Raw genomic sequence first — 72,089 nt, 5'->3', positions numbered from 1 at the left:
CCTCGGAAATGAAAAGTCAGTCGAAACCGGCCTTGAATATATTCAATGACTCAGACTCCACTGCCTTCTGGGAAGGTTAATTCCAAATGCGATGGAACTTTCAAGAGAAGAAATTCCTCCTCATCTCCATTTTAATTGGGAGACCACCTATTCATAAACGGTGGAGAATGTGCACAGCGATCTATGGCTGTGGTTGATCACTGAGCTGGGTGGGGAGTGGACCACGAAATTAATGTTAGGAATTGACAAAGTTCTTCAAATTCATTCACTGGAACCACTGCAAAAATGTAGAATTTTGCAAGAAGGCAGAGTTTAAGGGTATGCGTCCTTGACCAGATTAAGATCTGAGCTGTGGCATTCAGTATGCCTGTAGGTTGCGGTGGAAGGAATTGTGTCATTTGGTAAGGAGAGCAATATGGAGATTGAGAGTCGAGGTGAAGCAGGCTGGATTACGGTTATGGAAGCAAAGTGTGAGAGCATCCAATATTTCAGGGGGGATCAACAGCAGGTTTCTGATGGCTTGGATACAAGGGGAGGTTGCTGATCTCTGAACCGGCAAGGGCGCCAATGTGGGCTTAGCCTGAGGGAGCATGTTGAAGGCTCTTCCTTCTTGATACTTGGTTGAGGGCATTTCTGGCGAGGCTGGGATTTGTTATCCATCTTTTGTTTGCCTTGAGAACGTGATGGAGAGCCACCTTCGTGAAACCCCAGGCTCCATATGCTTTTGGCACACCCGCAGTGCAATTTGAAAGAAAGTTCCAGGATTTTGACCCAGCAACAGTGAAGAAATGGTGACGTCGTTCCAACTCAAGATGTGTTTGGCTTGGAGGGAACTTGCAGGTGTCCATGTTTCCATGCGTCCACTCCCTTATCCTTTTAGGTGTGAGAGGTCGCGTGCTAGAAAGGAGCTGTTGAAGTAAATTTAGTAACTTCCTGCATTGTGATATTGTGTATGGTGCACACGGCAGCCACTGTGTGCTGGTGGTGGAAGGGGTTAAGTGTTAACGTGGTGCATCAGGTGCACATCAAGTGAGCTCACTTGCTTGGATCTTACAGAGGCGCTTGAGTTTTGTTGGAAGCGGCACAGATCCAGGAAAATGGAGAGCATTCCATTAGTTCTGACTTATGCCTTGTAGATTGCGAACCTAAGAGGCAGTGGATGAGTTATTTGTTGCATAAATTCCAGCGTCTGATCTTTTCTTGGAGCAATAATATTTATTTGGCTGGCAAAGTTAAATTTCTGATCAAAGGAAATGCCCAGGATGTTGATAATGTGGTAATTAGGGAGTGACCACGAGGATGAATATCAAGGGAGGTGGTTAGTTTCTCACTTGTTGTTCTTGGCAATTTCCTGGTAAATGTGTGCTGTGATTTTAATGTCCTTTTATGAGCACAATCCAGATGCAAACAATGCAAAAACTGTGGTGTTTGTAGTTGGTAGCGAACGAAGACAGGTTCAGCTTGTCTGTCATTCATCCAGAGTAAGTTTCTTCTCATCCTGGCTTCAATGTTTGACCGAATAATTGAAAGTGGCAAATTACAGATAGATGGAGGAAGTACAAACTGTCGTTGATCTATTTGCTGAATCAAGCCACAACCTTCATGATTGGCTGTGATAATATCGAAAAGATACATTGTAATGATCAGGAAAACAAGGTTAATACGCAGGGTTGTATCATATTTGGACAAGAGGAGGGGTGATTGGATCTGATACAGGCTCGTTTATTCCCCGTCAATACTTAGTTACATGCTGTAAAGGGGAGGACACAATAGGGAGAGTTATGCTGCTATCCATCGAACCATGGGGCTTGCAAACCTTGCTCTGGGGAATGAGATGAACCATCTCTTCCCACTATTTGGCAGTCCATCATAGCAACATGGGAATTGCGGTGGTGAATGTCGGGTTAATGGGAGGGCTATCGTTACCTTCCTGTTGATGGATCTGTAGCTTGAGGGTCCAGTTGGTAGGTGATTGAGAAAGCTGTTAACAGCACAGCTCTGGCTAAGAGTTCTGAATATGATTGACAACAGATTGAATGAGTTCCATGGAAAGTAAGTAATATAATTCCCACCCCAGGAATTCATTGTATCTTCTGGGTTACCTAAACACAGCAACAAGAAATCTCTACCCCCGATGATTATGCCAGTTGACTGTAAAGACAAAGCTGCCGCAGATTTCACATTCATGTCAAACAGAAATCAAACACACGGACTCTCTGCTGAATCAGATTCAATCCTTTGTTATCCTCTTTCAATAATTTCGTTTCCGTTGTCGGGATGATCTATTACCCCCCTACATCCTAGTTTTACATTTTGTTCCCAAATATTTATGTGATTGTATGTTCAATTTCGCACAATATCAGGATGGATCAGTTCCACACTTACTAACTTGACATTCAACAAACCCCCCCAAAAAAATCTTCAAGGCAAATCTGACAACAAAAGCATGTCCACCTCCTTCTGCCTCTGCCTCACGTGAATTGCAATTATTATTGCAGATTTTTACTTTGCGGTGAGTGGGTTCCTTATTGGTTTGAACTACCCTGAGGGAGGCACCCATAGCCTCACAGAATATTTCGTTCACCTGCCCTGCACGGCCTGAAGTCAGGCAACTCCCTCGCCCTGACAGAGATCAACAAAGGAGCATGAAACATCCCTATTACAAGATCCCAATTACAAGATCTGATCCTGGGAAGGCATAAATTGTAGGTCCATTATTTACCAAATTTGGTAAACATGCATCTGTCAAAGGACAAAGCAGGAGCCAGTCTTACTTTCCCACAGATTTATTCAGAATACACCTTGCAGCATAAGTGCAGACGACATTTCCCATCTCCGGCCCAGCTCCCCCGTACCCCTCCCCAGGTGAAAACTGGTTATTCCATATGTACCCTGATCTTTCCACAATTAGTATCAGCTGCTCTTCATCACAAGTAGAGCATGTAGCTATACATGCTCAATTAACAAAATATTTGCAACATTGGCTCATTAGTAGCATTTGATTACCAGTCCATCAATGTGTCCATTGTACTTTATCCTTTTTCTTGTGATTCGTCTTCGAATATGCACGCTACATGTGAGCATTTCAGCTCCTGTTTGAAGACCAGAACTGCTCTTCACATGTCCTGCATTGCATGAATGCACACCCTTTGGACTCCTCATGCAACACTCACCACGAAATCAAACACTATAGCACTCACTCACACAGCGACATACACAAACACACTGAAGGAAAGTACAGTTGAAAAGAATAGTGCACTTTTAAAATTTATAAGGAAAATAATATTTCATAATTCACATGGCTCGTTCTCGAAAAGACACATTGCAAACCTTATGAAAAAGACGTCTTCACTCCTGAAGTGTAGTTAAATAGCGGGTGTCACGTGCTGAAGCGGCTTTCAGGATTCTCTTGAAGGGACAGAATTTCTGCAGGCCACAAACTTGGTTGCTTTTAGTTTCGTTACCACGAGGTCACTTCGCAGTATTGGTGGATTCGAAATGGAACAGGCTTGGAATCCTCACCATGTTAGAGTCTCCAATTATTAAGGCATAGATTTTGCTGCCCTTTCTGCTGCTGCTGTTGCATCTTTCTTCAGAATGCACTTAAATGATAAAAATAAACCAACATGGTTACCATACCATGTGCATTGTCACATTTCCCTTTCCCAAATATGGTGTTGGAATTATGGTGATTATTCATTATCTGTATTCTTGCTTGATTACAGTCTTTGTTTCAGAAAGCCCCATTCAATTCAGGATTGCCTCTTGGATTGTCTCAGAACACGTGGAGTTGCCACTTCTTAGTCTGGGATGGATTATTTTGTCCTTGCGAGACAGTATGGCTGTTTAGAAATTCACTGATCAGGTCAGGTGACCTTTGGTGGCCATCATTTGCTGCTCGTATGATCCATTTTAAAAGAAAGAACAAAGAACAAAGAACAAAGAAAATTTCAGCACAGGAACAGGCCTTCGGCCCTCCAAGCCTCCGCCGATCCAGATCCTCTACCGAAACATGTCGCCTATTTTCTCAGGGTCTGTATCTCTTTGCTTCCTGCCCATTCATGTATCTGTCCAGATACATCTTAAAAAGACGCTATCGTGTTCGCATCTACCACCTCCGCTGGCAACGCGTTCCAGGCACCCACCAACCTCTGCATAAAGAACTTTCCACGCATATCCCCCCTAAACTTTTCCCATCTCTCTTTGAACTCGTGACCCCTAGTAATTGAATCCCCCACTCTGGGAAAAAGCTTCTTGCTATCCACCCTGTCTATACCTCTCATGATTTTGTACACCTCAATCAGGACCGCCCTCAAACTTCGCCTTTCTAAAGAAAATAATCCTAATCTACTCAACCTCTCTTCATAGCTAGCGCCCTCCATACCAGGCAACATCCCGGTGAACCTCCTCTGCACTCTCTCCAAAGCATCCACATCCTTTTGGTAATGTGGCGACCAGAATTGCACGCAGTATTAAAATTGAGGCCGAACCAAAGTCCTGTACAACTGTAACATGACCTGCCAACTCTTGTACTCAATACCCCGTCCGATGAAGGAAAGCATGCCGTTTGCCTTCTTGACCACTCTATTTACCAGCGTTGCCACCTTCAGGGAACAATGGACCTGAACACCCAAATCTCTCTGTACATCAGTTTTCTCCAGGACTTTTCCATTTACTGTATAGTTCACTCTTGAATTGGATCTTCCAAAATGCACCACCTCGCATTTACCCTGATTGAACTCCATCTGCCATTTCTCTGCCCAACTCTCCAATCTATCTATATTCTGCTATATTCTCTGACAGTCCCCTTCAATATCTGCTACTCCACCAATCTTAGTGTCGTCTGCAAACTTGCTCATCAGACCACCTATACTTTCCTCCAAATCATTTATGTATATCACAAACAACAGTGGTCCCAGCACGGATCCCTGTGGAACACCACTGGTCACACGTCTCCATTTTGAGAAACTCCCTTCCACTGCTACTCTCTGTCTCCTGTTGCCCAGCCAGTTCTTTATCCATCTAGCTAGTACACCCTGGATCCCATGCGACTTCACTTTCTCCATCAGCCTACCATGGGGAACCTTATCAAACGCCTTACTGAAGTCCATGTATATGACATCTGCAGCCCTTCCCTCATCAATCAACTTTGTCACTTCCTCAAAGAATTCTATTAGTTGGTAAGACATGACCTTCCCTGCACAAAACCATGTTGCCTATCACTCATAAGCCCATTTTCTTCCAAATGGGAATAGATCCTATCCCTCAGTATCTTCTCCAGCAGCTTCCCTACCACTGACGTCAGGCTCACCGGTCTATAATTACCTGGATTATCCCTGCTACCCTTCTTAAACAAGGGGACAACATTAGCAATTCTCCAGTCCTCCGAGACCTCACCCGTGTTTAAGGATGCTGCAAATATATCTGTTAAGGTCCCAGCTATTTCCTCTCTCACTTCCCTCAGTAACCTGGGATAGATCCCATCCGGACCTGGGGACTTGTCCACCTTAATGCCTTTTAGAATACTCACCACTTCCTCCCTCCTTATGCCGACTTGACCTAGAGTAATCAAACATCTGTCCCTAACCTCAACATCCGTCATGTCCCTCTCCTCGGTAAATACCGATGCAAAGTACTCGTTTAGAATCTCACCCATTTTCTCTGACTCCACGCATAACTTTCCTCCTTTGTCCTTGAGGTCAGTTACAAAATGCTACACACTCAGTGAAGTTCTATGTTAAAATATATGAATTTGACATGGTCCTACTGGGCATGGCAATAATTGTGGAAGATGATATTAGTGCTCAAATATATTGAAAAAAAATGACAAAAATCCCATTGCACAGGTCCTCCAAAAAAGCAGACTCCAGCAGTTATAGGACAGCTGATCAGTATCACTCGACTTGTGATGGTTCCTCTCCTCCTTTGCTTGTGCACTTTACCAACATACATTCCACTGCAATGAGGAAAGAAGTGGGTGGACCCAGACAGTAGAGGGTGGGGTGGCAAGAAACCGGTGACCTGAAGCGAAATGGTCGCCGACCAAAACCATGACAACTTACATTAACAAAACGCTGCACACATCCAAAGAGACATATCAGAAGACAAAATAGAGCAGGTTAAAACAACGTGACATCAAGAGCGAGTGGAAAAGTATAGAGAGTGCGAGATTGATAAGCACGTAGTAAGTGATATCGATTTCTGACGGGTTTTGAAGACAAGAAGAGAGTCGAAATGATGTAGTGCTGGAATTCCCGATGCCCTGGTACAGGTTATTGGGAAACACCTGCTGACGGTGCAGCTGAAACAGTGGTGCATAGCAAATACTGTTCGACAACAGATGACAAGGGAGTAGTGGAGTCAGTTCACAGTGATTTATAGCTTGGCAGATTGTTGTGATTAACAGGGTGTTATCTACAACAGGATTGTTAAGGTCGTCCAAGTTTCTTCAAATTATTTCAGTGGAGTAATGAGGACAACGGGATTTTAGTGGAACGGTACTGGACAGGGATTGGGGTATTAATCCTGGCCAGGAATTGAGCTGTGGCACTCGGGATACCTGCCGTTTAGGCTGTGCTCCTGATTTGGTCGTGGGTAGACAAAAACTGGAGTCGGAGACAGGGATAGTGGAATTGACCAGGTGCAGAGCCTAGTCATGTGTACCTGTCTTACTGGCAGTTGGGTAACTTGTGCTGGCTGCTGTTTGATTGGCTCCATGCTTTGAGATCAGATTTCCTCCCTGGTTACCATTCATGAGCTTTAGTGAACTTGGGCAGCAGCTGGTTTGGACAACGGACACAGTGAGTATGATTCCTCCAAATAAATAGAAGAAAAATACGAGCGCAGAATATGGGAGCTGGGTCAGGAGTGTGTTTGAACATTCAAATCAGTAGCTGACAAAGGCACGGATGAGTTATCAGCAGCATTTGAGGTGAAACGGGGGCAGCGGAATGGGTCATTGCGATGGCGCAGTCTTGTGGTTGTAAGCTCATCTCGAGGTTACTATGTGACCAAGGTTGCGAAAAATAGGGTTCAGTCATCTACTGTTTCCAGGAAAAGGAATTCTGGCTAGAGAGTGAAGATTGTGGCAAGAAACAAAGGATATAGCTTCTGCCTTTCCAATATTTAATTGAAGGACATTGTTGTTCACCCAGTACCAGATTTCTGACAAGCTGTGTGACAATCCAGAGACAGCTGAGGAACGAGAGATGTGAGGGTGAGGTGGAGTTTGGTGTTATAAGCACAAATATTGAAACTGACATTATCTTTCTGGGTGATGTCACTGGAAGACAGAATGTAAGTGAGAAATAGACCTTTCGGGATAAACAGGGACACTGCTGCAGAAATTGGAATATAATCCACTGATGTCGATATTCTGGCGATGATTATAATGATAAGAATGGAAACAGGTGATTGCAGTTCCAGACACGGTGAGGATGGTGGAGAGATTTGGAGGATTGACTGATCAACTCAGTCAATTGCTGCAGACAAGTCGAGAACTGAAGGAGGAAAAGTTGATGTTTATTTCAGTCACACAGGATGCCATTTGTGATTTTTATAAGTGCTGATATGGTACTGTGGCAGTGACGGATGTCTGATTGGAGGACTTCAATCATGGAATTTTGGAAAAGATAGGCTCAAAGTACGGAGGCAACATGCAAAGGCAAGAGCTTGGGATGAAAACTGAGTTTGGAAATGGACTTAAGAAAGGGTTATAAAATAAAAACTAAAAGTGCTGGAAATACTCAGCAGGTCCGGCTGCATTTGTGCAGAGAGCAACAGAGTTAAGGTTTCAGGTCAGTGAGCTTTGATCAGAAATGGCAAAGGTTTGAAATGTGATAGGGTTTAAGCAAATAAAGCGGCGGTGGGGCAAAAGAGATCAACCTGGAAGGTGTTGATAGGCTAGAGGGTCACAGAGAATAACTGAGCAGGAAGTCATGGGGCAAAGGCAAAGAGAATGTGTTCATGGCGTGGTTAAAGACAACACGTCAGTGCAGAGACAGTGTTAAATGACTGAATAACAAAAGCTCCAGCCAAAAGCACAAACCTGAATAAACACAGTGGGCAGGAATATGTTGAAAAAATTGAATGATGAAACAAAGTAAAATAATACAAGTAAACATGAAAGATAAAGTTAAAAATTTAAAAAATGGGGGGCCAGTCATGCTCTGAAATTATTGAACTCAATGTTCAGCTCGCAAGGCTGTCGAGTGTCTAAAACTGGTAAATGGAGTGATGTTCTTCGATCTTGCGTTAATGTTCACTGGAACACTGCAGGAATCCGATGATAGAGATGTGGGCATGACAGCAGGGGTGTGTGCTGAAATGGCCAGTGACAGATAGATCAGGATCACGTTTTCAGACTGAGTGGAGGTGTTCAGAAAAGCGCTTAACTAATCTGCGTTTGGTCTCCCCAATGTAGAGGAGACCACAATGTGAGCAGCGAATACAGTATACTAATTTGAAAGATGTACAAGTAAAAGGCTGTGTCATCTGAAATGAGTGTTTCGGCCCATGGATAGTGAAGAGAGAGGAGATAAAAAGGGAGGTATTACACATCCTGAGATTGCATGGGAAGGTGCCGTAGGACGGGGACGAGGTGGCGGGGGTAATGGAGGAGTGTGCAAGTGTGTTGCAGAGGGAACGATCCCCTTGGAAGGCTGACAGGGAGAGGAAGATGTATTTGGAGGTGGAATCACGCTGCACGTGGTGGAAATGGTGGAGGATAATCATCTGAATGTGCAGGCTGGCGGGTGGAAAATGTGGACAAGAGGATCCCTGTCGCGGTTCTGGGAGGCAGAGGAAGGGCTGAGGGCTCCGGTGCAGGAATTAGGCTGGACACGATTGAGGGCGCTGTCACCCACAGTGGCGAGGAATCCTTGGTTATGGAAAAAAGAAAACATATTAGAGGCGCTGGCGTGCACAGTGTATCGTCACAAGGTTGAACACAGCTTCCAGGGAAACCTGTGCAGTGAATAGTCACAAGTTTAAAGACATGGCCTGGGCGGAAGATGCACAGTGAATTATCATAAGATTAAACACAGGGACCAGGGGCTCCTACACAGTGATTGGACACAAGTTTAAGCACAGGGCCCGGGGGGAACCTGCACAGTGAATAGTCGCAAGTTGAAGCACAGGATTGGGGGGAACCTGCACAGTCAATAGTCACCAGACTAAACACATGGCCTGAAGGGAACTTGCACAGTCAATAGTCACAAGATTGAACACAGGGCCCGGGGAATCCTGCACATTGAAAAGTCACAACGTTAAACACAGGGCCCGGGGGATCCTGCACAGTTAATGGGCACAAGTTTAAACACATGGCCTGGGGGAAACTTGCACAGTGAATAGTCACGAGATTGAATACACTGCCCGAGGAATCCTGGACAGTGATTCGTGTCAAGTTTAAACACATTGCTCTGGTGGATCCTGCACAGTGATTTGTGTCAAGGTTAAACACAGGGCCCGGGGAGATCCTGCACAGTGATTCGTAACAAATGTAAACACAGGGCCCGTGGAGAAGCCAGAGAGTGAATAGTCACAAGTTTAAACACAGGGTCCGGGGGATCCTGCACAGTGATTCGTGTCAAGTTTAAACACAGGGCCCGGGGTTCGGGGGGGGGGGGGGGAGGGGGGGTGGAGGTAGCCGCACAGTGAATAGTCACAAGATGAAACACAGGGCCCCGGGGGAAGCCACACAGTGAGTGGTCACAAGACTAAACACAGGGCCCCTGAGGGAAGCCGCACAGTGAGTATTCACAAGATTAAACAAAGAGTCCGAGGTGAAGCCACAAGGTGAATAGTCACAAGATTAAACAAAGGGCCCGGTGTGTACCGGCACAGTGCTCTTACCATTCCCTCTCGTAAAGAAAATGGCCACTGGTTAGATTCTAAGCCTGGTGGGAACTGCTGGAGCGTACCAGTTATACCAACTCTGGAAGTGAACAGTTTGCTCATATAGTAGAGTTGAATCTCCTTCTATACTTTTCAAGGCATATGATCCAAGAGGGCCAGAACTACTAGAGTGCACTACCGGTGTTGCTTCCCGAGCTCAGAAGGCCAGTACAGAACGCCACAGCACTAAGGGAGGTGAGCTGTCCATGCCTCCGTTGGGTGCCAGTTACCTCCCAAAGAAGCAGGTTGGTGACTTCAAGAGCAAAGTAAGTTGTATTGGCATTCATCACCCAACCACCACTGCTAACAGACAGAACGTCTTTCTATCCCCAACACAGCTACAGTGATCTATGGGGAGAAGTGTATGGAAGACTTGGGGTAGCTAGGTACTGGTGATATGCCTGTAATGTTGTAGACATGAACCCAAATGACATACGCTCATAATGGTCCCACAGCCTACAGCTTGCAGATTACTCATCTTGTACACAGGGTAAACATACCATGTGATACAAGCCTTGCAGCTCAATAAGTGGTCATGTGTGGGCTTCAGATGCAAAATTAGCAGTCAATATCGACTAGTCGAATAGCCTACAACTACTCAGTTCGAAGACTCACATATGAAGAACAGATACTTGAGCAAGGTGGTGGAAAACTACTAACACCTGTCAAATTGGAATTCAGTGGAATTAGTGGCTTCAACAGAAGATGAGTCCGGAGCAGCCATTGCACAGTATACCAGCTTGTATTTATCCAGAAGCTTTAAGGCAGCAAAATGTCCCAAGGCACTTCACAGGAGCATTATCAAAGAACAATTGGCACTAAGACAGTGGATATTTAGATCAAATGACCAAAGAAGATATTAGAACAAATGACCAAAAGCTTGATCAAAGAGGGACGTTTTAAGGTGTGTATTAAAAGTAGGACAGAGAGTGAAGCACTTTAAAGATGGTATATCGGCTCATTGCGTCCATGCTGTTTGTTCATGGAGCTATCCAATCATTCCCAGTCCCCCCACTCAATCCCAATAGCATTGCAGGATTATTTCCTTCACGTTGCTGTACAATTTCAATTTGAAGTCATTGATTGTCTCTGCTTTCACCACCCTTGTGGGCAGCAGGATCCAGATCATTACCACTCGCTATGTAAAAAAAGTTCCTAATCATATTTATCCTCCACCTCTTGCTTAAAGCCTTCAATCTGTGTCCTCCCGTCCTTTTACCACGAGTTGCAGGGAAAGGTTTTTCGTTCTCTAACGTATCTAAGCCTGTCATAACCGTGTACACTTCCATTAAATCTCCACTCAACTTCCTTTGTTCGAAGGAGAGCAGCCCAGCTTTTCCAACCTAACCTTATAACTAAAATCCTCCATCCTCTGGGAAATCTCCTCTGCATCATCTCAAAAACCGTCACATTCTTCCAAAAGTGTAGTGATGATAATTGGACACGATACTCCAGTTGGAGCCGAAAAAAGAGCTTAAGACATGTTCAGCATAACGTCCCTACTTTTGTACTCAATGCCTCTGTTCAGGAGGCCCAACATCCCACATGATTTACCAATCACACTCTCAATATGTTCTGCCATCTTCAAAGATCGAAGCATATGAGACCCCGGTCTTTCTTTTCCCCCATACTCTTTAGACCTGTGTCATTAAGTATATATTGACTCTCACTATTCCATCTGCCAAAATGCATCAACTAACACTTGTCAGTATCGCATTCCATCTGTCACCTGTCTGCCCGTTCTGCGAGCCTGTCTATATCCTTTTGGAGGCGGTACATATAATCATATATATAAAAGAACAGCATTGGCTGTTCTCCAGTCCTCTGGGACCTCACCTGTGGCAAATGAGGATGCAAAGATTTCTGGCCTGGCCCCAGCAATTTCTTCCCGTGCCTCCCACAGTATTCTGGGGTAGATCCCATCAGGTCCTGGGGACGTCTCTACCTTAAAGATTATAGTAAGCCCTTCCATTACCGCCATCCCCGCTTCCGAAAGCAGCCTGGGAACCTAGTCACACAGATCAGGTGTCTTATCGCCCCTAAGCTTAGCCAACCTTTTTAGTACCTCTCCCTCTCAATGTTTATCCTACCTAATACTTCTATTCTCCTTGCTTCTGCAGACATTTTGTCAGTTTCCACTTCCTGTGTGAACACTGATATTAAGTATTAATTATGTATACTAAATATTTATTAAGTATATGCATTGTTCATAGTAGACCACTGAAAACCTGATTCTCGCACTATAAATACACATATTCATAATCTTAGCAAAGAATCAGAGCTCCTTGGCTGGTAGTTCATGCATCCGTGATCTACTGGTGTAACTACACTATCCTTCTGTTAAAGATGGGTTAATGATCTGTTTATCCCGGAATCTTCAGTGATGATTGGGTCCAGGCTTACCTTCGAGTCACATCAGTCCTCCGTTGTACCTTCCACCGCTGTCGGTACTGTGCAACTGTGATGTGAACTTTACCTTGAACACACTCCTCTGACTCGCTATCATTCCCACGCGGGATAATAATCTCTGAGTTGGTGCGTGCTGAAGACTGAGGGGGTGATGGTACATATTGGTGTTGCTGGTGGGGCTCGCCACATTCTGAAGGGCCTAACCAGTTAAAACAGAAAAAAAGGATAAACGAATGGAAACCATTGGGCAGGTTATACAGCTTGCTCGATCTGGGAGTGGTGAGGCATCCAAAACTTGGGACGTTTCCTGAAAGAGATTCGCTAGCAGAACAAATAGAAGAGGAGAGAGCCAATCGCAATTCAGATCGGTTTGGACGGTCACGTACTTCATTGCCGATGTGTTATCTTTGGAGAGGTCTTCAGTTGATAAGTCACAGGTCATTTAATGTATAAGTTCGAGTTATGGCGTGCGTCAGTTTGTATCAACTAATTGAGTTTGTACGCAAGGAGGTCAATTTATGAAAACTATAAGTTTATGGTTAGCGGGCCTTTAGTTGGTTTATGCTTCATTCACTTGCTATTATTTGCATTTCTTGTCTTGATCTTGAGGAAATGCAGAAATACTGGATGGGTGTACGGTTCAGAGATGCGAAAGCACATATTGTGTCAGTTGGAGCCAAAGGCGCTGTTTATGCAGGAGGATCTGAAAGTGCATGTCGGCATTATGGTGTAAGTATAACCAATTAATGCCCAGTATTCAAAAGAGGATGAGGTTATCACTGTGTAAATGTAACCGTGCACTGCTCAGAATTCCCCAGACGTAAAAACCAAGACTTATCAATGGAGGGAGATATTAACGTATCAAATTACGCCTTGCAGTCTTCAGCATTCATCATCTCTATAACTGCAAATATTGAATTGTTTATGCACAAGTAGAGGGACATATTGCTGCGTTAATACAGCCGATGAATTGTGCAATATTGACCAGCAGAGGGAGGCATTATTGCAATCGTGGTTCTGTGCAGAATCCGCAGGCAGATGTGGACATTATTGAATCAATGTAAACATTGCGCTGTGCAGTTTTAACCAGTGTGGCAGTTAGCCAACTTATATCTGGGAAGTTAGAATTTCTGTCTGCATTATATCTGGTTAAGTTTATTTTCGTATATATATATATATATATGTATATATATATATTTATATATATATATATGAAAGATGGAAATCTTTCGCTGAAATTGTTTACTTAGTGACTGCAATGAATGTCAATTTTCATGGGGCCCAATTGAATTTCTTTGCTGTGAATCAGAGTTTCGTTGTTCTGTTATTCTCCCCAAATGTCAGTGCCATCATCAAATCGGGGACAGACATGTATCAGCCGCTCTATAGTGAGGGAGAGAACGGATCAACGTCTGAGGTGAGTTTGGTAGAGTATGATCTGCAAGCTTCAATATGTATAGTCAAACGACCACAGACCATCATTTGAAATTAGGATATATATTGCAGTTTTGGGTTGCACTGTATCCAAATCGCTGATGCTGGTGTTCCTTCTGAGACCCGATGTACAAATATTGATGCTTCTAAATTTTAATAGAAATATAGACGGTTATGGTTTGTGTATCGATATTTCCAGGTATTCCATGGAATTGGCAGTATTTGATCAGGATCTCTGGGAGTCTAGATGTATCTTCGGGGGGCGGGGGGTGCAATGTAAATGTCTAAGAATTTACAGATCAGGCATCTGTCTTCATCTATCGAACCCATTTCCCACACTTACGACGTCACCCCTACCCCTCCCTCCCAGAACAGTTTCAGGGTTGTCCCAGCCCCCACTTTCCACTCCTGCAGCTTCCAATCCAAAATCATATTTCCCTCAAATTTCCGCCACATCCAGCGTGATGTGACCAACCAAACACATCTACCCCTCCCTTCTATGTCAGCGTTCCGAAGGGACCATTCCTTCTGAGACACACTGGTCCACTCCTCCATCACCCCGTCAGGCTTATTCCCTTTTCCACGGGAACTTCCCACGCAATAGCACGATGTGTAATACCTTTTACCTCCTCTCTTCTCACCATCCAAGGCTGCAAGCAATCTTTCCAAGTGAAGCAACTATTTAGTTGTACTTCTTTCAATTTAGAATAGTGTTATGACCAAGAGTTAATTCAGTCTCACAGCTCCACAGTTCACAACATATCAGTAAAGCTTTCCAGCAACCAGAAAAATAATCACATTAAACACTTTCTTTGCACCACTCCCGCAACACAAGCCCCCACAACCCCCGAACGCCCCAAGAATAAAGCATACCAAGCCAGGTTTCTTAAACAACAGAATTAATTATTTTAATAAATTAAATCCTAAACAATAATGAAACAAATCTGCATATGAAAAGATTTTATAACTTCTTACTCTTCCTAACTCTTATGCACACACACATATACATTCAAACACCGCTGAAACGGAGAAAAAGGGTTTTCTCTTTTGAACTGTTTCCTGAGAATAATAAAATAACTTGGTCATAATATTCTGGTCGGATATTCCAGGGTCGGTGAGGTGTCCCAGAGACCAATAGTCGGATGCAACTTGAAATCTCTCCAGGCGGGTTTAATGAACAGTCTGTGATGGTTTGGCGTTCATGGAAATTCGTCTACAGTAGGCGTCCCACATATCTTTCAGCAAAGGGTGTAGCAACAGGCCTACTTGTATTTTGAAGTAGCTGTCTAGCAATATAAGCTTTCTTGAGCTTTCTGGGTCTTTTAAAATACAAGAGGCAACAGGAATCACTCTTGAGGCAGAGAGTTTTCAGAGATTGGGGACAATATGATCCTGTTCCTTTAACAATGCAGGGCTTCCTTTCTGCAAAGTAGTTTTCCACGACAGAATGTAACAACTCCTCTTTTCCTAGGTCTTTTCTCTCTCCAGGGCTCTTTATCCCTCTCCAAGCACTTCACAACTACACCGCAAAAGTAAGATTTTTTGTTCCAAGTGAGGAAAATCTTATTTTTTCAGATAATAACTCTTTTCCCTTGTCTGCAAACATAGGTGCCTGCCAGCTCGCTGCAATGCTGCTCAGCTCATTGATCTCTCACAGTGCAAAGTGAAACTAAAACCCGAACAATAAGTCATGTGACATTCATAAATCTTCCTGTCATTTCCCTGTTGAGCTGCTTGGCAACCGGTGCCGGCAATCTGAACTCAGTTCCAACACCAAGTTTCAGCATCCAATGTTCACAGAAAATCCTTTTGCTCAAACATTTAAAATCACACAGAATTCTTAGCATTCAATACAAAGCAATCAAAGTTCTTGTGACATTATTGTCTTTGCTGTTTGACTACGAGCTTCCTATTACTTGCCATTTGAATTCCCCACCCTGCTCTCACACCCACATTTCTGTCCTTGGCCTCCTGCAGTGCTCCAGTGAAGCTCAACACAAGCTCGAAGGAAGCACCTCGTCTTCTGATTAGGCACTCGACAGCCTTCTGGGCTCAACATCGTGTTCAACAATCTCAGATCATGACTGCCATTAGTTTTTTTTATTTATTTGATTTCATTTTATTTTTAACCATGGGTCAGTTTTGCATGCTTTTGCTTTTGGATGGAGCTTATCATTTCACTGCAATTAACACCCTCTCTGGAGTAATACAATGTAATTCTACTACAACTCTTAGCACTCCATTTTCTTTTTAATCCGTGCTATCTCTGTTATTTCATACATCTGGAATTAAAAGTTAGTGTAATGATGACCGTGAACCTATTGTCGATTGTTGATACAACCCATCTGGTTCACTCAAGTCTTTTCCGAAAGGAAATCTGCTGCAGTAACCCGGTCTGGCCTACAGGAGAATCCAGACCCACAGCAAAGCGGTTGATTCACAAAATGTCCTCTGAGCTAGTCTAGCAAGCCATTCAGTTGCTGCAAACCACAAACAAGTCTAAGTGTGTTCGCATTGGAGTGCTGACGTGGGTTGCAATAGAGTGCAATAGTGGAAGTTTGGGAACTGAGGATCATTAAGGGTTAATTGTATCTTAAATCTAATCTGTATTTTATTTAGCAGATTAACTTAACAGTTGCTGTTAGGGTTGGAGAAGCTTTAAACAGGGTTCACTAAGGCTCTGCTTGCAGCTTCACATGTCAATTAGAGAATTGGCTTAAATCAGTTTTCAGGGGCTGGAGTCAGTCCGTATAAAAGTGAGCCATCTTACAGTGCTGACTTTGTTTGTACTGGAGTGCTCACTTGGGTTGCATTAGAGTGCTACAGTGGAAGTTTGGTAACTGAGGAAGTTCGGTAAGGAGGGAGTGAGGAGCTCCTTTCATTTCCTACCTGTCCTCAGAGTGAGGGGGGCCGAGAGCTTCCAAAGAGCACAGTTGACTGGGAGAAGATTCGGAGGGCGGATTTCCGTGACGATAAGCATAAAAAATCTACCTCTGGTGAAAAACAATGAAAGAGACTTCACAGGAAAGCTGTGACCTGAGTGGCTGGCAGGGCATTTTTACTGAATTTGAAAATAAAACATTGATGAAAATTGATTAAAAGCCTAATTAACAAATAAGTAGAGTAACTAAACCAGAGGGAGGAGATTACTGTATTTAGCATTTAATATTTATAGTAAGCATCCAGCACTAGGGAACATATAGTTAATTACAACAAGTTAGTAAGGATTTAATAAGTATTTACTTATTTTAAATTGATGTATTAATTAGTGCTAGAAATGTCAGTTAGAGGGGTGAAGTGCTTAACCTGTGAGATGTCGGAGGTCCGTGACGCTTCCAGCGTTCTAGACGACGACATCTGCAGGAAGTGTACCCAATTGAAGCTCCTCACAGACCGCAGGACACATAGGAGCATGCAGGTGGCAGAACGCGTCATAGACAGGAGTTTTAGAGAAGTGATTACACCCAAGGTGCAGGCAGATAGAGGCGTGACCGCGAGAAGGGGCAGGCAGTCAGTACAGAAATCCCCTGTGAATATCTCCATCTCTAACAAGTATACCGTTTTGGATGCAGTTGCGGGGGATGGCCTATCAGGGGAAACCAGCAGCAGCCAGAGCAGTGGCACCACGGATGTCTCTGTTTTTCAGCAGGGAGAGACAAAGCACAGAAGAACTATAGTTATAGGGGACTCTATAGTCAGGGGCACAGACAGGCGCTGCTGTGGACGTGAAAGAGACCCCAGGAGGGTATGTTGCCTCCCTTGTGCCAGGGTCAAGAATGTCTCTGAACGGACAGGGGGCATTCTGAAGTTGAAGGGTGATCTGCCAGAGGTTGTGGTACACATCGGTTCCAACGACATAGGCAGGAAGGGTGAAAAGGTCCTGCAGGAGGATTTTAGGGAGTTAGGTCGAAAGTTAAAAGGCAGGACCCAAAGGGTTGTAATCTCGGGATTACTCCCTGTGCCACGTGCCAGTGAGGCTAGAAATAGGATGATAGAGCAGCTAAACACGTGGCTGAAAAGCTGGTGTAGAAGGGAGGGTTTCAGATATCTGGACCATTGGGATCTCTTTAGGGATAGGTGAGATCTGTGCAAGAAGGACAGGTTGCATCTAAACTGGAGAGGCACAAATATCCTGGCTGCGAGGTTTGCTTGCGTCACTCGGGAGGGTTTAAGCTAGTGTGGCAGGGCGGTGGGAACCAGAGCAGTAGGACAGCAAGTGGAAGAAATGAGGGGGAACTAGCAAATAAGGCCAGTAAGACTGAGAGGAAGAGCAGGCAGGAAGATGTTGCTGAGCACAGCGGGACTGGCGGTCTGTAGTGCATTTGTTTCAATGTAAGATGTATAACAGGTAAGGCAGATGACCTCAGAGCTTGGATTAGGACTTGGAACTATGATATTGTTGCTATTACAGCGACTTGCTTGAGGGAAGGACAGGATTGGCAGATAAATGTTTCAGGATTTGCAAACTTCAGGCGGGATAGAGGGGGATGAAAAAGGGGTGGAGGAGTTGCATTTCTGATTAAGGAGAATATCACAGCTGTACTGCTGGAGGACACCTCGGAGGGGTCATACAGCGAGGCAATATGGGTGGAGCTCAGGAGTGGGAAGGGTCACGAAGTTGGGAGTTTTCTACAGGCCTCCCAACAGCCAGTGGGAGGTAGAGGAGCAAATATGTAGACAGATTTTGGAAAGATGTAAATGTAACAGGGTTGTAGTGGTGGGTGATTTTAACTTCCCCGATATTGACTGGGACTCACTTAGTGCTACGGGTTTAGATGGGGCAAAATTTGTAAGGAGCATCGAGGAGGGCTTCTTGAAACAATATGTAGAGAGTCCAACTAGGGATGGGTCCTTACTGGACTTGGTATTGGGGAATGAGCCCGGCCAGGTGGTCGGAGTTTCAGTAGGGGAGCATTTCGGGAGCAGTGACCATAATTCCAAAAGTTTTAAGGTACTTGTGGAGAAGGATAAGAGTAGTCCTCGGGTAAATGTGCCAAATTGGGGGAAGGCTAATTGCAACACCATGAGGCAGGAACTGAAGAATTTAGATTGGGGGCGGCTGTTTGAGGGGACATCAACATCTGACATGTGGGAATCTTTCAAACATCAGTTGATTAGTATCCAGGACCCACATGTTCCTGTGAGGAGGAAGGATAGGTTTGGCAGCTTTCGGGAAACTTGGATAATGTGGGATATTGTGAGCCTTGTCAAAAATAAAAAGAAAGACTTCATAAGGGCTGGAAAGCTAGGAACACACGAATCCCTTGATGAATATCAAGACAGTAGGAAGGAACTTAAGCAAGGAGTCAGGAGGGCTAAAAGGCGTCAAGAAAAGTAATTGGCAAATAGGATTAAGGAAAATCCCAAGGCTTTTTATACATATATAAGGAGCAAGATGGCAACTGGGGAAAGAGTTGGCCTACTCAAGGACATAGAAGGGAATCTATGTGTGGAGCCAGAGGAAAAGGGCGAGGTACTAAATGAATACTTTTCATGAGTATTGACAAAAGAGAAGAACTTGGTGGATGATGAGCCTCGAGAAGAGGGTGTAGATAGTCTCAGTCATCTCATTATCAAAAAGGAGGAGGTGTTGGGTGTCTTGCAAAGCGTTAAGGTGGATAAGTCCCCAGCGCCTGATGGGATCCACCTCAGAATATTGAGGGAGGCAAGGGAAGAAATTTCTGGGGCCTTGACAGAAATTGTTGCATCCGCATTGGCTGCAGGTGAGGTCCCAGAGGACTGGAGAATAGCCAATGTTGTTCCTTTGTTTAAGAAGGGTTGCATGGATAATCCAGGAAATTATAGGCCAGTGAGCCTTACGTCAGTGGTAGGGAAATTATTAGAGAGTATTCTTCGGGACAGTATTGACTCCCATTTGCAAACAAACGAACTTATTAGCGAGAGGCAGCATCGTTTTGTAAAGAGGAGGTCGTGTCTCACTAATTTGATTTTGTTTCTTGAGGAAGTGACGAAGATGATAGATCAAGGAAGGGCAGTGGATGTTATCTATATGGACTTCAGTAAAGCCTTTGACAAGGTTCCTCATGACAGACTGGTACAAAAGGTGAAGTCACACGGGATCAGAAGTGAGCTGGCAACATGGATAGAGAACTGGCTCGGTCATAGAAGACAGTGGGTAGCAGTGGAAGGGTGCTTTTCTGAATGGAGGGCTTTGAATAGCGGTGTTCCGCTGGGATCGGTGCAGGGAACTTTGCTGTTTGTCGTATATATAAATGATTTGGATGAAAATGTAGCTGGTCTAGTTAGTAACGACACAAAGGCTGGAGGAGTTACGGACAGTGATGAGGATTGTCAGAGGATATGGCAGGATATGCATCAGCTGGAGACTTGGGCAGCTGGAGTTTAATCCGGGCAAATGTGAAGTAATGTATTTTGGAAGGTCTAATGCAGCTGGGAAATATACAGTAAATGGCAGAACAGTTAGGAGTATGAACAGGCAGAGAGATCTTGGTGTACAGGTCCACAGGTCACTGAAAGTGGCAACGCAGGTGGATAAGGTAGTCAAGAAGGCATACGGCATGCTTGCCTTCATCGGTCGGGGCATAGAGTATAAAGATTGGCAAGTCATGCTGCAGCTGTACAGAAATTTAGTTCAGTCACACTTTGAATATTGCGTACAATTCTGTTCGCCACACTACCAGAAGGACGTGGAGGCTTTGGACGGGGTTGAGAAGAGGTTTACCAGCATGTTGCCTGGTCTGGAGCGTATTGGCTATGAGGTGAGGTTGGATAAACTCGGATTGTTTTCACTGGAACGACGGAGGTGGAGGGGCGACATGATAGAGGTTTACAAAGTTATGAATGGCATGGACAGAGTGGATAGTCAGAAGCTATTTCCCAACATTGGGTGGAAGAGTCAGTTACTAGGGGACATTGTTTAAGTTGAGAGGGGCAAGGTTTAGAGGAGATGTGCGAGGCAAATTCTTCACAGAGAGGGTGGTGAGTGCCTGGAACCTACTGCCGGGCGAGGTGTTGGAAGCAGATACGATAGCGACGTTTAAGAGGCATCTTGACAAATACACGAAAAGGATGGGAATAAAGGGGATACGGTCCCCGGAAGTGCAGAAGGTTTTAGTTTAGGCAGGCATCAAGATCGGCGCAGGCTTGTAGGGCTGAATGGCCTGATTCCGTGCTGCAGTGTTCTTTGTTCTTTGTTCTAGATTAGAGGACAAAATAAATGGCTTGGTACGATGAGCGGTTCTTTGCCAAATGGAGTTTAATCCTGAGAGGTGATGCATTTTTGGGAGGAATAACAAGGCAAGGAACTATAATGTGGATATCAGACCCTAGGAAATAGAGGCTCAGAGAGACCTTGGTGTACTTGTCCATAGATCACTGAATGCAGCAGCAGATAGATAAGTTTGTTAGGAAGGCCTTGCCTTATTAGCTGAGGAACAGAATGTAAGAGCAGGGAGGTTATGATGGAGCTGTATAAAATGCAAGTTAGGCCACAGCTGGAGTACTGTGTACAGTTCTAGGCACCACACGAGAGAAAGGATGTGATTGCACTGGAGAGGTTGCAGAGGGGATTCACCAGGATGTTGCCTGGGCTGGAGAATTTCAACTATGAAGAGAGACGGCACTGACTCGGGTAGTTTTCCATGGAGCAGAGAAGGCTGTGGGTGGGTGGGGGGGGGGGCGGTGGGGGCGGTGCATGATTGAGGCATGTAAAATTATGAGGAGCATTTGTAGGTTAGATTGAAAGACACATGTTCCTTAGGGGAGGGGTCAGTAACCAAAGGGTACAGATTTAAAGTAAGGGGCGATCGTTTCGAGGGGATTTGAGGAAAAAAATTTGAACCCAGAGGGTCGTTGGAGTCAGGAATGCACTGTCTGAAGCTGTGGTAGAGGCAGGAACCCTCACAACACTTAAAACGTATTTAGATGAACACTAGAAACGCCATAGCATAGAAGGCTGCGGGCCAAGTGCTGGAAAATGGGATTACAATAGTTAGGTGCTTGATGGCCGGCACAGACACGTTGGGCTGAAAGGCCTGTTTCTGTGCTGTATAACTCTATGACTCTATGATTGACCATCGCACAGTAACTTTGGAGACCAAGTCCTGTCTTTACATTTTATGAATACCCACCATTGCGCTGTGTGGCAATACCACCATGCTAACTGGCATAGGTTGAAACAGATCTGGCAATTCAAAACTGGGTATCCATGAGGCACTTTGGGCCATAAGCAACAGCAGAATTACATTCAACCACAATGTGTAACTTCACGGCACGGCATATCCTCCACTCTACCATTACCATCAAGCCACGGGATCAACCCTGGTTCAAAGAGACTGTTGGAGGGCTTCCCAGGAGCAGCACCTTGAAACGAGGTGTCAGCCTGGTGAGGTTACAACACAGGACTACTTGGATACCCAACAATGGAAGCAACATGTGAGAGACAGAGTTAAACAATTCCACAACACACAGATTAGCTCCCAAACCGTCGCCTTCCCCACCCATATTGCCAGTCCTCCTGACTCCCAGTCTATTGCCAAAAGGCTTGAAAAATTCAGCCTGTTGAAACAGGCAAGACTTCCAGCCACATGACACACCAGATAAAATAACTTGTAGAGAAAACAGGCAAGTACCTTGGTCGATGAACTCCATTTTTCCCACAGTTCATATGAAACCCCTCCTTCCCCCTCCCACAAGCTTCGTGTACACTCTTAAACCGACAAGCTAACTGTTAAAAAATCATTCTTCATACTGTTCCCACTCACTTGTCTGGATGAGTGCAGGTCCAATAAAACTGAAACAGATCTCCAGTCCTGTCGCATCCAGTCGCGAATGTTGGTGGACAAATGATCAACCAACAGGAGGAAGAGGTTCCACAAATATCCACATCGTCACTAATAGTGGAACCCAGCACATCAATGCAAAAGACGAGGCTGCAATATTTACATCCATCTTCAGCCAGAAGTGCAGAGTGGATGATCCATCTCGGCCTCCTGCTGAGGTCGCCAGCATCACAGATGTCAGTCTTCAGCCAATCTTATTCACTCTACCTGATATCAATAAACAGCCGAAGGCTCCAGATACTGCAAATGCTCAGGGCCCTGACAATATTCTGGCAAGAGCACTGATAACTTGTGTTCCAGAGCTAGCCAGACGATGAGCCACGTTGTTGAATTATGACTACAACACTGACATCTACCTGGCAATGTGGAAAGTTGCCCAGGTATGTCCTGTGCACAAAAAGCAGGACAAACCCAACATTGTCAACTACCGCCTTATCAGTCTACTCTCGATCATCAGCAAAGTGATGGGAGGGGTGATCAATCGTGTTTTGAAGCGGCACCTGCTCAGCAATAACCTGCTCAATGACGCTCAGTTTGGTTTCCGCCAGGGCAACTCAGCTCTTGATTTCATTACAGCCTTAGTCCAAATATGGGCAAAAGAGCTGAACTCTAGAGGTGAGGGGAGAGTGACTGCTCTTGACATCACGGCAACATTTGACTGAGTTTAGCATTAAGAAGCCCCAGCAAAACTGGGATCAAAGGGCATCAGAGGGAAAGCTCTCCGCTGGTTGAGTGGTACCCAGCACGAACGAAGTTGGTTGTGGTTGTTGGGGGTCAATTATCTCAGCCCGAGGACACCAGTGCAGGAGTTCCTCAGGGTAGTGTGCTCGGATCAACCATCTCCAGCTGCTTCCTCAATAACCTTCCCTCCATTATAAGGTCAGAAGTGGGGATATTCGCTGATGATTGCACAATGTTCAACACCAACTCATAATATGTGAAAGCAGCCTGTGTTCATATGAAGAAAGACATGGAGAACATGAAGGCTTGTGCTAAAAAGTTGCAAATAACATTCACACCAGACAAGTGCTAGTCAGTGACCATCTCAAACAAGCGGTAATCTAACCATCTCCCCTTGATGTTCACTGGTATTAGAATTGCTGAATCCCCCGCTATCAATATCCAGTGGGTGACCGTTGACCAGAAACTGATCTGGAGCAGCCAGGTAAACGCTGTGGCTACAGGTGCAGGTCAGATGCCAGGAATTCTGCCGCAAATAACTAATATCCTGTCTCCCCCACTGCCTGTCCACCATCAACAGGGCACATGTCAGGAGTATGATGGAATAACCTACACTTGCCTGGATGGGTGCTGTTCCAACAACATTCAAGAAGCTCGACACCATCCAGGACAAAGCAGCCCGCTTGAATGGCACCCATTCACCAGTTTCAACATTCACTCCCTCCACCACCGACATACAGTGGAAGCAGTGTGCATCAAGAACAAGGTACACTGTGGCAACACACCAGGCACATATCAAAGTCGCTACCCATATTACCTAGAAGAACAAGGGCAGCAGATGCATATGAACAGCACCACCGTAATATTCCCCTCCAAGCCACTCACCATCTTGATTTAGAACAACACCATCATTCCTTCACTGCCGCAGTATTGAAATTCCAGCACTTCCTTCCTTATAGCACTGTTTGTGTACCTGCACCCTAAGGACTGCAGCAGTTAAAGAAGGCAACTCACACCACCTCAAAGACAATCAAGGATAGTCAATAAATGCTGGTCCAGTCGGGATGCCCACTCCCTATGAATGAATAATAATTTAAAAAATCTCACCTGCCCTCCCTCCGATCGCACATCTTAACTTTATTTCTTCTTGCCCTCTTCTTTTCACTTTCTAAAAAAAACCTGTTACATTTCTAACCTTTTCCAGTTCTGTTGAAAGGTCATAGACCGAAAATGCTAACTATGGCTCCACAGATGCTGTCAGATCAGCTGAGTATTTCCAGCACTTTCCGACTTATGGTCAATGTTCATTAGGTTGACTGAGTAACACATTAATAACAGGGATATCAGAAAATGACAGTGTTGGCAGAGAGATCCTCAGTTCTCTACTTTTATACTGCATTCCCTTCAGTATTTGAGAAATTCTGTGCAGATCCTGCACGTGTAATATAATTTAAATCTTTTCTTTGTTGAGTATCAGTGGTTTCTGCAAGTTCCTTGGTTAGTGTAACAATTTTCAATCTGTTCATGTGTAATTGCCACTGTTTGCAGGACTGATTAGCTCTTCACAGATACAAGAGGTTGACCCACATATCTTCAATCTCCACCACGCTGTGCGTGTGTTTCATGTTTCTCTGACAACCTGTTGCGGTCAACACCCATGGCTCATACTGAAATTGTCAGTCTGTGATATTTGCAAAACACACCTTGGGGGAACAAGTCTATCAGTTTGGAAAAAGACCGGATACAGCCACAGAAACCAAACAGTTTGTGGCAGTGTTATGGCGGTCTTTACCTTGTTTGAAATCATATTTGTCGAGATTGAAAATGCAGTTTGTGGAATTCATTGATTAAATGTCCATTTCTGGGGAGTTTCTGTTTCATTCTAAGTGAGATACGGAGGAATTAATCATTTGAGAATTTTCTACCTGTGATAACTCTATTGTGGCAGCTTAGGGACGGCCCAGTGGCGCAATGGTTCGCACCGCAGCCTCCCAGCTTCAGTGACCCGGGTTCGATTCTGGGTCCTGCCTGTGCGGAGTTTGCAAGTTTTCCCCGTGATTGCATGGGTTTTTGCCGGGTGCTCCGGTTTCCTCCCACAGCCGAAGACTTGTAGGTGATAGGTTAATCGGCTGTTGTAAATTACCTCCAGTGCAGGTGGGTATTTGGGTATATAGTAGGGTAGCATATTTGGGTGACACAGACTCGGTGGGTCGAAGGACCTGTTTCAGTGCTGTATCTCTAAATAAAAATATAAATTTATTGATCTGTTATAGTTCTTGAGACTCTTTTCATTGCCCAGATCTACTTTCACTCCCAAAGAAATCAGGCTGACATTAAATGTGATATAATGTGGCACATTATTGAAGCAACCCTCTGCCTTCAGATCCCCTCTTTGAATTGAATCACAGCAAGTTAACCACTGACATTGACAGAGGCTGCATTTCCAGTGATCGGATCACAGCGAGTTAACGCTTTACATTAACATAGGCTCAAACCTCCTGATTGTATTTGATTCTTAACAGTATTCCTGCTTCATTAACCTACACAGGAAACAGCCTCAACATCTCATGGGATCTTCTATTTTAAATTAAACCACAGCGAGAATTGATGCTTTGGAGTATCTGACTTGGATTGGACTCAGAGTGATTTATCGTGACCTGTTGATATTGTGCGTTATACATTTGGAAATTGTACACCGATTACAGATATTCTGTGCTGTGATTCAGTCTTTGTGATCAGAGATACGTTTATTTGCAGACGCTAAGCTGTCAACTATTTCCAATGAATTAATGATATTGCCCATACATGCTTCCCCCAATACTTTGTCCTTTTGGATTTTAAACAAAGTAATTTCAAATTCCGAGTTTTAATATGCTGCTGCAGTATCTTGATATTACAGAGCAGCAGGCAAGAAAAACAGAAGCAGAGAAATCACCACAACGCCAGGTGCTTCCTCTCAGTTCAACAGAAAAACACGCAGTGGCTGTTCTGAGGCTCTGCAGACTGTGAGCTGCTTTTTACATATTTCAGTCATGGAAAACCGTTCTTGACTCCAAGTGATCACCTTCCAGAAAATAGATTCCTTTTTTTTTTGAGGGAACACATCACATCACTCCCTGTATAGTTTAACGATGGTGAAAATTCGCTACTTATGATGACCAGTCAGTGTGGCTGTGTGTGTTCCCCGTCTCTCGACAGTCTCAATGAGTGATTACATTTCCTCAAATAGGTGGCAGGTTTCCTGATAAAGCTGCACAGTCCTTGCATGGAGTGCAGCAGTTTTGAGAGGAATGGTACAGATACACTCTGCTGTTCTACAGTGGGCAAATACAGCAAAACTGAGCAGAAAAGCAGTGACTGCTGTATTGCTGATCATGGTGGTAATGGTAATCAAGGTGACTGCCCTCGACATCAAGGCAACATTTGACCAAGTGTGTGCTGAAGTAGATAACTTTCCTGATCCCGTCATATTCCCTTTTCCCAGCCTCTCCAAAGTTATTTATCTATTGTTTGTAAGTCTTTACATTCAATTGTAACCTCACCCCATTTCCCCATGACATCATCTTCGTTAAAAAGTCAAAATACTGCAGATGCTGTAAATCTAAAATATGAACAGAAAATGTTGGAGCCACTGAATAGGCGAGGCAGCATTTTTAAAAAGAGAAAGAGACGTAACCTTCCCTTCTGGAGAATTTTCTTCAGAACTGGAAAATGTTGTGCTGGAGCAGTGTTTCAGTAAGCACAGAGGCTGGGAATAGGGGAACGGAGGAAGGTGATAAAGAGAGAAATTGTGATGGGGTGGAAGGCAGTAGTGATTAAATGAAGAGCAGAATCATTACCAGAACCTGCTGTCAAAAACAAATGGGGGGCAGTAGGTCCCATGTGATTTTATTTTTGAAGTTGATGCTGAGTCAGGAAAATTCAAACAGTGTCGGAGGTTGAGTACAGATGGGTCAGCTGGGAGTGGGACAGGGAATTGTAATGGCAAGTGAATGGAAGCTAAGGGACTTAATGGAAGTACTCAGCAAAGCAATTGCGGTATGTGCTTCGCCATCACAGTGCAGAGGACAATTGTTAATAATGGATACAATGGATTAGATAAAGAGTACAAGTAAATCACTGTTTGTGGGCCTGACGTTTGAAAGAGAGGAGGTGAAAATGGAGAGGAGGATGACTGGTGGTAGCGTTGCACTGAAGTTGGCAGAAGTGATGGAGGAAAGTTCATTGAATGGAGAGGCAGGTGGAGTGAAAGTTGAGGGTAAGGGCAACTTCTTTATGGTTAAGGAAGGATGGAAAGAAAGATAGTGGAACTGGGATTGAGAGGTTCGAATGCCCTTTCAGCCACAATGGCAATGAGCTAAATACACTTCATTCTAAAACACACTTCTAAATGGAAAAGAATAATCCCGTTTGCTTTACAATGTTCGTTACATTTCAAGTAAGATGCCCTTCTGATACAGCCAGGCCTGATAAGTCGACATTAACATTCGCACCACACACATGCCAATCAATTGCCTTGTCCAACAGGAGAGAGTCCAACCCCCTCTTCTCGAATTCAAACGACAATACCATCGCCGAATACGACAACATTAACATCCTGGGGCTTACCATTGACCAGACACTTTACTGGAGCAGGTATTTATATACTGTGGCGACAGTAGTAGGTCAAATGCTCGGTATACTGCAGCCAACAACTCATCTACTGGCTCCACAAAGACATTTCGCCATCGACTGAGCACAACTCAGGAGCTGGAAGGATATTTTCCACTTGTGTGCAGAGTGCAGCTTCAACTATTTATAACAATTAGATGCAGTTTCCATGGAAACATATGGTGACTGCACGGCTCTCGGTCTGCTCACTAATATCAAGCTGCACCTTGCAGTCGCAACAGAAACGGATAGAATTCTGCGCATTGAATATCAATCCCAGTATTTATGAGGAATGAAGGACTATTTCATTGTGAAGTGTAAAATATAGTTACCACGATAGTTTATATTTTAAATAAACTGCTGTTCTAATGTGTGAACTGACAAGTTGCTACTCCAGATCTATACAAATGTAATTGTCCATCCATTTGAAGCCCGGCTGGAACAGATCACTCGGGGGATGGTGACGGACTCGCGAATCGACTGTCCGGAGTAGTTAAGCATCTCACATTCGCCTCTCTGACTCGGAGAAGTCAATTTAAAATGTAATCGTCACTCCACGATGAACCATTACTGCGAAAGGCTTTAACGAGGATTAACTGCCTTAAATGGGAATCAGAGGGAAAATTCTCCACTGGTGGAAATCATACCGAGGACAAAGCAAGAGGGTTGTGGGTGTTGGAGGTCAATCATCTCAGTGTCAAGGCATCAGTGCAGGAGTTCCTCAGGGTAGTGTCCTCGGCCCAACCATCTTCAGCTGTTTCATCAATAACCTTCCCTCCATAAGGACAGAAGTGGGTATGTTTGCAACAGAAGAACAATATACTGGGGGATTCAACAAGTGAATCTATTCACTAATCCATTCAGAAAATGAGTGTTAAATAGTTTAGTGTTTATTATACACCCCCTGAAAGTGAGCACTAGATTATGGAGATATTCTATCAGAGAACTGCCTAAAAGCATAAAAACGGTTTCACCTTCAATTACACTAATCTAGTCTGGGACAGACCATAGTAAAGGAGAAGGTGGAAAACAAGATCAACAACTTCTTATTTATGTAGTATCCTTCCATAGTTAAAATATCCAAGTCATATTATCAAAGACAATTTGATAGCGAGCAACGTTATCAGATATTATGGCAGATGACCAAATGCTTCATCAAGGTGGTAAGTTTTAAGCAGCATCTTAAAGGAGGAAAAGATGTAGAGAGGCAGAGGTTTAAGGATGGAATTCCAAAATTTAGGATCTTGGCAGATGAAAACAAGACAACGAGCGGTGGAGCGATTAGATTTGGGAATGATCAATATTCCTGAATTTGCGGAGCACAAATATCTCATAGGGCTGAAAGAGATTACAGAGATAGGGAGGGAAGAGGTCATGGAGGGATTATAAAATAAGCGTGAGAATTTCAATATTGTTAAGGTGCATGACCAGAAGTTAATGCCAGTGCAGAGGTGATGGATGAACAGGACCTGGTGTATGTTGTACATAGGCTGAAAAGGTTTGGATGTCCTCAGGTTAACTGAGGATGCAAAGAAGGAGGCTGGCCAGGACTGCATTGGAATAGTCAAGTCTAGATGTGAAGATGGGGCAGCAAATGCTGCACTTTCTGGATGATAATTGAATTGCCAGTTCAAGGAAAAGAGAAAGAATAGATTAATTACAAATTCCAATTCAAGAATATGATTTAAAACCAAATAGAAAAAGAATAGAAAAAGGGCAAAGAGAGAGCATAGAAAAGATTAGCAGCTAACAGTAAAGGGGATCACAAATCTTGTAAAACTGAGAAAAGTAAAAGGGATAGTTAAAGGATTGGTGGGGCTGATTTTGGAGAAAGAAGTAAATACTCCTATCGAGGCAGAGGGCGTGACTGAGTTACTGAATGAGTTATTTGCAACTGCCTTCACAAAAGAAGAGGCTGAAATTAATCTTGCATTCAAGGAGAGGGAAGCTGAGATCTTGCATACGATAAGATAGAAGGCATGGGGGTGCTAAATATTTTAACATCACTAAATGTCGACAACTCCCCTGGTCCAGATGTGAAGCATCCTAGATTGCGAAAGAAATCTGGGTTGGAGATAACAAGAGCTCTGACCATAATGTTTCAATCCTCCTTTTATATCGTACTGGGGCCAGAGGACTGGAATTGGCAAATGGTAGACTCCTTTTCAAAAAAAGAGAGGGTAAGCCTTGTGACTACAGGCTAATCTATCTAATGTCGGAAAGTTGAGAAGCATGGGGTAAGATGAGAAAAACATATCGGATTTCTTAAAGGTCAATTGTGTGTAACTAACCTGATTGAGTTCTTCAATCAAGTAAGAGACTGAAGTAGGCCTTGTGTATGCGGGCATCCAATGTTGACGAAGTGCCTCATAACAGACTTATTCAGAAACTAGGAATACATATTATTAAAGGGACGATGTCAGCTCGAGTAGTCGATTGGCTAAGAGATAGGAAGCAGGGAGAAGTTGTGAATGGATGTTCTTCTGAAAGGAGAGAGTGGGGGTTGCTTGGGAGATGGTTTTAAGACTACTGTTTTTTCCTCCACATACAAATTACATTGACTTGGTTTTAGAATGCATAATTTTGACATTTGTGGATGGTGAAGAACATGGATCTGTAGTAAATTGTGAATATTATAATAGCAGACTTCAGGGTAGACAGTCTGCTGAAAATGGCCAGATCCATGGTAGATGCAATTTACTGTGGTCAAGTCAGAAGTGATGCTCATTGGGAAAGTATCACGTCAGTATAATATAAATGCTACCATTTTCATGGGATGCAAGAACAGAGGGATCCGGGGAATGCATGTTCATAAATCTTTGAGGATTGCAGGACAAGTCGGGAAGCTGCTTGAGAAATTGTTTGGGCTACTTGTTTTGAAATTGGGGTTATTGGATACAAATATAAAGGAAATCAAGTTAATCCTTTACAAATCAATTTTTATGACTCAGCTGGTGTCTTGTGTGAAATTCCAGGCACGAATACCTTGGAAGAATGTTCAGGCCCTGGAAAGGGTACAGAAGAGGATCAGCAAGAAGACACCACGTGTGAGGGAATTCATTTACTTGGCAAACACGAGGGGACATAGCTTTAAGTTGAGGGGTGAAAGATATAGGACAGATGTCAGAGGTAGTTTCTTTACGCAGAGAGTAGTAGGGGCGTGGAACGCCCTGCCTGCAACAGTAGTAGACTCGCCAACTTTAAGGGCATTTAAGTGGTCATTGGATAGACATATGGATTTAAATGGAATAGTGTAGGTCAGATGATCGGCGCAACATCGAGGGCCGAAGGGCCTGTACTGCGCTGTAATATTCTAAAAAAAAAGAATGCAGGAGCTTGGATTTTTCTCCTTAGAGCAGAGAAGGTTCAGTTGGATAGAAAATAGAAACACAGAAAATAGGAGCAGGAGCAGGGCATTCGGCCCTTCGAGCCTGCTCCGCCATTCATTATGATCATGCGTTGATCAGCCAACTCAGTAACCTGTTCCCACTTTCGTCCATACCCTATGATCCCTTTAGACCCCAGAGTTATATCTAACTCCTTCTTGAAAACGTACAATGTTTTGTCCGCAACTGCTTTCTGTGGTAGCGAATTCCAAGGCCTGACCACTCTCTGGGTGAAGACATTTCTCCTCATCTCAGTCCTGAAAGGTTTACCTGGTATGCTAAGACTATGACCCCTTGGTTCTGGACTGCCCCAGCATCGGGAACATCCTTCCTGCATCTACCATGTCAAGTCCTGTTAGAATTTTATCGGATACTGTGAGATTTTCCCACACTCTTCCGAAGTCCAACGAATATAATCCTAACTGACTCAGTCTCTCCTCATACGTCAGCCCCGCCATCTCAGATCTGACAAAGCTCAAAATATTGAGGTGTTGTAATAGAGTAAGAATGAGGAAATTATTTCCTCTCATGAATACGTTTGCCATCAGAGATCACAGCCAGGATTTTACTGCCGCCCAGAGGCGTGATTGGAAGCCAAGAGTGGTGGGGAGGGGTGACAGAGAAAAGCAGCGGGTGGCAGGGAATGTGGCAGGATGGAGATCCCATCGCCTTTCCACCGTCCAGTGATCCCCGGGTGGGATAGACCAACAACAGCATTCTCTCCCAGTGGCAGTCTGAGGATCTTAAGTGGCCTATTAAAGGACAATGAGGGGATCATTCTACCGCCGCTGGGATCTTAACAGCCGCGAGGTCCTCCACCACGTGGAGAGGACAACTTGTAGAATGAAGCACTCTCTCTGTGGCCTTGTGGGTGGGGAGGGACGTTGCCTCCTTCGTGGCTAATTTGTGAGCTACAGAGCACCCCCACCAGGAACCAGTTCAATCGCCGGGACCTCCCTCCCCCGACACCACAAGAACAGCGCCCAGGCCTTTTCACCGGGGCCTTACGAAGTGACTTTAGTACCCCCGCCTCACCTACCTCTTCTCTGGGCTTCCGGCTCTTCGCCTGTGTCCCAGACCTTCTATAGAACCGGCAGAATAACTAGAGGGGGAATGAAGAGACAGTTCTTCACACAGAGGCTTGTTAATATCTGGAAAGCACGACCTGAAAGAATGATGACATCAGATTTCAGAGGAATTTCTATAGACAATTAAAGACAATTAAAGTGCTTGCAGAGGAATGATTTGCAGGATTGTGAGAAAAAGCCACATATTTGACAATAAATTAGACAGCTCTTTAAAAGGGACTACTCAGACTAAAGAAGCTGAACAGCCTTTCCTGTGCATCCATTATTCGATGATCTGGACGCCAGATCAATGATTCATTTACTTTTCACACTGTCACACGTCATTGTCATCGCAAGATAGGCTGGTACTTGGAACCTGGGTTGACTTTATCCATTAATGGTCACATTTCTTCTTATTGGTGTATTTTACCTGACTGAAATTCACAGTTCAAACAAGTCAAAATCTATTGGTTATTTGGAAGGAAACATTGGTCTGTGTTGAAACTTGTGTCAAAGAATTAATTTCCACAGCATCCAGAGTTTTGGAAGCTGCTGGAAGGAGTTCTCAGTGTCTGAGGACAGCGTTCAGTTAATGTTCTGTTCACATCGCTGTACCCGGCGCCAGAACGATGCTGCGGTTCTTCCTGACCCTGTCTCTACTGCAGCCTTTGAACTGTGAGTTACAGATTATTGAATGCATTATGTTATTTACTGATACACTGATTATTATTGCAAGATGGGTATTATGAATATAATTATTGTCTTTACTAAAGAATACATTCAGGAGATGTCGAAAGTAAATAATGCTTTATACATTTTCATTTTCTGTGTCGAGTTTAATGAAATATCGAAACTTATTTATTGCCTTCTACCTGCCGCTCGTACAGACAGAGCGGACTGGAGTTGAAAATCGAATGGGTCTATTTAAGCAGGGTCTGTTGGAAAAAGAGCCACTTCGCTGCTAGAATAGAATCGGTCAGTGTCTGGGATCAGTTTACCGAAAACGGATCTATTTTATTTACAGTTGTCATTCATTGGGATGGCATGAAATGGATACTGAAATGGTTTATATGATTTGTAGAGGTTTCATTTGATACAAATTTTGGATTGATTGTTTCCATTTTAAGTTCCATTAACTACAAATAGGAATAAACCTCCATTTATATATAAATGTCTTGCGTTTACATAGCACATTTCACGACGTCAGGACGTCCCAAAGGGCTTTACTGTCAGTTAGGTACTGTTTTGTGGTGTTGACCATACTGTAATGTAAGAAACGTGGCAGCCAATTTACACACAGCAAGTTCCTGCAAACAGCAATGTGATAATGACCAGAGTACTTCTTTTGTGTGTGTGATATTGATTGAGGGATGAACATTCGCCAGAGCACTAGAGATAATTCCCCTGCTCTTTCTCCAAATAGTTCACCTGAAAAGGCCGACGGGACCTCGGTTCAAATTCTCCTCCGATTGAAAGCACTTTGGACAATGCAGCACACCCTCAATACTGCACTGGAGTGGCAGCCCAGAATGTGTGCTAATGTCTCTGAAATTAGACTTGAACCCACCATCTCTAGACTCAGAGGCCGGAGTGCTAGCAATTGAGCTATTGCTGATAGTAATATTATTTTGGAGACAGTAAACGAGTTTGGAATATTCTATATCTAATTAACGGGTATTTTAAATTCCCAGTTGAATTTGTGTCGAACACAAAGACCGCGGGAGATTGTTTTATTCCCCGCACCCCCACCCCCCCCCCCCCCCACCCCACCACCCCTACGTTTCTGACACTCACACAGCCAGCTGGATTTGAAATTTTAATCTGATTATTTAAAGCGAGTCTGATAGACGTAGAGCGACGTCTTTGTTTGAATAGAGTGTATCAGAGTCTGGGTGTAAGTTATCTCACTGAGTGTAGAACTCCAGTCAAAAGTACATCTACTGCCGACATGAATCGCCACACACATTTCTGTCACAGATATTTCTCAAAATAAGTGTTGCGTGCTCTCCAAGTGATACAGTTCACGAAAATAAATATTTTAAAGTAATTTGTTCAGTGTTGAAGTGTTATATTCACACTATAATAACCACTCAACTGGAGATGGAACCAATATTTTTCAATTCGTTTTCATTATTTGTATAAATATCAAGTGCACTCTGCAAAAAATGATGTTCCTGAAAGTTCCTAAATCGTTGGGGAATTTGCTCTGTATTATTGATCAGTTAGTGATGATCTTCAAAATACTGCCTGTGTGGAGTTTGCAAGTTCTCCCTGTGTCTGCGTGGCATTCCTCCGGGTGCTCCAGTTTCCTCCCACATGCCAAAGACTTGCAGGTTCATAGGTAAATTGGCCATTATAAATTGCCCCTAGTATAGGTAGGTGGTAGGGAAATATAGGGACAGGTGGGGATGTGGTAAAGATATGGAATTAGTATAGGATTAGTATAAATGGGTGGTTGATGGTCGGCACCGACACGGTGGGCCGAAGGGCCTGTTTCAGTACTGTATCTCTAAACTAAGCTAAAAACTAAACTTAGTATCTTTTATATTAAATTAATTATTCTATTTCCTCCATTTGTATGTACAGTGCCTAAAGATAGCTCAGTTTTCCCAATCACATATTTTAACACAGTGCCATGTAGTGTGTAATGAGATAGGGATATTGTTCTTTATTATTGTTCCAACGGCTCGATGTTTGTTGTTTTATTCCATTGATGATTCCATTGTGTTTCTCACTATTTCGCCTGTGTGTTTGGTTACATTTATTAATCTCAGTCCATTAAAAGCTTTATTGGTTTACTGACAGGACAACTTAGTCCCAGTGTTATCCGATTCTTTATGTATTTAGCGAATTATATTTCCGTGAATATCAACTAATTAGACGGTAAAATCCTGTTTTGTGGATTACTTAAAGAACATTTTATTCAAGCCACAGAAAAGATAAACAATGAGGTGCACATGAATCCTTGTATCCGTTTCTCCAATCGCTAGTTGCTGAGAATAATTTTTAAAAAGCAGGAATACATTATGACAAAAACCAATGTTATTGCTATCAAATGAGCGAATATTGAAATAGTTTATCTCATTTGTAGAATTCACATTGAATCTTGGGCTGTTGCTTTGATTTTACATTCCATCAATCTTAAATAGGGAAGAATTATCCATTTTTTCTCCATCAGAAAACATTGTTTTTTATAATATCTTAATTCTGATTAACACGGTCTTCTAAATTCCCAGGTGGGACATGTGTGAAACTTTGATTTAAATGCAACATTGAAAACAAGTACCGTGGCAATTTGTTTTATTTGGTCCTCTGCAGCTCTGGTACTGACACAACTGACTGGAGTTGAAATTCTAAGCAGATTCTTTAAACACAGCAATCTAGCAGTAAAGCGTGATCACAGCGAGAATATAGGTTCTTGGGCAAGAAATGCTGGAATCACTCAGCAGGTTCCAGCATTTCTTGTTTTTGTTTCAGATTTCCAGCATCCGCAGTATTTTGATTTTATATAAGTTCTTGGGGTTTTGGGTCTGGGGTCGATGGTAACACAGGGATTTTAGAACAGCAGTCAAAGCTAAATCTACTGCTGACTGAACCCACACGGGCATTTCACAGTTATTTCACAGTAGAAGTGCTGTCTGACCCTGTGTGATATACTGAACGGAACTGAAATAATTTAAATAGTTTGCTCCACGTTAGAGTGTTGCACATGATCTCTAAATATTGTATAATACATTAACTAGAGGCAGAACCAATAATATTTCAATTCGCATTAATTATTACTGTAATTGTGAAGTGCCTTTCCAAAAGATAACGTTACTGAATATTCCAAAATTTCCGGAGGATTTTCCAATTATTATTATTTACTTAATGATGACCTTGAAAATTTAGAACTTTGTATTGTAAATTAATCACCTTATTTTGCACATTCATATGTACATCATCAAGTAATAATTAATATGACAAAGTCTCCTTCCACATGCTCCTTTTGTGTAAAGCATCGTGAAGTGTTTAATGAGATATCATGAATAGTCTCCTTCCACCTGCTCGGTATTTTTGCGGAGTTTTTCGGTCGATCATTCGATTCAGTTTCTCACTGTTTCCAGTGCGGGTTTGGTTACATTTGTTAATGTCTATCGACAGCAAATGCTGGTTCGTGTCAGGGAAACACTCCCTAAATGTTATTGCATACTTCCATGATGAATTTTCTTTTCCTTTTGTAAAATGGATTGCATTGTAAAATCCTGATTTTGAAGGTAATTTAAGAATATTTTCTGCAAAACAAAGAACGGAGAGAAAGTATGAAATGTAGCTGATTCCCTGAATCTTGGTGAGATCAATGAAAGCGCCTGGTTTGTGAAGCAGCGCCTGGAGTGGCTATAAAAGCCAATTCTGGAGTGACAGGCCCTTCCACATGTGCTGCAGAGAAATTTGTTTGTCGGGGCTGTTACACAGTTGCCTCTCCCCTTGCGCCTCTGTCTTTTTCTTGCCAACTACTAAGTTTCTTCGACCCCCCACACTTTAGCCCCGTCTTTATGGCTGCCCGACAGTTCTGGCGAACGCTGGCAACTGACTCCCATGACTTGTGATCAATGTCACAGGATTCCATGTCGCGTTTGCAGACGTCTTTGAAGCGGAGACATGGACGGCTGGTGGGTCTGATACCAGTGGCGAGATCGCTGTACAATGTGTCTTTGGGAATCTTGCCAGCTTCCATGCCATCTCAAGTGCCGCTGACTCAGTAGTTTGTATAAGCTGGGGATGTTGGCCACGTCGAGGAATTCTGTGTTGGAGAAACGGTCCTGCCACCTGATGGCAAGTGTTCTCCAGAGGCATTGAAGATGGAATGAATTGAGACGTCGCTCTTGGCTAGCAAACGTTGTCCAGGCCTCGCTGCCATCGAACAAGGTACTGAGGACACAGGCCTGATACACTCGGACTTTTGTGTTCCGTGTCAGTGCGCCATTTTCCCACAGTCTCTTGGCCAGTCTGGACACAGCAGTGGAAGCCTTTCCCATGCGCCTGTTGATTTCTGCATCTAGAGACAGGTTACTGGTGATAGTTGAGCCTAGGTAGGTGAACTCTTGAACCACTTCCAGAGCGTGGTCGCCAATATTGATGGATGGAACATTTCTGATGTACTGCCCATGATGTTCGTTTTCTTGAGGCTGATGGTTATGCCAAATTCATTGCAATCAGCCGCAAACCTGTCTACGAGACTCTGCAGGCACTCTTCAGGGTGAGATGTAAAAGCAGCATCATCAGCAAAGAAGAGTTCCCTGATGAGGACTTTCCGTACTTTGGACTTCGCTGTTCGACGGGCAAGGTTGAACAACCTGCCACCTGATCTTGTGTGCAGGAAAATTCCTTCCTCAGAGGACTTGAACGCATGTGAAAGCAGCAGGGAGGAGAAAATCCCAAAAAATGTGGGTGAAGAACACAGCCCTGTTTCATGCCACTCAGGCTAGGAAAGGGTTCTGATGAGGAGCCACCATGTTGAATTGTTCCTTTCATATTGTCATGGAATGAGGTGATGATACTGAGTAGCTTTGGTGGGCATCCAATCTTTTCTAGTAGTCTGAAGAGACCACGTCTGCTGACGAGGTCAAAGGCTTTGGTGAGATCAATGAAAGCAATGTAGAGTGGCATCTGTTGTTCACGTCATTTCTCCTGTATCTGACGAAGGGAGAACAGCATGTCAACGGTCGATCGCCCTGCACGAAAGCCACACTGTGCCTCAGCGTAGACGCGCTCGGCCAGCTTCTGGAGCCTGTTCAGAGCGACTCGAGCAAAGACTTTCCCCACTATGCTGAGCAGGGAGATTCCACGGTAGTTGTTGCAGTCACGGCGGTCACCTTTGTTTTTATGGAGGGTGATGATATTTGCATCGCGCATGTCCTGGGGTACTGCTCCCTCGCCCCAGCACAGGCGTAGCAGTTCATGTAGTGCTGAGAGTATAGCAGGCTTGGCACTCTTGATTATTTCAGGGGTAATGCTGTCCTTCCCAGGGGATTTTCCACTGGCTAGAGAATCAATGGCATCACTGAGTTCTAATTTGGTTGGCTGTATGTCCAGCTCATCCATAACTGGTAGAGACTGGGCTGCATTGAGGGCTTTCTCAGTGACAACATTCTCCCTTTAGTAACGTCTAGGTAGTGCTCAACCCAGGGGTCCATTTGTTTGCGTTGGTCAGTGATCATCTCCCCTGATTTAGATTTGAGTGGGGCGATCTTCTTGATGTTTGGCCCAAGAGCTCTTTTAATGCCAGCATACATTCCTCTGATTTTTCCGGTGTCTGAGGCCAGCTGAATATGACTGCATAGGTGTTGCCAGTAGTCGTTTGCGCAGCGCCTGGCTGTTCTTTGTGCAGTGCTTCTGGCTGCTTTCAGTGCTGCGGATGTTAAACCGCTGGGGGCTTTCTTGTAGTTCAACAGTGCAATACGCTTAGCGGCTATGACAGGTTCCAGCTCTTCATTATGAGATTGAAACCAGTCTGCATTTCTCTTCGCACTTTTACCGTAGGTGGTCAAAGCTGACTCATAGATGGCGTCTCTGATGTGGGCCCATTTGGTCTCAGAATCCCTTGTTGGAGTGTTTTGAAGGGCTGTTACAAGTGAATTTAGAAATTTTTGTAACAGCTGTGGGTGAGAAATTCTGCTTGTGTTGATGCGCGGGTGGCCCTTCTGCTTGGAATGATGCAACTTCTTTGGTCTGAGTCTAACCTTGCTGCACACCAGGGAGTGCATCAAAACTGAGACTACTGGGAGTAGAAAGTACTCAGTGTTGCAATCAAGTGTATGCGAGTCAGAACTGCAGAATACCGGGATCTGCATCTAGCCAACTCATCCCACATTGAGATTTCTGTCCCCGGAATTTGTCGGTGAAGTGCCGTTTGATACAGAGAATTAGATTAAATAGTTGTTACAGCATTTTAAATGTTCAGAAAGGACAATAAATATTGTATAATGTATTAACTGGGGGTGGAATCAAAATTGCTTGGTTTGTACTGATTCTTAAATAGTTTTCAATTACACCCTCCAGAAATGATGAGACTGATTTTAGGGGAATTGGTGTATGAACAGTTTTATTTAGTCACTCACAATCTTCAAAACTATACCTTTTTACATTAAATCATTCTTTCTATTTCATACATCTATGTGCACGATGTTGTGTAAGAAGCAGTGTTTCTCAGTATCTTTCAACATGATTCATACATTTGATGTAGTATTTAATATCCTGACGTATTTCTGAATCTCTTCCCACATGTCCCATATGTTTTAATATGGTGCGATGCAGTGTTTAATGTAAGATCCGGAGACGTTTCCCAATCTCTGGAGATTGGTGGGAAAGTGGATCTGGGGCAGTAGATCAGCCATGATCTTATTGTATGGCGACGTAAGCTGGGTTAGCAGTATGGCCTAATCCTACTCCTATTAAATTCTTTAATGTCCTTCCACATGTCCCATACTCTGATCGCCAAGTGGAACAAGTCCAGAATTCTTTTCCATATTTAATTTTAACAGACAGTGCCAAGAACAATTTGTCTCAATACTGTAAATGTTCGGTGCGTGTTTGGTTATTTCCAACTGGGGTAACGTTTCTTCAGGCACTAACACATGTGCTGTCGAGATAGATTGTTAAAAGTTACTGAGAATGCCATGGGCGCACATAATCCGATTGTTTGATCTGAGATGCTTCTGTCAGGCGCTTTGCTTGTGAGTGTAAGCTACAATAACTGTAAGTTCATCAATTAATTTGCTTCTGAAATCAACAAGAACTCACTTAATTGTGGAAGTAGCTCAAATTGGACCAAAAATTGTTTGATATAATCATTTTGATTCTTGACCACCTAGTAATCTGCCGTGATAAACATGTACTCATAAACTCCCTGTATTGACTGTATTTTGTATCCCCTAAACCAGCCATATCCCTGGTTGTGTAACTCATTCAAGAGTTTAAATTCTCTGCCGTGAATATTCCACGTTTGTCCCTTTTCAGTGCACCTCCTTTGAGTTTATTGTCAATTATCATTGATAATTCTATATTCCTGTTTGTAGTAATACGGTACAATAGCAAGTTAACATAAGTATAAAATGTTAAAATAACTTAACAGTTTTGCACCAAAGTCATTAGTCTCAACATCAGGTAGGTAATGGTGCGACCACTGAAATTTGAGGCGTTGGGATCCGGTAGTTACCGTAGGTCAGTGAGAGCACGGAAAATGGGTGAGCGGTACTGTACGTGCCAGAATAACAGCAGCAACTGAGTTTTAGATCTGTTGAAGTTTACCTGAGGTAGGAGGTCGACCAGAAGAGTGTGAGAATAGTGGGCATTTTGTCTGTATAGATAGATGATTTGGATAACGGTACACAAAGAAATGCATTCAAACTGTTTCAAGAGCAGCAATGAGAGCAATTACAAATTGTGAGGAAGGATACGAGAGCAAAATGGTAGAATCAGCAGATATGAGTCTCGATAAATGAGAAAATAGTAATGAGTGAAAAAGGGGAACAACGGAACATTTATCTGAGACGGTAAGAGATAAAGAATGGGAGTCTCGATTACTGGTTGTTTCGATTCATTTTCGGGTTCTGTGCTCGCTGGCTAGACGCAATTTACTGAACAACCCTACTCAGCCAGACGGGGAGTTTTCTTGAACCACTGTCGTCATGTTGGCGATGTTGTCCTCCACCCATGTATTGTCCATCCCTCGTTTCCCTACGAAGGTGTTCTTGTGTTTTCACCTTGAACCACTGGATTATCTGGAAAAGAAATCAGGTAAAACAGGGATGGTTACAGGCTGAAATGATAAATGCATGAAGAGTAGGGGAAATGACTGAGTGGATTGAAGAAGATTCACGGACACTGCAGAAACACTGAGATTGGAACCGTTTTTCAGTCAATACTGAAAGATTATTTCGCCTCCGACTCGGTCACTGGAAAAGGGGAATTTGCGGGAACTGACTAATATCAGGGAAAGTTGTCAGCAATGCGAAGGCTCCAGGACTGGGAAGACGTCACACACTATCTATATTACAGAACTAGGAGCATCAAGGAACCAGTGAGATTATAGTTGGGAAACTGCAACGCATTCAAGATTGCTCGGTAAGCACAGCTGAACACAAGAATTGGTGTCCCGTTGTCTATAATATATCACCAGAGTGCACAAAGAGACAACAATACATGGGCGATATATCATCACCAGGGAGGTGGGAAGCAGGATGACACACCAGCTGTCGTATATAATGTTTATAATAGAAAACACCTGGAGATCTGTGAGACACATTATCATCAGGGGGATTGGGAGCAGGTCAACACACCATCTACAGTATATCATGTTGAGAATAGAAGCACACCTGGAGATCTGTGGGACACATTGTGATCGGGGGATTGGGTACAGGTCAACACACCGTCTGTGGCATATAAAATTGAGAATAGAAAATACATGAATATCGATGAGACACATTGTGATCAGGGAGATTGGGTGCATGTCAACACACCGTCTGTGGTATATAATGTTGTGAATAGAAAAATACCTCGAGATCTATTAAACACATTGTGATCAGGTAGTTTGGGTTCAGGTCAACGGAAAGACTGCATTTCTAAAAAGCAGAAACGCTTAACCAGTAAACGGGAGGACCATTGATGGAACATCATTAACGGGTAAAAGAACAGGGCAACAAAAACAAGAAATGCTGGAATCACTCAGCAGGTCTGGCAGCATCTGTGGAAAGAGAAGCAGAGTTAACGTTTCGGGTCAGTGACCCTTCTTCGGAACAAGGCACGTCGGCGAGGGCAGGTTACAAGGGAATCAGAACAGCAGGAACTTAGTAAGGAACAGTCAGCACGGAGTTAAGAGACTGACAGGCCGTTCATTTTGATTTGTTTGCTTCGAGGAAGCTATATATTTTATTGAACGGCAGAAAGGCCCAATTACAGCTTTAGAAAAGCTTTGAAAGTTACATTTGGAAGACTTTGCAGTAAATTACAAGGCATCGAAATCTACCACAGGATCGGAAAATCTTTAATTGAATTTAAATGTTCCTATTCCTTTTCGAACTTTAGATCAGAATGCTGAATTCACTGAGAGAGCCACCACCAGCGGGTTTGAAAGCAGGTCCATCAGCACCCTCTTCTCAGGGCACCTGCACACGGGTCATCAATGGTCAGAGCACCATCAGCACAAATTTACAGGGCGATGGGGAAAGGGTATGGGACTAATTAGACAGCTCTTACAAAGAGACAGCATAGGCACCATGGGCCAATTGGCGTCCCTCTGTGCTGTTTCATTGTAAGATTCTGTAATGGAGAGGACCATCACCACCGCCTTCTCAGAGCACCTTCACACGGGTAATACATGGAACACACCCACCGTCATCACAAGGAGAGAGTGTATCCGGGTGTCAGTGTGTGTCTATGTGAAAACAATTCTGGATGCATTTTGGCCCATTACCAATATTAATTTGTTGCAGAAATTGTATCATCAGTTTTAAGAAATGAAATCACAGATCTGGGTATAATTTCTTCTGCAAAGCATTGGGAATAATGACCCTGCAGTTAGTTGTATTTGTGTCTTTTCTTTCTGACATTTTCATTCATTTCTTGTCCCAGTGAACTCTAATTGTTAACTTCTCATTTCAGGCAGACCTGGGAACAGTCAGGCTGACCCGTCAGGTAATCGCCCTTTATTTTCACACTATCTGCTATCTCTATGCTCTAATCCAACCCATTAAATATTAAGCATGGAAAACACTCTCAATACTTTTTTTGATCATGGATTAACCCGCTGCCCGGCTGCTAGTCATAAGGGGAGTGTGTCCCTCACAGAGTTACTAGCTGAGAGATGGCTGCTGCCGTCATGTGGAGGGACGATAACTGACATTCTCTGTTGAGCAGAGTGTGAAGGATCAGCTCCACTCACACTGTTACCAAGCTGAGAGATGACTGCTGCCTTCATGCGGAGGGACAATAACTGACGTTCTCTGCAGAGCAGAGTGTGAAGGAACAGCTCCACTCACACTGTTGCCAGTTCAAAGGTCCACCTCACCAAGATGCGCTGATCTCCAGATCACATGACCATCGAGCCCCTACTTTATTGGCTGTTCTGGTTGAGGTGACAATTTCCTCTGCTCTTCCCTGGTTCTGGGATCTCACTGTGTTCACCCAATCAGTACTGAGCACGTAAAAATGTGCTCATTACAGCCACGCCCATCTCCCCACTTCTGCAGGTTAAATATATTCTGAGCCTGTCGCCAAACGGATCCCATCGGAGCCGCTGTGTTGGTGGGAATATCCGGTTCCCTGCTCCTTTGCACCATTCATTAGTATTTCCCTTTCTTTTTTTTCATGTGTTATAGTTACTCCGGGTTTTACTGATGTTCTGAGTGCAGACTGATGTTCTTATCAATTCATGCCTGGTGAATGGGGAGGGTCCATGCACTGGGAACTTGTGGGTTTAACACACTAGAACTGCTTGATGATATTTCTGATTATTACAGAGACGGCGAAGCTGAGACTGGCGAATGGGGGCAGTCGGTGCGCTGGGAGAGTGGAGATTCACTACAGGGGACAGTGGGGGACTGTGTATGGCAATTTCTGGGACCTGACGGACGCCGCTGTTGTATGTCGGGAGCTGGGCTGCGGGACCGCCGTCTCTGCACCGGGTGAAGCTCACTTTGGGGAAGGGTCCGGACCCGTTGTGACGGGTTATGTAGAGTGCAGCGGGACTGAGGCTGCTCTGCGGGACTGCAAATCATATCAATGGGATCACTATTCCTGGTCACACGTCTATGATGCTGGCGTCATCTGCTCAGGTAAAATTCTTTCTCAGTTTCTCATCTCCCACCGCAGCTAATGAATCCAGGAAGAAGTGAAAGTAAAGCAATCCGGGATGGTCCCTACCCGGAAAGTCAGATGATAATAATTCCATTAAACTCCGGTTGGAATTAATGTTAATATTCGGATCACTATTTAAAATAATATCATTAGTACTATATTGAAGAAACATTCTCCACCGGGAGCAACAAATATCTGATACTCAGCATACTTACAATACAGACAGAGCAGTTTGTATTGAGATTTTCCTTAAAGCCGCAGTGAATGATCTGAACCGCTGGAAATGTCACAATCTCAATCCAACTCTCCATTCATCAACCCAGCTGCCGCTACCGGGCATGTACTGTCAGCCCGGCTGTCCACCCGCAATGATCGCTTGGCCTCAGATCTGATATATTACACAGATTGTGAAGCTGAGACTGGGGATCAGAGGAGGGAGGGAGGTAGGTTTCTCAGCCTCGGGGAGCCAAAGTAATGGGTCCGCAGTTATTGTGGGTATCACAAGAGGAAACTGCTCTGTAACATCCCACGGCTGCCTGCGCATTGCCATTTAAATATTGAGAAAGTGAAATTCACAGAATATTAAACAAAAGAGCTAAGATAATTCAGGAAGCAGTTGCAACGATTAAACTCAACACAGTTGAACTATTCGAAGAAAAGCGGCGAGTTTTCCTGAATTCATGGCCAGTTACTGTAAGGAGGATATTGATATCCTTCAAGAGGATAAAGAAAGGCTGGTGAAATGGGCGGACGGGTGGCAGATGAAATTTAACGCAGAGAACTGTGAACTGATACATTCTGGTTGGAACACGGAGGAGAGGCAATATCACAGAATCACTGAACTGTTACAGTGCAGAAGGGAGCTATGCGGCCCTTCATGTCTGCATGGGCTCTCTGAAAGAGAAGTTCACTCATTTCCATTCCCCTGCCGTCTGTCCATCACTCTGCACATTCTTCCATTTCATATAACTGTCTAATTCCCTTTTGAATGCTACAATTGAACCAGCTTCTGCCACGATCTCAGACAATCATTCCAGATCTGAACCACTCGCTGCATGAAGAAGATTTTCCTCATGTCACTTTAGCTTCTTTCACCAAATACTTTAACTTGGTGCCCTCTTATTCTCGATCCTTTCACCAGTAGAAGCAGTTTCCTTCTAGCTTCACTGTCCAGAACCCTCATTATTATGAATAGCTCTATCAAATTACCTCTCCACCTTCTCTTCTCCAAGGAAAACAGTCCTAACTTCTCCAATCTATCTTCATAACTGAAATTCCTCATCCCTGGAATCATTTCCATGAAAAGTCTCGGTACTCTCTCCAATGCCCTCATATCTTTCCTCAAGTGTGGCGCCTAGAACTGGATGCAATTCTCCATCTGAGGCCGAACTAGCGTCTTCTACAACTGCAATATTACTCCCTTGCTCTTGTATTCTATGCACTTATTTATGATGTCCAGGACAGTGTACGCTGTATTAAACGCTCTCTCGACCTAGCCTGCCACCGTCAATGACTTATGCACGATGAAACCAAGGTCCCTCTGCTCCTGTTACCCCTTTAGAATTGAACCCTTTATTTTATATTTTATCTCCATGTTATTCCGACCAAAATGAAACACTTCGCATTTCTCTGCTTTGAACTTCATCCGCCAACTGTCTGCCCGTTTCACCAACTTGTCAATGTCCTTTTGCAGATCTGCACTATCCTCCTCACTATTCACGATGCTTCCAAGTTTTGTATCATCTGCAAACTTTGAAATTGTGCCCTGTACACCAAGGTTTAGTTCACTTATATATATAGACTGGGACCGGAATATTGAAGGATACATGGCATTTAGGAAGGGCAGGAAGCTAGGAATAGGTGGAGGGGTAGCTCTGTTAATTAATGATGGTATTAGCACAATGGTGAGCGATGACCTAGGTTCAGGAGACCAGGATGTAGAAGCTGTTCGGGTAGAGATGAAAAATAATTCAGGCAAGAAGTCACTTGTCAGAAGTGGTGTCTCGGCCACCTAACATTAACCACACTGTGGGAGGGGGTATAAATGAATAAATAATGGCAGCCTGTCAGAAAGGTACAGTGATAATTAGGGGCGGATTTTCGCCTACATTTAGACTGGAAAAATCAGATGGGCAGAGATAGCCTAGATGAGGACTGCATGGAATATTTTCGGGATAATTTCTTGGAACAATAACTTGTGGAGCCAACCAGAGAGTAGGCTGTACTCGACCTGGTATTGCGCAATGAGGTAGGAATAATTAATGACCACATAGTTAAGGCGCCCCTTGGTAGCAGCGATCATGATATGATTGAATTTTACATTCAGTTTGAGGGAGAGTAGAGTGGGTCCAAGACTAATATTTTAAACTTAAATCAGGGCAATTATGAGGACATGAATGCAGAGCTAGCTAAAGTGAACTGGCAAATCCGGTTAAGGGATAGGTCAATAGAGATGCATTGGCAGACAGTTAAGGGAGTATTTCAGATATTCACACAATTTCACATATTTCAACGGGAAAGAAACATTCCAAGAGTGTGTCCCACCATCCGTGAGTAAGTAAAACAGCCAAAGGTCGTATCAAACTTCAAGAAAAAGCCTATAATTGCGCAAAGATGGGAGGCAGGTCAAAAGACTGGACAGAATATTTTTAAAAAACCAAAGGATGACGAAAAGATTGATAAGTGAGGTAACATTAGAGGACGAGAGAAGGCTAGATAGATATATAAGGAGAGATGGTAAGAGTTTATATATATATATATAATTTTAAAAAAAGAAAAGAAAAGAGGGAACAAAGTGAGCGTTGAACTTATTAAATGTGAGTCTGGGGAATTAATAATAGAAAATAAGGAGATGACAGATGAATTGAACAGATGTTTGGCATCGGTCTTCACTATTGAAGATAAAAGTATCATCCCAGTTTTAGCTGTAAGTCAGGAAATGGAAGGGAGGGAGGAACTCAAGAAGATTGCAAACACCAGGGAAAAGGAACTGAGCAAATTGTTGGAGCTGCAGGCTGACAAGTCCCCAGGACCTGATGTACTTCATCCTAAGGTGTTAAAAGAAGTAGCAAATGAAGTAGTTGATGCGTTAATTTTAATTTTCCAACATTCCCTAGATTCGGGGAAGGTTCATTTAGATTGGAAAATAGGGAATGCAACTCCTTTACTCAGAAAGGGAGGGAAACAGCAAGCAGGAAATTACAGGCCAATTAGTTTCCTTAGGGAAAATGTTACACGCCATTATTAAAGATGTTATAGCAGGGCATTTACAAACATTCAAGGTAATCAGGCATAGTCAACATGGCTTTGTGAAAGGCAGATCATGTTTAACCTATTGATTGGAGTCCTTTGAGGGAGTTACATGTGCTGTGGATAAAGGGGAACCGGAGATGTATTGTACTTAGATTAACAGAAAGCATTTGAGAAGGTGCCACATCAAAAGCTATTGCAGAAAATAAAAGCTCATGGTGTAGGGGGTAACATATTAACATGGATGGAAGATTGGTTAGCTCACAGGAAACAGAGAGTAGGCATAAATGGGTCATTTTTTTGGTTGACAAGATGTAACGAGTGGTGTGCCATAGGGATCTGTGCTGGGGCCTCAACGTTTCGCAATTTATAGAAATAACGTAGATGCAGGAACCGACGGTATGTTTGCTAAATTTGCTAATGACACAAAGCTAGGTATGAATGTAACTTTTGAAGAGGACATAAGGAGTCTGCAAACGGATATAGATAGGTTAAGTGAGTGCGCAAAGACCTGGCAAATGGAGTATAATGTGGGAAAGTGGGAAATTGTCCAATTTGGGAGCAAGAATAGAAGGGAAGCATATTATCAAAATGGTGAGAGATTGCAGAGCTCTGAGATACAGAGGGATATGGTGTCCTAGTGCATGAAACGCAAAAAGTTAGTCTTCAGGTACAGCACGCAATTAAGAAAGCTAAGAGAATGTTACCATTTATCGCGAGTGGAATTGAATATAAATGTAGAGAGGCTATGCTTCAGTGACACAGGGTATTGGTGAGACCACATCTGGAATATTGTGTACAGTACTAGTTTCCTTATTTAGGAATGATGTAAATGCGTTGGAGGCAGGACAGAGTAGGTTTACTTGTCTAATATCTGGAATAGGTGACCTGTTATACGAGGAAAGATTTGACAGGCTAGGCTTGCATCCTCTTCAATTTAGAAGAGTAAGAGGCGACATGAGTGAAACATAAAAGCCTGAGGGGCCTTGGCAGGGTTGTTGTGGAAAAGATGTTTCCCCTTGTGGGAGAATCTCGAACTAGTGGTCACTGTTTAAAAATAAGGGGGCGCCCATTTAAGACAGAGTTGAGGACAATTTCTTTCTCTCAGAGGGTCATGATTCTTTGGAATTCTCTTCCTCAAAAGGCAGTTGAAGCAGAGTCTTTGATTTTTTTTAAGGCAGAGGTAAGTAGATTCTTGATAACCAAGGGGGTGGAAGGTTATCGGGAGTAGGTGGAAATGTGGAGTACTCAGTTCAACCATGAACTTATTGAATGGTGGAGCAGGCTCTAGGGGTTGAGTCGCCGACCCCTGGTCCTAATGTGTATGTTCACGCTTACGTTCATATGTAACAGGGTATATCTAATACATCCTCTTTATTAATTTTAAAACACTCTTGTATCTTAATTACCTCCTCGTTCACCATTGCCTGGGGTGCACCTTCTTCCTTGGTAAAGACAGACGCAAAGAATCCAGTTAATACCTCAACTATTGCCGCTACCTCCATATGTAAATCCCCTTTCTGATCCCTCATCGGCCCCACTCTTCCTTTTACCACCCTTTTACTATTTCTCTTTCGAGAGAAAACTTTGGAATTTATTTTAATGCTACCTGCCGGTCTCTTTTCAGGGGTACAATTCTAAAGTGGCTGCAGCCAAGAGTGACCCGGGAGTATTTCTGATCAAATCGTTGGAGGTGGCATGGCAGGTTGAGAAAGTGGCCTTTTTAAATAGAGGCATCGAGTACAAAAGTAAGGAAGTTATTATGAACTTTTTTGAAACACTGTTCACCTCAACTGGCGTATTGTGTACAATTCTGGACGCAGCACTTCAGAAGAATATGAATGCTTTAGATTGGGTGTAGAAAGGATTTACAAGGAAGTTTCAAGGGATGAAAGACGTCAGTTCCATTGATAGGTTGGAGAAGCTGTGGTTGCTCTCGTTAGAACAGAGAAGGCTGCAAGGAAATTTGATAGAGGTGTTCAAAGTCATGAGGGGTCTAGACAGAGTAGACAGAGAGGAAGTGTTCCTCTTGGCAGAAAGGTCAATAACCAGAGGACACTGTTATAAGGTGGATGGGAAAAGAACCAACCGTGACAAGAGGATAAACTTATTTACATAGCGAGTGGTTAGGATCTGGAATGTTCTGCCTGCGAGTCTGATGGAGACAGATTCAATTGTGGCTTTCAATATGGAATTGGACAAGCACCTGATGAGCAAATCTTTGCATGTCCATGAGAAAGAGCAGAAGCATAGGACTAGTGATGTGCTCTTACAGATAACCAGCATGGACACAACGGGCTGAATGGCCTCCTTCTGTGTTGTAAACGTTCTATGATTGTACGCTGACTGCTGCAGCTTGTTGGTCACAAACTGTCTGCCCAGTTTTTAAACTTGAAACTGTGAATGTGGTTTCAAGGTAATTAATTGCATACGAAGGGCTTTGAAAGGTGATCATGACAGACTATAGCAAACTGGCTGCAAAACAGGCAACACAGTGTGGGTTAAAGGTAGTTATTCAGACTGACAAAAGTTGAGAAGTATTGTGTGAGAATTCATGTCAACGGGTTAGCGCTGGGCAAATGCGTTCTATTGTTTGGTCCATTCTGAAGATTACGGCACACAACATTAAGAAGCGGCTGATCACGCAGCACAAAGCAAAAGTTAAGGGCCCGATCATACTCCAGCAGTAGTGCTGAAGATCAGTGCTCTAAAACTAGCGACAACTCTAGCCAAGCTGATCCACTACAGTTACAGCAGTTGCAGCACCAGGATTCAACTGACATGGTGTAAAGTTTCTCAGTTACACACTGCCGAGAAAAGTAGGGAAACACTGACTAGTTAGCACCCAATCAACCGACTGCCAATCAACAGCAAATCTTTCCTTGTGCTGGGTGTGACTCCCCTTTCAACATATCTCTCATAAATGAACAACAATCTTTTTTCTGTATTTTCTAGAGCTTTGTTAACGTGTATTGCTATTTTATTGATTTGTATATCTGTACCCCTGAGTCCCATTGCTCCTCGACACAATTCAGATGATCATTGTCCAAGGAATATGGGTTCTCAGTCTTCCTACCCAAATGAGTAAGTGTACATTTATCTGCATTAAAATTCATTTACAATTTCGTTAACGTAAAGTATTTTTCTCACTATCTGCCTTTGTATTAACTATTGCTCCACGTCGATGTCATTAGTGAATGTTACAATTGCACTTCCTTTTTCTGAGTCGGAATCATTTATCTTAAATATGAACAACTGTACTCCTAACACCAGTTCTTGTCACACAATACTTCTTGCCCAGTTTTAACTGCTGATACAGTGCATGTTTCTCAGTTACTGTGACGGCGACTGGGGAAGTTATAAATAAATAAAGGAACATTTTAAACATGATAGTTCTGGCACATTATAAGCAGCAGTGATGCAGGAACTCCAGCATAATCAGTTTTGAACAGAATCTGGGAACGACTGTTACCAGATCTGTGATTAATCAGATGCGTATTGAAATATAAATATTTGTATTATTGTGATTATTAATGTATTACGCTAATTATGATATAATATGCTTATTAAGATCACAGATATCCTCGACTAACATCCGGAGACTCTCCATGCTCAGGCAGACTGGAGATCCAGTACGGTAAAAACTGGGGAACAGTGTGTGACCTTGACTGGGATTTGAAAGACGCCAATGTGGTCTGTGGTCAGCTTCAGTGTGGAGTCGCCGTGTCTGTGCCAAGATATGCCCATTTTGGAGAGGGCACTGGCCTGGTACGGACTGATATCTTTGAATGCACTGGAAACGAGACCAGTTTATTGGACTGCCGTCTTTTTCAAGGAACTCAGCAGGAGTGCAGCCATAGGAACGATGCCAGTGTGATCTGTTCTGGTGAGTACAGACTTACTGAAAAGCAGACAACTTCCTGCTTAATATTTGGAAAACTGAGAAAGGTGGAATTCCCATGTTTCTGACTGAAATGTTCACATATAAACTAGTCATTATAGTTTACTATCACTGCTATAGGTTTGGTGTCACGTGGTACAAAATACAAAATACCCGCAATTACTGGTAAACAAGATGGTTCGAAATCTTAACATTTATTCTGCAAGAAGCAGAATTTTCACAAGTTTGTTTACCACTGCACCGAATGTATATTTAGAATTGAATATTGGCTGCAACAGTTGGGAGTTGACTAAATGAATATGCATTGGCCTATTTCGATACTTTAATTTGAACACCACGAATGATCCGCCATTACAATAGCCTTCCGACCCTCCCTGACCACGTTCTTATTCCTATCATACAGCTCTGAAACAGGCCCTTTGGTCCACCGAGTCTTTTCCGACCAGCAACCACCTATTTACACTAATTCTACATTACCTTCCATTCTCCGACCACCTACCTACAATTTACAATGGCCAGCTGACTTTCGACCTGCACGTCTTTCACTGTGGGAAGAAACCAAAGCACGCGGCAGAAGCCCACGCATTCACAGGGAGAACGTGCAAACTCTGCACAGGCAATACCCACGACTGAACCCGGGTCACTGGAGCTGTGAGGCTAACCGCTGCTCCACTGTACCCACGTTAACACTTACTGAACGGCAGGATATAAAAGAACGGATGTACTCTAACACTGCTCAGTGCAATCAGGCCAGAAGTGAAAGATTACCAAGTTATTTCATAGAATGTTTGCATTTTACCCGCTAAATATGATAGGATTAGACACATATCCACATGATCAGTACAGAGCTTTCAGCTTCTCTCGCCTGTTCGATCATTCAATTAGATCCTACCTGATATGTTCTTCAAGTCTCATTACCTGGCTTTGAACCGGATTCCTTGATACACCGAGCTAACAAAAATCTATCAATATTAGTCTTGAAAAGTTAGATTGGATGTAACACCCACAGCTCTTTACTTTGGAAGTTGTTGGGGAATGTTCCAGATTTCCACTACTTTTGTCGAAAAATGTGTTTCCTAATTGTTCTTTGAGGCCCAACTATCTTCTGGTGCGAGGTAAGTTACCTTTCCACCATCGAAATGTCAGATGTTGGGCTTTTTGCTGATGATTGCATGGTCTTTAGTTCCATTCATAATTCTTCTGATAAAGAAGCAGTTCGTGCTCACTTACATCAAGATCAGGACATTATTTAGACTTGGGCTGGAAGGTAGAAAGTAACACATTCACCACCTCCCTGTCAGGCACCGACTGTCTCCAACAAGAGAGAGAATAACACTTCCCCGAGCTATTATAATCAGTGAATTCACTGCCACCATCAAATCCTGCTGGGTGTCGACATTGACAAGAAACTACACAATAATGCAGTGGCGAATAGAGCAGGTCAGATGATATCGGCATTCTGTAGCAAGTAGCTCACCTGCAGAATTCCCAAAGACTTTCCAGCAGCTGGAGGACATAGGCTGGGAATCTGAAAAGACAAGTCTCTTCCAAATTTCAGGGAACCTAGCCACAGTTTGTGTAATCCTTCTTCATAATGAGGGGAGGCAGTGGCGTGGTGCTCATGTTACTGGACTAGCAATCCAGAGCCCCAGGCTATTTCTGGGGATGTTGGTTGAATTCCCACCATCGCAGCTAGTGGAATTTAAATGCAGTTAATACATCTGGAATTGAAACCTCGTCTCAGTAATGGTGACCATGAAACCATTGTCGAATGTTATTAAAAAAAAAATCTTGTTCAGTCATATCCTCAGGGGTGATGAAATCTGCCATTGTTACCTGGTCTGGTCTACATGTGACCAGAGACCCACAGCAATGCTATTGATTCTTAACTGTCCTCTTACATAGCCTAACAAATCACCCAGTTGTGAAAGGTAACGAGGCATGAACAACGAATGCTGGCCTTGCCTGCGACACCCACATCTTATGAATGAATAAAAAACAAACATTTGCAGCCAAGGAATCATTCTAGCATCTCTGATGCTGCACACTCTTCCTGGTCAACATATCCTTCGCAACGCAGATTGCCCATAGCTTAACATTACACCAGATGGGGCCTGACCAGTTTTTTTTTTAGCTGCAGCATCATTTCTAGCCCTTGTATTTCATTCCTCTAGATATAAAGCCCACTATTCCATTGGCTGTTTTGATTTCCGTTCCTGTACTTGCCCATGACCCTGAAGTCTCTTTTCCCTGTGTTGCGTCTGGATTTTCACCATTTAGAAAGTACTGTAATCTTTTTAAGTCCAATTTGGACACCTCACACTCACCAATATTGAAATCGTTTTACACAGTCACTGAATCCTTTGTTTGCAAAGTTATGCTTAAAATATACATGATTGCAAAATGGCTGATGGTTTCTTTCAATGGCAATATTGAGTATCAGAATTAGAACATTACAGCGCAGTACAGGCCCTTCGGCCCTCGATGTTGCGCCGACCTGTGAAACCATCTGATCTACACTATTCCATTTTCATCCATATGTCTATCCAATGACCACTTAAATGCCCTTAAAGTTGGCGAGTCTACTACTGTTGCAGGCAGGGCGTTCCACGCCCCTACTTCTCTCTGAGTAAAGAAACTACCTCTGACATCTGTCCTATATCTATCACCCCTCAACTTAAAGCTATGTCCCCTCGTGTTTGCCATCACCATCCGAGGAAAAAGACTCTCACTATCCACCCTATCTAACCCTCTGATTATCTTATATGTCTCTATTAAGTCACCTCTCCTCCTCCTTCTCTCCAACGAAATCAACCTCAAGTCCCTTAGCCTTTCCTCGTAAGGCCTGCCCTCCATACCAGGCAACATCCTAGTAAATCTCCTCTGCACCTTTTCCAAAGCTTCCACATCCTTCCGCTAATGCAGTGACCAGAACTGCACGCAATACTCCAGGTGCGGCCTCACCAGAGTTTTGTTCAGCTGCAGCATGACCTCGTGGCTCCGAAACTCGATCCCGCTACTAATAAAAGCTAACACACCATATGCCTTCTGAACAGCCCTATTAACCTGGGTAGCAACTTTCAGGGATTGATGAACCTGGACACCAAGATCTCTCTGCTCATCTACACTGCCAAGAATCTTCCCATTAGCCCAATACTCTGCATTCCTGTTACTCCTTCCAAAGTGAATCACCTCACACTTCTCCGCATTAAACTCCATTTGCCATCTCTCAGCCCAGCTCTGTAGCCTATCTATGTCCCTCTGTACCCGACAACATCCTTCGGCACTATCCACAACTCCACCGACCTTCGTGTCATCCGCAAATTTACTAACCCACCCTTCTACACCCTCATCCAGGTCATTTATAAAAATGACAAACAGCAGTGGCCCCAAAACAGATCCTTGCGGTACACCACTAGTAACTAAACTCCAGGATGAACATTTGCCATCAACCACCACCCTCTGTCTTCTTTCAGCTAGTCAATTTCTGATCCAAAGCTCTAAATCACCTTCAACCCCATACTTCCGTATTTTCTGCAATAGCCTACCGTGGGAACCTTATCAAACGCCTTACTGAAATCCATATACACCACTTCCACGGCTTTACCCTCATCCACCTGTTTGGTCACCTTCTCGAAAAACTCAATAAGGTTTGTGAGGCACAACCTACCCTCACAAAACCGTGCTGACTATCACAAATGAACTTATTCTTTTCAAGATGATAATAAATCCCATCTCTCACAATCTTTTCCAACAGTTTACCCACAATTGAGTATGTCAATTATATGTGGCTTTCTATCCAGTCATCTAAATCATTAATAAATATGGTGAATAGTTGAGGTTCCTGTGGGACGGCGCCATCACATCCTACCAGTTAGATGATCTGCCTATTATCCCTGCTGTCTATCTCCTGCCACTAAACTAACGTCCTAAGTAGGTCAATAATTTTCCCTACATTCTAAAAGCTTCAACTTTAGCCAACAATCAGTTACGAGGGATTTTGTTGAGTGCTTTCTGGAAGTTCATCTGAATAACATCCATTGAGGTTCCCCTGTCCTCTACTTTAGTTACCTCCACAAAATATTTGATCAGGTTCATCAAGCATGATCTACCTTTTTCAAATCCACGATGGCTCTCTCTGATCAGCTATAACTTTTCAAGGTGATCAGACACCCCATCTTTAAATGTAATGTACACTCTAGTAATTTCCTGACAACTGCTGTTAGGCGAACCAATCTATAATTCCCTCGGTTCACTCGCTAACCTTCTTTCAATAGCAGTGTGACAATTGCAATTTTCTAATTACTTTCCCAGCAGTTTGCTCTCAATCATTAACAAAGTGATGGAAGGTGTTGTTTACAGCGCTATCAAGCAGTACTTCCCAATAAACTACTCACTGATGCTCAGTTTGAATTTGTTCGGACCACTCAGCTTCAGACCTCACACATCACACCCTTTGTACAAACATGGATGATTTAGCTGTATTCCAGATGCGAGTGACTGCCCTCAATGTCAGGGCAGCATTTGGCCGACTGCGGCAACAAAGAACCTTAATAAAAGTTGTGTCCATGTAAATACTGATGCAAAGTAATTGTGTATAATTCCTGCCATTTCCTTATTTTCATTTATAATATCACAAATGTCATCGTAATGAGACCACATTGCTTTTAATGACAATATATTTTGAAGTTATTGTAAACGTTTTGTATCTCTTGCGATCTATTTTGTCATCCTTTGCTATTCTTTGTATCTCTGCCATTCATGAAGATCTGTGCATTTTTTTTGCATTTTTGCATGTTTTTGCTCTCTTTTATATTATGATGTTATTGTGTCGTGCACGCCAGTCCATAATAGATGAGGTTGAGTTTGGAATTGGACCATTCAATGCGGTGGTCATTGAGTTGAGCTTCTTTGATGGCAGGCTTGTGCCGTTCATTGCGTCAGGGAAGGTATGGAGATCGATAAACTCAAGACCTTCCCCCTAACCGTGGCCTGTTCCTCGGTGAATATCAGGGTTTCCCTCCTCGAGAAACGCACAAGCACCTGCTGTGCAGCCAACATACCACGACCAGAACAGCAGCATGGATTGACTTGCCACGATGCACAATAACTGATGAATCAGCAGCAAGAATAATGGCATATACTGACCTCTCATGGAATATAATTAACTGACCAATAACAGCCAGAACAGGAACATGTAATAACCTAACAGTAGTCAGATCCTGCCCACATTCCCGTTCTGCACTACATATAAATAGACAGCTTCTACCAATTACAATTATTTCTCCAGACAATGGGCAGAGTACATGGCCCAAAACGTCATGGTCTGTCAGTATTTCTAACAACTGCTTTTTCAAGAAAGCAACTGCTGTTTTCAGAGCAAAGGCACGTGATGTAAAACCATAAAATGGTCTGACTCAAATGTTGCATATTTTAGTTTTCTATTTCCCTGTCGCACCTAGATATGCTACATTTACAACTGTGCTCTGCCCCCTCACCCCGGCCCCACCAGCCTCCCCTCACCCATTTACTAGTTTAAGTTTCCTGTAACAACCCTATTTATCCTTTATTCTGGGACCCTGATCCCAACCCGATTCAGGTGCTGCTCATTCCAACAGAATAATTCTTTAATATCCCAGTACAGGTGCCAGCGTCCCATGGAGTGTATCACCGCTTTCCAACATCGTAATCTTCAAGCACGTGTTCATCTCCTTAATCGTTTATTTTTCCTATGCCAATGTGCAAGCAGCTTGTATAGAAATCCAGAGATTATAATCCTTGAGATCTTCTTTTATATTTCAGCTCCTGGTACTCTCCGAAAAGAACCTCTTGCCTACTCTTCGCTATGTTGTTTATCCCTACATGGTCCACAACGACTGGATATTTCCCCTCCATTCTTGCAATCTGATTTGAGATATCCCTCACTTCGCACAAGTTGGGAAAATACTGTGTGGAACTCTTAATGCCCTAATTATTGAATCACTTAAAAGTATCACATTATGCTCCACTCCTCCTCCTTTTGAACAGCTTCCTATTCGAAGGTATCCCGGTCAACATTCTGGCTGTCCTTCTGACAGTCTTCATCCTTATCCTCACAAATAGACAGTACTTTGTTCCTGTTCACTTCTGTATATCCTCGTTCACCATTACATCTGGATTTCCATTACTGAGCACTATAAGCTGCAACAACCTCATTCTGATCCTGCAGCTCTCTACAAGGTGTGACTGAAATCTGCAGCAAACTGTCAAATACTCTTCTTGCTGCCATATGTGTTGGCGTTTCTCCAATTCCCACAACAGCTCTGTGATCCCGAGCCAGAGAGTTTCCAGGTGGCGATATCTACGACAGACAAGTTCCCTCGGGACAGTTCCATTATCTACACATTCCAATATCGAGAAAAACCTGCTCTGCCAGAACTTAGTCTGTCTTTATTTTAGAGGTCAAATTATTAGTAGATGCATTTTAGCTTTAACACTATTTTACTGGTCAGCTAACGCCGAAACACTAAGCACTCATCAATTAACTTAATACTTATTTACAACTTACCCACGTCCTCTCACACTCTGACCTGACAATTGCTTCACTTAGTGAGATTTTCCCTCGATTTGCCTGGTGTTTGCCTCTCAGCCCCTTCCAATGGGTTCTGCTACTGCTGGCTGTGGCGCTGTTTTAAACCGGTGGCTCCAGTCACTGACTTCAGTTTAACAGACAAAACAGAACACATCCATCCGAACGCTCACCCTCTACTACCTAGAAGGACGAGGATAACAGATGCATGGGAACACCATCTGCATGTTCTCCTCCGTAGCACACACCATCCTGATTTGGAACTATATAACTGGTCTTTCACTGTCGCTGGGTCAAATCCAGGAACTCCCTTCCTCACAGCAATGTGAGTGCACTGAAAGCGCATGCACTGCAGTGGTACAAGAAGGCGGCTCACCACCGTCTTTGCAAGGGCAGTTCGGGATTGGTAATAAATGCTGTCCTCGCCCGAAATTCCCACCCCCTGTGAAAGAATAAAAAATACCTCCTTTTCCCCCTCTGCACCGAATTCTTACTCTTAGCAAACTCTAACTTCCCACTATGTTCATAATGTATTCAGTTAACATTGCAATCTGTGGTTACATTCTGCCTTACTAGAAGTCTAAAAATAGAATCATAGAAAATAGGAGTAGGAGTAGGCCAGACAGCCCTTTCGAGCCTGCTCCGCCATTCAAAAAAAGTCATGGCCTATCATCTAATTCAGTACTCTGTTACCGTTTATCCCCATATCGCTTGATTCCTTTGGCATTAAGAAAGCTATCTATCTCCTTCTTGAATATATTTAGAGATCTGGCCTCCACTGCCTTCTGTGGTAGAGAATTCCGCAGGTTCACCACCTTCTGAGTGAAGACAGTTCTCCTCATCTCGTTTCTAAATGGCATACTCCATGTCCTGAGACAGTGACCCGTGGTTTTGGACTCTCCAGCCATCGGGAACGTCCTCGCTCCATCTAGCCTGTCTAGTACTGTTCGAGTTTTATAGGTTTCTCTGAGATCCTCTCTCATTCTTCTAAACTCTAGTGAATATAGTCCGAGTCGATCCGATCTCTCTTCATACGTGAATCCAGCCATCCCAGGAATTAGCCTTGTAAATCTACTTTGCACACTCTTCATGACAAGGGCATCCTTCCTCAGATAAGGAGACCAAAACTGCACACAATACTCCAGGTGTGGTCTCACCAAAGCTCTGTATAGGTGCAGTAACATCTTGCTCCTTTATTCAAATCGTCTTGCAATGACGTCCAATATTATATGTTTTTAGAGGTACATTCGAGATGCAACAGTTTAGACAGTTTCCAGCTGACAGTAATTACCCGAGTTCGCACAATCACAGCTGATTGACAGCTTACTGCGAACCTGACTTGCCCTGTTCACTGCGAACAATGAACTGCCTTGCAGTTTGTTTTTTAATTCCAAGCGAATTGCTAAATGTTACGGCTAGATTTCAGTCTTAGCCACTAATTACCAAATTCCAAACTTCCCACTCTGCTTCCAACACATGCAGTTAAAGGTACACTCTATGCTTGCACACTTTGCCTTAACTCTACCTTACTGCATTGCAGAAGAACATTCCCCATGCAGGCAATTGCACTTCAAGAGGACAGTCCTGACACCGGTTTCAAGGGCAAATAGAGTTGAGCAATAACTGCCACCTCTGCCAGAGATGTCCACATCCGCATAAAGAAAAGCAGCTCCTAAATGGGCTTGTTTTGTATTTGTTCTCCAGATCTTCTATAGCTCATCTATCAAACCCCTTAACCATTTTAAACACATCAACCAGATAAGCTGTAATCCTTCCAAACCAAATCTACTACAAACAAAGGTTATGCAACTTGTCTTCATAATGTAACTCTTTAAGCATTGTTGCCATTCTGGTGACACTGTTCTGAACAACCTCGAAAGCCAATGGTTTTGTGAAGTGCAGTGCCCAAACGTGACAACAGAGACAACAGAAACATCACATCCTTCATCGTTTACATTCCAAAATCCAAGAGATAAAGACCAGCAATCGATTAGCGTTTGCAAGAAGAGCTGTTAATTTTTGAGTGTTCAGCCAACTTCTTAAAGAGGTCCTGTAGTAATTATTGTGATGAAAGTGCACAGACCTGAAACATAACTCTCTTGCTCTCTCCACAGATGCTGCTAGCCCTGCTCAGTATTTCCAATATTTTCTGTTTTATTTCAGATTTCCAACATCTGCAGTATTTTGCTTTTGTGTTGCTGTGGTAATTCGAATTGTTTTTTGATAGATAATTTGTATAAAGTATGGAGAGATAATCGTGTACATAAGATTCAACTTTTATACCCATTTTCTATTTTGCTGTTTCTATGCAGAGGATGATTTATAAATTATTTGGATTTGGATTGGTTTCCAATACAGGGAAAAATGGACCTCGATTGGTTGATGGGACGAACAGATGCTCTGGCCGTGTGGAGGTGCTGCACGGAGACCAGTGGGGGACGCTGTGTGACATGTACTTTGATCTAGAAGACGCCAACGTGGTCTGTGAGCACTTGCAGTGTGGGACAGTAACCTCAATCCCGGGAGGAGCTCACTTTGGGAAGGGAGCCGGTCCAGTGTGGAAGGAAAGGTACAGGTGTCGGCGGAAGGAGACACGATTGTGGGATTGTCCTGTTTCATCCTGGGAACAGTTTAGCTGCTCCCATGAAAATGATGCCAGTGTCATCTGTACGGGTGAGTCATCTCAGTCAATTGAACTGAAATACACCAACTGTTCTGCTGTCAAGCATCATTAACTATTTCCACAGGTCGCTGATTCACTAGTTTTGCTGATCCCATGCTTCCTTCGACACTAAGATTCTGAGATGTGTTTGTCGGTTTATTGGTCTGAATTAAATTACAAATTAATCAAAGAGCTTCACTCTAGTAAACATTGAATACATACAATGTCTCGTGATTAGTACTTATCGCTCATATAATATCTCTTTTGTGGTAAATCTAGGGCATTGCTCAAGGGCTATAGAATCAGCAATTTGCTCCCAGGACCACTGCCATAGAATGGAAATGTTGCTCGAGCATTGAAACTGTTATCAATGTTGGCCGTTCAAATATGAATTATCATGGAATTCTCTGCAAAGATCAGCTGTACAATAGAAAAAACTGTGAACTTGTTTCCAGCTAAATAACATGAGATAAATTTTAATTTCCATTACATTAAGGGCAATAAAATGATCGTGAGTGAAGTAACTCGTTATTTCACCAATATGCCATGCCTTTGATTAGTTCACAAACTTGATGTAAATTACAATTCTCCCAGTTATCCCTCAACCAGCGCCCTCTCATAACAGATTATCTGCTCAGTTAACTGATAGCTGTACGTGGGACATTGCTCAACGCACATTGCTCCCACTTTTCACAATTTAAAATATAGGTAATAAAAACAGTAAGTGCTGAAAATACTCAGAAGTTCTGGCAGCATCTACGGTGAAAGAAACAGAATCAACCTTACAGTTTGCTGATCTTTCATCAGAAGTTAGAGATTTAACAGTTTTTAAAGAAAGGGGAAAGCAAGGAAATAACGAAAGGAACAATCTGTGATATGGTGGAAGGCAGGAAGAATTAAATGATAAATGGGACAATGCAAGGCAGAAAGAGGTAGGAATGGGCCAAGTGAAAAACACATTTCGAGAGAAGCTGCAAATTGGAAGGCAAGACATCGTTCCAAAAAGGGGAGGGAATCTTTCCTGAAATTGCTGAATTCAGTGTTCATTCCTAAAGCCTGTAAAGAGTCTAGTGGAAAGAGGAAGTGCTGTTTCTCAAACTTATGTTAATCTTCATTGGAACTGTGTCGGAGAAAGAGGAGAGAGATGTCAGAGTGGGAGCGGAATAAATAATGAAAAGGACAGGCAACTGGAAGCTAAAGGTAAAGCTTGCAGACTGAACAAAGGTGTTGTGCAAAGTAAGCACTCAATTATGTTTGGTGTCCCAATGTAAAGGAGACGGTATCATGATCAGTCAATGCAGTGAGTGCAGTATACTAAAGAGAAAGCAGTACAAGAAAATCGCTGTTTCACTTGGAAGCAGTATTTGGCGGCTTGGATGGTGAGAAAGGTGTAGGTAACAGGGCAGTGGTTGCACCTCCAGCGCATTCATGGGAAGGTCCTGGGGGAAGGGGAACTGAGAATGATTGAAGAGTGAATCAGGGTGCCACAGAGCGAATGGTCCCTTCAGAATGTTAAACGTGGAGGGAAGGGGAAGATGTGATTTGTAGTGGCACCACATTAAAGGTGGTGAAAATGGTGGAAGATGATCTGTTGAATATGGAAGCTGATGGAGTGGAAGATGAGGAGAATCAGAATCCTATCATTGTTCCGGGAGGGGGAAAGGGTGAAAGCAGACGTTTGGGGAATGGAATGGACGTGCTTGAGGGCCCTGTCAACTATGGTGGGTGGATGAGGAGGTGAGGAGAGTCCTCGGTTGAGGAAAAAGGAATACATATCTGGAACCACTGGTATGGAAGTTTGCATCACCAGACATTGCAGATGGAGCAAGTGAAAAAATGTGATAGAGTCATTCGAAGAACTGGGGTGTGAGGAAGCATAGACAAGGTAACTGTGAGAGTCCCTGGGTTTACTCTTTATATTAGTTATTAACCTATCCCCAGAATCAGAGACAGAGATGTTGAGGAAGAGAATGGAAGAGTTGAAGATGGACCATGTGAATATAAGGAGGATAAATTGGAAGAAAAGTTGATGATATTTTCAAGTACAGGGCGAGAGCTGGAATATCAGTGCATGTGGACAGGAGGACGACCTTCAGTCCCTCGGCTATCACCGACAGTTCATTTTACCCTCTGTCCCCAGTTCAGCAACCGTAAGCTACTCGGTCCGTCTCTAAAATGTATTTACAGAGAAAAGGTAATGGTGAAAATGATCTTTCAACAAGCCTTCTGAACAATGATGACAGGAATAGTAAACATTAATATTAATGACTTTTCGGGTGGCAGTAAATTCTGAGATATTTTGCTTCAGTTTCACCATTCTCAATGTGTTTCATGTTGTAGATGAAAATTGGTCACTAAGACTGACTAACGGGGGAAGCTGGTGTGATGGGCGAGTGGAGATTTACCACAATGGCAGCTGGGGGAGATTGCAGGATAGACACTGGACCCTGAATGATGCCAACGTAGTCTGTACACAGCTGGGTTGTGGTGAAGCGACAGCCGCTTATAACGAGTCAAAGGACGGAGAGAGTGAAGGACCCGTCTGGGTGAATGATGTCCAGTGTGAAGGAAACGAATTGCAGCTCCAGAACTGCAGCTTATTCACATTGAATTCGTCTCTCACTGACAGTATGGATGTTGGGGTCCTGTGTTCAGGTAAGCAAATTCTTCACTGCTTTTACAAAAACATAAAAGTGAAATGTCTAATCTGCTGAGAAAAGTGATAATATCGGTTACTTGTTCCTGTGTTTCTCAAACCAGTAATTTCACTCGAGGAGAGTGGGAGAGGATGGTGAGCGGTCGGGGAGCTGGGGTGGTGTACAGAGAGAGAGGACACGGACACAATTAAACAGCAAGAACGTTTGTATTACAGAAATTTCAATTAACACATACATCACAAGGGGTTTAACAGGAATGTAAACGGAGAGAAAACTGACACAGAGCCAAACAAAGAGATGATGGCGTGGGTGACGAAATTCTTAGTCAGATGGTTGGATTTGAAGAGCTGGAGACACGGAAATATTTCTGGTGGAAATTCAGATCTGGGGGTTAGATGGTTAAAGGCAAAACTGAAAGTTGTGGGCAATTGAAGTGGGTGAAGTACAAGAAGCTGTATTCAGAAAAAAGCAGAGCTCCTGAAATGATTCAGGCTGGAGACGGTTATACTGATGTAGGGGGAGAGCATGAAGGTGTCTGAACAGGAAGATCATATTTGGAAACTCTAGGTATTGATCGCAGGGAAACCAATAGATCGTCGTGTGCCATGGCGTTCCTGAGAGGGGCTTCATGTCGGGCAGGCAACAAAACTTTGGATAAGCTGATGTTTCTGGAGGATGCAAGATGGGTGATCGCCCAGGAGAACATTGAAATATTCGATTCTGCAGGCAACAAAGCATGGGTGAGCATTTCAGCAGCAGATGGGCTGAGGCAGGAAGGGAGGTGAATGATGATAGAGGTGAAAGATAACGGCCTTATGATAAAGAGAATACGGAATTGGAATCTCAGCTGTGGTATCACATCCGGCGCCAAGCTTGCAATCAGTTCTACTGCATAGTATATAAGTGGAGGTAGCTGTGTGGGAGTTGGTCTGGTGCAAGTTTCATTAGGTTGTGTATAAAAGTAGACAGATGTTTTGGACTAGACACTTTAAAGTTTCATTGTGTAGCATGTTAATGCAGGCATGTGTTCTGGGGATGTTGCATTATGCAGAGTGTAGTTTAGTTTTGTTTAGGTTAGAGATACAACACTGAAACAGGCCCTTCGGCCCACCGAGTCTGTGCCGACCATCAACCACCCATTTATACTAATCGTGCACTCATCCCATATTCCTACCACATCCCCATCTGTCCCTATATTTCCCGACCACCGCTAGGGGCAATTTATAATGGCCAATTTACCTAACAACCTGCAAGTCTTTTGGCTTGAGTGTGGGCAGATGTTTTCGGGTTGTTCCAATGAACATTTATTTGCATACGACATTTGGAACTTACAACATATGAGATCGTTAATGATTCAGATTTGATACCGATTGGTTACAGTAAGCATTTTCTTCGGACACTGCGGAAATCAATACATCCAGCGTTTCATGTCAGAAGTTTACAGTGCTGAATGGTTATTACACACTCAGTCACTGGACAGAGTCGAGTATGTCATCTTGTTCTTCAGTTAGGTAGATGTTAAGCTCCACCCAACATTTATGCCCACCTACAGAAGCCATGTGTCTTCTCCTTGTCTTCTACTTCTGTATCTGATGGGTCACATTGCTGATGTTTACTCTCCAAAGTGCCTGACGCAATTAGTCCAATCATTTTTGTCCAGTCCAGATTAAATACTGGTTTCTGTTTAGCCAGGAGGTCTACACATCTGGCGTCCAATTGCCTGTAGGTGCTTCCTGATCCTGTCCAACATTTTGCAGACAGATCCTGTTTTCTGCCCTCTTTGGTCCGGTCCAACAGTCATATATTGATAGAATTAGTCGTTTAGTTCATTGAATCTTTGCAGACAATAGCAATTGCTAATGTGCCTCACAAGTTTCGTTTGCTCATTTAACATAATTGCAGCAGTCTGTCTGGACAGACAAGTCTGCATATTCTCTGTTCAGACATGCGGTTTATGTCTCTAAAATTGCTCAAATATATTCCTTGTCAAAGACAGAGTCCCATCCTTACAAAGGTAAGTGATTCTCTTATGCTATTAATATTAAATTGATTTATGATAATGTAGTAATCAACACAACCCTAGAACGTAATTCTGCACGAAGATACTGCATATTACAAGGCTGATGTTTAAGGGCAGTACTTGTGGACCTTACATTCTCCAATATGAAGTGGAGTAGTAAAGTAATAATGAGCTAATAAATAGCGTGGATTAAACTGCTGGTCTTGCCAGTGACACCAACATTCCCTAAAATAATTAAAAAACAGAAAGGCACGGTGACATGTGGGGAACTATCTGGTAATATAATCCTGAATGGATCAATCACAAAAAGCATCATTGGGTCCTCCTCATCTTCACTAAAACCTCCCGTTTGACAAAGATTATCCAGGAAGGCAAAGAAAATGCACAGCAAATATTCTCCATCATAAATCTTCCTCCTGAACCACTCCCCTGCCTCATCCACCCTGAACTCCAAAGATAATTGAGAGGAGCTCATAGACTTTTTGTCACAAAGTTCAAAAACATCCGTTCAGTCACCTCCACTACTTCCTTTTCTTCCCCAACCCATCAGGCCTAACTTCCTATCAGTTCCCACCCCCATCCCATACGATCACCCTGAATTCACATTTCTTGTTTCTCTCCTAGAATCCTTCACTCTCACTCTGAACCTGTGCTGTTGATGGTATCCACATTTTGCTGGATACACCTTATTTCTATTAAACTACTGAACACAAACATTCCCTTCCTGGGTTCCATGTTAGCTGGCAATATTAACGATTCTCTTTCTCTCTCTCTCTCTCTACATGTTCAGGCTCCTCTCCTTCAAATCAGCAGTCATCACACCTCTCCTCAGAAAGGAACCATTGACCACCTGTCCATGCAGGTTACTGCCCCAGCTCCAACTGTTCGTACCTCGCCAAAGTCCTTGAATGTGTCGTCGCCTCCCAAATCCATGCTCATCTTATATGAAGCTGCATGTTTCAATTCCGCAAATCAATTTTCTATTCACACCACAGGACGAAAACAAACGACATCCGAAGTGATTGTGACAAACATAAACGATTCCACCTCCTCTTTCTTGATTTGTCTCAAATTTTTATATGATTGATCATGAAATACTTCTCCAATTCCTCCCCATTAACACACGGCTGGGTGGGACTGCACTCAGCTGGTTCTAGTATTATCCATGCAGTCATGGTAAGAAAGTGGCCTGCAATGGCTTCATTCCCGCTCCTTCAAAGTCACCTATAGTGTCACCAAAGGATCGATCCTTTGACACTTCATTACTCATTTACATGCTGCCTTTCAGCGATATCCGCAAACACAGCCTCAGTTTCCACATGTATCTCACTGTATCCAACTCTACCTCACATTCAACACTCTTGAGCCCTCCAATGCCTGTACACTGTCAGAATTCCAGGCTGACATTCAGTACTGCATCAGCAGAAAATTCCTCCAACACTGTATTGAAAAGATAGAAACCATCAGTCCCCACCGCATGTTTCCTTGTCTCCAACTCCATTTCTCGCCATGCCAACTGTCTGTCACTCAGCCAGACAGCTTGGAATCTTGGTGTTAATCTTGCTGTCATTCCTGGTTTTAATTGTGCACCATTGGCGACCGTGCCTTTATTTGCGAAGGTCACATGCTCTAGAATTACATCCTTAAATCTCTCTGCCTTTCAACCTGTCTTTCTGTTTTAAGACGTTGCATAAAAACTAACTCTTTGACTAAGCTTTTGGTCATCTGACCTAATATATTTTTCGGTGCTCTGTGTTAAAATGTCTTTGATATCACTCCTGTATCGCGCCTTGGGATGTTTAATTACGTTAATGGCGCTAGATAAATGCAAGTCACTTGTAATTGAAGATGAGGGAAATAGCAGATGGCAGTAAATGTCTGACCAAGATAACAAATAAGGGTAACATACATGGATAAAGAACAGATACAGTTATATAACATGAGTATAAATTAACTGTTAATCGTGTGAGTGATTGCCTGTTTGACACCGTACACAGCATTCAAAACATAAAAGGTGAACTGGAGATCAGAACTTGTCAAAGCCAGATGTAATAGGATATCTGAAACATTGCTGTTCATTACATTCTATGTAAGAAGTAAGTGTAAACAGATATTCTGTTGTATATTTTTTTTACCTGTCACCGGTGCATTTAACCTTCATTTTTTGTGCTGGTGATGATAAAATCAGTTGTATTGAGTGATGATGTGAATGTCTATTGAAAGTATAATCCTCATGTACTGTTATCCAACAGACCACGTGCAGTTAAGGCTGGCTGACGGTGGAAGCCCATGTACTGGCCGAGTGGAGCTTTATTACAATGGGACTTGGGGCTCAGTTTGTGATGATTCCTGGGATCTGGCGGACGCTGACGTGGTTTGCAAACAGCTGGGTTGTGGAAAGGCATTGGACCTGGCACTTCCTGCATCTTGTGGACCAGGCTCAGGGCCAGTTTGGTTGGATGAACTGAAGTGTTCCAGTAACGAATCATTTCTCTGGGAATGTCCCTCAGCATCGTGGGGTAACCACGACTGTTCTCATAAAGAAGATGTGAGGATCATGTGTTCAGGTAAAGGTGCTTCCATGTTCCCATTTTCCGTAGTGTTGTGCACGTGGTTTCACAGGGAAGATATTACTTCGAATTACATACATTGGACAGCACGGAATCTGGCCATTCGGACGAACTGGTCAATGTGGTGTTTACGTTGCCTACGAGTATCGCCCCACATCACTGCACCTAACCCTCTTTGCATATCCTCCAGCTTCTTTCTGCCTCATGTACCTGCATAGCTTTACCATAAAGGCATCAGTGCAAATCACCTCAGCAATTGCATGTGTTCGGAATTCAAAATTCAAACCACTCCCCAGGTAAAAAAAAAATTCTCCTGAATTTCTTATTAGATTTATTCGGGATTATCCTATATTTATGATCACTCGCTTCGGTCTCTGTCACTTCAGAAGTGATTAGTGCCTCTGTATCCCGAGGTCTCTTTGCTGATCTATATCATTTTCACTCTTATTTTAGAAGAAGTACGTGGCCTCTTTATTCTTCCTGTCAACACTGAGCACCTTAGGCTTATCTGCATTCAACTCATTTGGCAATTGTATGCCCATTCGGCCCGTTTATTAACGTCTTCCCGTATTTTGTCTCTGTCTTTCTTAGTGTTAACTATACCCCCAAATTGCTGTCATCTTAAAATTTGAAATTAAGTCTCCCTTGTCTAAATCCAAATCGTTCATGTAAATGTTGAGCAGCAGTGACCCCAGACCTGTGGAACACCACTTCCCACCTTCCGCCATTCTGGGTTACCACATTGTACCCGGACGGTGTGCTTTGTAGCTGGTTTCCTATCATTCTTCCACTGATCTCTTGACTTCACAGGCTCGGACCCCAGTCATGATCCTTCTCAGAGGCCTTCTGAAGGAAAAACATGCATATTACATCGACTGCATTATCCATGTTATCTTTCTGTAACTTCTTCACATAATTCAATAACGTTGTTTGTCTTTCTGTTGTGAAATCGGTGTTGATTATTCTTTATTACTTTATGGGCAGTCGGTGTTTTTCTATTTCTTTTCTGAAATAATTACTGGAAATCAGTGAACACAACCGGTGCAGCATGTGTTGAGCTGTGCAGTATGAACATACAACGAGTTATCAATCTAACTATCTGGATATTTCTTGTGTCATTGACAGAGCACAAAGAGCTGCGGCTGGTGAATGGGAAGCATCGCTGTGAGGGGAGAGTGGAAGTGTTCTACAATGGCACCTGGGGAACAGTGTGCTCGGAGAGACTTGATGGACCTGATGCAGAAGTGATCTGCAAACAGTTACAGTGCGGTCCCCTCAGTTCTATCGATTATTATGCTCAGTCATTTGGAGAAGGATCTGGACCCATTTGGCTTGATGGGATGGAATGTATTTCACACGAATCGTTCCTTTGGCAATGTCAAAAAGAACCGTGGGGTAAACACAACTGTGAACACAGGGAGGATGCTGGCATTGTTTGTTCAGGTAACACAACAAACCTCTAAATGTGCGAGTGTCATTTCAAACATTGGTGTCCGATACAGTCAGCATGTTTCTCTTCTGAACAGAAGCAAAAGTAACTAAGGAGCAGCACCACAGATCAAAGGACTGCATTCGAGAATATGATTGTAAACGTGGGCTTTCACCAGGTGCTACTTCCTCTTTATTATACCAACTATCTGACATGTACTCCTTTCTTATCCTACATCAATAATAACCATTGATTCTCTTTGCCAGATTCTGGACATTGGTTGCGCCTGTTTGGAGGTAACACCAACTGCTCCGGGAGAGTTGAGATACTGTGCAATAACAGCTGGGGCACGGTGTGTGATGACTCCTGGGATATGGCCGATGCCAATGTTGTCTGCAGACAGCTGGATTGTGGTCACGCTCTTTTGGCCCCAGGAGGAGCTACTTTTTCCCAGGGTGACGGTGTTATCTGGCTGGATGAGGTGAAATGCACTGGAAGCGAATCTTCTCTGGCCGACTGTCCTTCTTCATCGCCGGCTCAGTCTGACTGTGATCACAAGGAAGATGCCAGTGTGTTTTGTTCCGGTGAGGGTGACAGGGTTTGGAGAGTGGGGTTAGGGTTCATTGTTTTGTTAAATTGACTCACTAGTTCCGGAAATTAAGAACAGTATTTATCGTTTAAATGGAAAGTGCTGAAATTTCATCCTCCTGAACCTTTTGTACAATATACTCCACAGGGCTCGATGTGCCTCCAATTGCTGTCCCATCCACATCTGCAGGTACTTACCATTATTAGTATCCTCGCCAGCGTTAGGGTTTGAATTAGTTGAATTGGTATTGTAGTCATTTTCTCAAGATGCTATGAGCACTTTCTCACTGACTGGAATATCTTTTCCTCACCGCATATTTCAAATGGTCTGGTTGAAATTCAGCTAATTCCAGATTCTGGCTGGACCTGAACTGTCGTGTTCTCATCAGAAACATGGGGGCACTGTCTCTGTAATTTAGACTGGCTCACACTTCCCTCTGGTGCAATGTGCACCACACATATTGCGGAATGTTCAGCCTGAGTCATCGCCCGGAAGCAGTGGATATAATTATTAACTCCCTTTTGTAAATATGTTATTGTGCAAGACGGACTGTGTATGTGTTAAACCTTTCTGTATTATTGTCATTAAGAACAGGGATATAAAACTACTTCCATCCTAGTTGCGGTCTGCTTCGGAGTCCTGCTATTCTGTGTGTTGATCTCACTGATGGTGGTTATACAGAAAAAGTCAATCAGAAGAGGTGAGGTTCATATCTTACCGCGGATCCAACGAAAGATCCCAGATATTGTGTCATATGCATGCAAAACTCTCGTTCCTTGCAGATTTCTATGGACTGTCAAGTGGCCTTGTTAGAAACACATTATTTTTATTTTTGCTGATTTTCTCCATTCAATGTGCTCAGGATTTAGTAAAATGTGACATTTAAAATGGAGAGTGATTTGAAGTGTCCACATTCACTGTGAGAGTTCAGCACATCATACATGAAATTCTGGAAGAATTTACTTATTGTAACAAAGGATCCGGAAGTTTACTTCAACTTTTTAAGCTGTGCATTCAACTATTTACTTGTCTGTTAATCTTCCTTCATCCATTGGTTATCAGTTCCAGCCTTTCAGATTCCGGCTCTGGGCATCCAATATCGAGCTGTCCAACCGTGTCTGACTGTTATTTTGACAGGTGATACTTGTATAGGACCTTCTGTATTCACCAGCGGTGATTCAACATTCCAAAACGACGCCCTCCACTCATATTCCACCCATCCAAATCACTCCTGATTTATTATAAGAAATGGGACGCTTAATAAATGACACTTTTCATAATAATATAAAGTTCCTATAGAAATAGACCTCTCTCTCTTGAGAAAGATTCTGTAGCTGGGACAGCATAGGCGCCTAGCACTGCCAAGGACCCGACCAGAACAGGCTCTGTAACAAGACAGTTCTAAAGCTGATAAGATCGAGCCTTGTAACCTCACTAGACAGGCAGTCGTTTCCAAACGATCACAAGCAGGAGATCAGGTCATAGAGTCATAGATTAATAGAGTTATTCAGCACTGAAACAGTCCCTTCGGCTCAGCGTATCTCTGCCGGCAATCAGGCACCTATCTATTCTAACCCCATTTTCCAGCACTTGGTCCATGGTGTTGTATGCGATGGCATTTCAATTCTTCATCTAAATACTTCTGAAATGTTGTGAGGGTCCCTGCCTCTACCACCTCTTCAGGCAATGTGTTCCAGACTCCAACCATCCTCTGGGTGATACTTTTCCCCTCAAATCACCTCGATATATCCTTCCCCTTACCTTAAAACGATGCCCCTTGGTTGCCGACCCCTGCACTAAGGGGAAAGTTTTCTTCCTATCTATCCTATCAATACCCTTCATAATTTTGTATACCTCAATCATATTCCCTCCTCAGCCTTCTCTGTTCTAAAGAAAGCAACCCCAGCCTTTCCAGTCTCGCTTCATAACTGAAATGCTCCTTCCCAGGCAACATCCTGGTGAACCTCCTCTGCACCCTCTCCAGTGCAATCACATCCTTCCTACAGTGCAGTTCCCAGAACTGTGCACAGTACTCCAGCTGTGGCCTAACTAGCGTTTTGTTCTGCTCCATCATAACCTTTCTGCTCTGATATTATGTGCCTTGGCTAATAAAAGCAAGAATCCCATATTCTTTCCGAACCACCTTATCTTTCTATGCTGCTGCCTTCAGTGATCTATGGACAAGTACACCAAGGTCCCTCTGACTCTCTGTACTTCCTATGGTACTACCATCCATTGCATATTCCCTTGCCTTGTTACTCCACCT

At 43.3% G+C, this 72,089-nt stretch overlaps 1 protein-coding gene across 1 annotated transcript; it reads left to right on the top strand.

The window, feature by feature from the left end:
• The first annotated feature begins 51,157 nt into the window (after positions 1-51,157).
• On the top strand, positions 51,158-71,058 carry LOC137359213 (scavenger receptor cysteine-rich type 1 protein M130-like). Its single transcript, XM_068025272.1, has 6 exons — positions 51,158-51,313; positions 60,255-60,569; positions 62,899-63,213; positions 67,488-67,802; positions 68,931-69,218; positions 70,961-71,058. The coding sequence occupies exons 2-6, from the start codon at positions 60,347-60,349 to the stop codon at positions 71,056-71,058; spliced, it is 1,239 nt and encodes a 412-aa protein (XP_067881373.1). The 5' UTR covers positions 51,158-51,313; positions 60,255-60,346.
• The last annotated feature ends 1,031 nt before the right edge of the window (positions 71,059-72,089 follow it).

The sequence above is a fragment of the Heterodontus francisci genome, unplaced genomic scaffold, assembly GCF_036365525.1.
Source record: "Heterodontus francisci isolate sHetFra1 unplaced genomic scaffold, sHetFra1.hap1 HAP1_SCAFFOLD_124, whole genome shotgun sequence".
NCBI classification, from domain to species: Eukaryota; Metazoa; Chordata; class Chondrichthyes; order Heterodontiformes; family Heterodontidae; genus Heterodontus; species Heterodontus francisci.
This window is presented reverse-complemented; position numbering and strand designations above follow the sequence as displayed.

Coding starts and splice junctions, on each gene's coding strand:
- LOC137359213 (XM_068025272.1), top strand. CDS start 60,347: ATGTACTTTGATCTAGAAGACGCCAACGTGGTCTGTGAGCACTTGCAG. Junction 63,214..67,487: donor TGTTGGGGTCCTGTGTTCAG/GTAAGCAAATTC, acceptor GTTATCCAACAG/ACCACGTGCAGTTAAGGCTG. Junction 69,219..70,960: donor GGGTAAACACAACTGTGAAC/ACAGGGAGGATG, acceptor TTATTTTGACAG/GTGATACTTGTATAGGACCT.